The sequence below is a fragment of the Eucyclogobius newberryi genome, unplaced genomic scaffold (genome assembly GCF_026437365.1).
Source record: "Eucyclogobius newberryi isolate DKJ021-1_F unplaced genomic scaffold, fEucNew1.0.hap1 SCAF_2, whole genome shotgun sequence".
Classification (NCBI taxonomy): Eukaryota; Metazoa; Chordata; class Actinopteri; order Gobiiformes; family Gobiidae; genus Eucyclogobius; species Eucyclogobius newberryi.
Window position 1 is genome coordinate 11228646 of NW_027315834.1, and position 72089 is coordinate 11300734.

General features: G+C 42.2%; 1 protein-coding gene across 2 annotated transcripts; it reads left to right on the forward strand.

Moving 5' to 3' along the window:
• Nucleotides 1-1362: 1362 nt before the first annotated feature.
• tsc1b (TSC complex subunit 1b) lies at nt 1363-45001 on the forward strand. Of its 2 annotated transcripts, none has more exons than XM_072453460.1 (22): nt 1363-1506; nt 5206-5380; nt 6309-6412; nt 11985-12137; nt 12982-13126; nt 13507-13661; nt 14563-14636; nt 14733-14911; nt 15812-15930; nt 18794-18959; nt 19394-19515; nt 20235-20325; nt 20414-20521; nt 21979-22585; nt 23605-23648; nt 24958-25124; nt 25855-26037; nt 26721-26831; nt 28457-28579; nt 38482-38669; nt 39870-40043; nt 40313-45001. In XM_072453460.1, the coding sequence occupies exons 2-22, from the start codon at nt 5272-5274 to the stop codon at nt 40944-40946; spliced, it is 3756 nt and encodes a 1251-aa protein (XP_072309561.1). In that variant the 5' UTR covers nt 1363-1506; nt 5206-5271; the 3' UTR covers nt 40947-45001. The 2 variants fall into 2 exon arrangements, with proteins under 2 accessions (XP_072309561.1, XP_072309562.1); XM_072453461.1 differs by having other exon boundaries at nt 23605-23618.
• Nucleotides 45002-72089: the final 27088 nt, after the last annotated feature.

Consider the following 72089-nt stretch of genomic DNA (forward strand, 5'->3'; position numbering starts at 1 on the left):
AAATGCTCCAGAAACCCATCGATTAACTGTGACATCATCATCATCATCAGCTGTTTTTGATAATCCAATTTCTCTCAGCGGTAAACAAACAAACACCAAGAATCAGATCTGAAATGGGTTTATCTGGCTATCATCTAATTATGTGATTTATACTGTGTGGATCTGCAAACAGGGCCGTCAGCAGCAACTTGGTGGGCCGGGGCAAGAAGCCGCACATGGGCCCCCCGCTAATACAAATGAATAGAAATAGGGTCCAATTCTGAACCCCCGACGACTCCCCTGAATATGAACCAGGGTTAAGGTTATGATCCGATTATACTTTCATCCACCAGTACTAATCAGATAGACTAATCAGATAACCCAGTAATTAGATTTGAGCGTGTTAGCATGAACAAACACAATCAGATCTTCAAGATAATTAGAGGATTTTTAGATTAACTGTTGTATTTGGAAGATTAAGAACCTTGGATTTAAAAATAGCTGTCAATCATCAACATTTTCTCTTTCATGTCTTTCTTTAAACTAGTTTATTATTAGGGTCCCCATTGGTTGTTTTCAGATTCTACATTGGAACGATGTCAAGCTCCCAGATGGGGGAAGAGCCAGAATTCACAATTGATTATATCGTAGTTTGCTGTGAAATATCTATATTTAATCAGAACATTAATACAGTTAAAATCAGCATTTTAACAGTATTAATTTTAGCTGCCCCACATCTGTATTGAATGTTATTGGCCCGTAGCATGTTGTGACGTCACCTCAACAGTTACTCTTCCTGGGGTCCTTCTTTAAAAATACACAATATTGCAATTATTTCTGTGACAAATAAAAAAAAAAACACTCCACATATCAAACATTTCAATCAAATATGTTTAATGCATGCTGTAAATAAGAGTACAATTGAGAATGTTTGCTTTGGGAATTAAAAAAACTGACTTCAGAGGTGATGTAGTGGCATATCTATGGGAGTTTAAATAGTTTTTAAACTAATTGTATAAAACGGTGGGTTTTTAAGTTGTAAAATGTTCCTGATCTTGAACTTCAATCTTAAAGAAACCAGATTACTCACATCAGATGTAGCTGTTTACATGACATTTCAGTAATCTGATAACTCCAGAAATCAGATAATGATCAGTTTTGGTGCGCGTGTTGCTGTGCGCCTCTACCTGATTAGAAACATTCATTTGCGCATGCGCTCTTCACATGTGGGTCACGCGAAACCGCATTACACTCTTCACCCTTCCACCAAACTGACAAAAATAACCAAGGCGCGTCGGTAAAAGTCACGGTCAGACCTCGCGCTGGTGAACACACAACCACCCTCTACATTTATGTTCATTAACATACTTATCCCCGCTGTTTTCGCGTTAATTAGTCGTTAAACTGTTCGCGCGGAGCCAAACTTGAGGGATTACTTTCATCCCCACTGCGGACGCACACGGCGGAGGGATGGGTTGCGATGTGGTCAAGATGGCGGCGCCCTGTGGAGTGCAGCGACTCTAACAGGTAAACAGCTCCCGTTATTCCGCCGCAAAACGCATTTATTTCAGCGATTATGAGCGCACACGGTCCCGGTTGGTGAAGGCGGCGCGGCGGCCTTGCCTGTTGCCCGGAGAAAGTGGCCTGTCATGCGGACTGATGCTCAATTATCCCCGCTCGGCTAATGTTAGCTTCCTGCGCTCGGTGGAAGAAGCTGCTGGAGATGCGACTTGTTTTTGGAAAGAGCCAGTGATTGAATTGGAGGAGGGGGATGCGGTTTGCGTGTTACCCTCGCGTTTCGGCGCTAAATGTGCGATGTGCGGCAGTTGGGTGTCTGAAGCCGGTGCGTGTGCGCGCTGTGTAATCGGATAAAGCAGTGTTAAAGCAAACCCTGCCCATTGTTCTCTGCGAGTTGTTTACGACAGCGGCGGCAGTGGTCAGTGTTCGAACCCCTCCTGAAGCACAACCGTCTGCCGCTGCACAGAGCAAAGCATATCGGCTCCAGAGACCCCGTAAACACCTCGATATTAGCAGATTATTCATGAATACTGTCAATATGTAATACGTGAATGTTTTTATGAGTACGTTTTTATACAATGAAGAGGGTAGGGCTGCAACAAGAACGAGAAATGTATCGAAAATGGATGATATCTGCTTAATATTAAAATCATGCATCTCGTTCATAATAAAAATGCAGCTAAAATAGCTGTATTGGTATTTCTTTACTTTTGTGCATCATTTGACAGTCCATTCACATTGTTGGACACTTGAACCTCAACTAATACATTTAAAAACATGATCTGTTGAATTGACAAGCAAGACTAAACCAATTATATGAACCCCTATCATTATGTGTGTTTATGGTACTGTAAATATTATATTATCCATTCATTTAGTAACATTTTGTCTTTGAATCCAACTATTTAAACAAAAATTACAAATAGAATCACAATATTATCACAATTTAAGATGCTCAAAATTGAGGGATTATGAGATTTCTTCTTTTTTTTTTTTTTTTTTTTACTTACTATAATCAATTTAATTGAGTTTGCTTCTCCGAAACGGCAGTACGAACTCCTCAGTGGAATAGTTTTCTCAGAAGTAACTGTGCGTGACTTTCTGCCTCGTCATCCTCAGTTTGTGCCATGACTCAGCCGTGTTGAACGTGTCAGAGTTCAACTGACACCGAAAAACGCCATCGTGTTTACGTTAACGATCAGTCAAACTTTATCCAAGGACTAGTATCGACACAAACTGAGCACCGTCCGTCGTTTGACGCGCAAGCCTCCGGTGTTCTCGTGCGTAACCGGTGAAATGCAAACCGGTGGCATTGCAAATAAGATGCAAAAGTTGTACGCAAGGCTCAACGACAACGAAGAGTATCGTACGTGATTGTGGCGTTTATTTGAGGAAATGGTCTCTCTGTTTCCAGGCGAGTGTGTCCTTGATATGGATGTCACGATATCAAATTTTAATGTTACTATGATTGCGAGAAAAAACATTACGGTTTAGCGATTATTCACGATTATTGAGATTGTGACCAAACAACGAATGAAATCTTAAATTTTCTTTCATTTTCGTGGTATGACGTGTTACTGTTCCTCATGTTTGGGAAGGACTTTATGAAATTCAACTCTCTGAAAGACGAAATAAAGTAAAATGTGACACAAACAGCCAGATAAAAACAGATATTTACATTTATTTCTATTTTTTTATGATATTATGTATGATAGCTTGAACTTAAAAGACTTAATTTTGCATCTAAAATGGTCACGATTATTATTTTTTGGTTCTTCCGTTTATATTGTGACCTGAATAATCACAATTATCGATTAACCTAATAATCTTGACATCCCTCGTCCTTGGGCACATAACTTCTCCTGCATTTGTGTCGGTGCTTGTGTTTGTGGTGATGGGAGAAGCGCAGAACAGCCAAGTTTTCTAGAGATAGACCAATGATGCTTTTCTCTAAAGCAGAGCAGTGCACTTTAAATCGTCATAGCTTCTCGGCCATCGGTGGCTTTAGATGCCAAAAAGTTCAGCTTTGACTCAGGTAAATCTGTCATGCATTCTGCCACAGGGAAACTTTGGCTGGAGAAGTAGTTCAGTGTGTGATTTATGAGGGAATTTAAAGTGGCAGCTGAACATTGTCCTCTTGCTTTGACCTGTCTTTTAAGTCTCGTTTCTCTTGCTTTGTTATGGAGCGGTACAGTGTGAAGCTGTGAAACTTGAGTTATAGCAGTGTCCAACTATCACGGGTGTAATAAGTGTCAGATGCACCTGTAACCAGAGCCGCCACACTGTCAGGCACAAGGTCTTTTCTTCATTTGTATAATTCCGAATATGGCAACCCCGTCTATTTCTGTCTTTCAATAAAAATAATATCGCAGTGAATAAAAACTGCGTAATCAGACATGGAAATAATTTACATTAGTTTATTTGTCAATGTTAAAATATGACTATTATTATTTAATATCTCAGTCAAGTTTATTTTTTGCACTGCCAATATTCATGTCTGCAAATTTGAATTATTTTTTTGATTTATTGTATTTGCAGAACTTTAGCCCCAAAGAAATGTCAAGGATTTACAAATTGCAATCAAGATCATTTTATTTTGGTTTTACTTGCTTAATTTTTGCTTCAGAAGTAGAGTGATACTAATTGATGTTTTCTGCAGTTGAGTTACATACATTTTTCAATCTCTTGACTACAAATACCGTAATGCTATGCTCTGTTTTAATACAGTCAACATGAAGTGACTAATAATGGAGCCTGCGTGGTTGAAAACAGGTAGACTGGCGTGAGCTGATGGCATACTTGTCTTGTGCCTGGAGGTTTCACAGTCGAGTGGACGTCTGCGGCGCGTCCATAAAGGCCGTCTCTGTGCACTGCCCGTTGTTGTTTTTGCGAATGCGGCTCTGACCTGTCCCTGGCGTCAGTTTAAAAACATCCACATTTAAAATCTGGTCTCCACAGCAGCAGCAGCAGCAGCGCATGACCGACCCCCAGCCCGGACAATCGGCCTGTGAGCTGACAAAACAAAGAGCTGCGTAACAAGACTACAAACAATAGCTGCTAGTTGTCAACTGATGCTTTGTGGTGAAAGCACTTTGAGCCAAGGCTCAGGTGAATTTGTCTGGGCATGGAAAAACCTCAGAGGGGTAACCTGTCTTGGAGAAAAAGGGCACCAACTCCTGACCAGGTGAAACCTTTTATAGCTCTTGAGAAGCAGAGCCTGATTTAGCAGGATTACTCAAACATGCATGAATGAAAATAAACACAACTCTCCACCAGGGAACAACAACAACATAATGGCATGTCGGGCTGTTGTTTACTAAAGACACACCCAGTTAATTAACTAAAGGGGTTGCTACACAGGCAAAAGCTCACAAATGATCTTGCGTGAAAATGACTTTGTACACAGAGAAATGCTAGTAATAGGCCTCTTCACAAAAAAAAAAGTCAGATTAAACTGTCCAGTCACTCCCCAAACTCCAGCCAACTCAATCCATGCTTTCTCCTTTCCGCTGCGGCTCATATAAACCCTTCTAAATAAAATAAATAGCCACGTCATCTCATAAAACATTTGACTGTAAACATCGACAAATGAAATGGCTACAGAACTACAGCCCTAAAAAGGATGTCTAGTACAGTCTTCCTCGAGCCTTCGCTTGAGCAGGTCCAGTGTGAGTCAGCTGACCCTAATCCCCTCTGTCCCATTCCCAGTGGTGCCTGCAGACTGTAGCGTGGGCGGGGCTGCCGGGTGGACCCCCCTCACACAGCACTGCCACCATGTCCCGGGAGCAGCCCAGCGTCGGGGACCTGCTGCCTCACCTGGAGACCTCCGACCTGCAGCAGCTCGACGAGATCCGAGGCCTTATCAACGAGCAGCTCAGCACCGGTAACGGCTCCACTTTGAATCTACATCATCTCTTTTTGTTGTCTGATATGAAACAATAAAACGACTTTTGTTTGCTTCGAAATCATTATTTGAATTGATTCATCATTCAGTTTGGTTGACTGTGAGCTGGCGTGCAGGAGCCAATTTCTCTGAGGGAAAGTTTAAAGGAAATGTCCGCTCATAAAGATTAGGGATGGGAAGATGAGACACAATTCATTCTAATGACTGTTTTTTTCCGTAATTGCTCTTCTTTTTGGGACGACAGTTTCTCAAGAGGTGTACGTAACTGCTCCCAAGGTCCGACTGACGTTTTAGTTAGCATTTATTTTGTCACAGTAATCAGCGAATCTTCTTATTTTATTGGACAACGTCGCCAACAAATGAAATCATAGTGAAAAACTGAAGAAAAAACACATATATATATATATATACACATTTATCAAGAAACAAAACAATCAAAGCAAAATATGCAAGAAGGTAAAGTACAATTGCCATGAGCGCCTTCTGACTTAAACATTGTATTTTTCTGTCATAGTTTTTCTTTTTGGGACTACAGCTTCTCGAGAGGTGTAATTCACCTGAGTAACTCCCACTTTTTTGAAGATGAATTTCCACATGTGTGCACACGAGCTTGTCCCGTCTCTAATAAAGATCCACCAATGCAGAACAACATTTAGATTTAGTACTGTTCTGTATAAATCTTGAAGCTTATATCAACAGACATGCAACAGCCCCCTTTGTTTCATAACATTGCACATTTTTTTATCCAATAGTTATTAAAATAATTTGACTTAGAAGACACATAACTACACTTTTGTACTCGCAGCATAAATTCAATGTCATATTTTGTATTTTAATATATGATCTTTCAAATGCGACAGGTCTGTTTTCTTCTGTCCGGTGTAACATCCTTGTCCTCTCTCTGCAGAGCGAGGGTCAGTGCTGCTCAATGGGTTAGTCGACTACTATCTGGAAACCAACTCCCCTCAGGCCTTGAATATCCTCTGCTCTGTCAGAGAGCCTCATGACAAGGTGAGTCGAGCCCGCACTCCTCCTTAGAGAGTCCGGGAAGTGTTTACCACGTGGTTCAGGCGACGGCAGTGTAATGATTAACAAGAAATGAGATGATTCTGTGACTTTCTGCCAATCTGGTTTCATGGCAATTCAGTGCCTTCCTGTTTTTTATTCTAATGCTCAGACACAGACGGCCCGCCCCCTCCTCCTGTAGGTCAGCCTCTGTTCTTCTGTGTGACTGACAGGCAGATGTAACCAATCTCAGTGAAGTCTGTATTTAGTAACGTCACTATAAAGCTGACAATAATTTGCCCAGGTAATCTAATATACACATTTTTTGACAATATTACATCAATTAAGTGCATATTTTAATTTAAACAGTAAACGTGCAGTGTAATGGGAGAGGCATTTTATTGCTCTGCTTTGATCTTAAAAAGGACAAACATTTAGGATGGCTTGATCTATATCAAAACCAGTACAAGACCACATGCTAATGCTGTATTAAGAACACATATTATTCTAAATGTACTTTTCTGAGCTTTTTAACCATGTTTTAACATTGTTCCCTCATCGAAAACACACCTGGGGTAGCATTTAGCTTCATTCATACTAGTTTCCTTTCCCCTCTGAGCGTCAAAAACACTGAATCCCCTCGATAATTGACGTTTTCTTGATCTGTGACATGGCTGCTGTTTTTTAACTCCATAAATCATTGCCAGACTCCAAACTAAACACACTCACTGGGGTTCAGATCTGAAGTAGATTAGTTTCTGCTTCTCCTTAGATGTTTTCTCGATGCCAATTATTTGACCCTTCTCAAACGCACTGACACTGTCTTTCCACATGGTCGAAATGAAAAGCCAGCTTTGAAGCCTGCACACAATGATTATTTTTGTCTTCGATAAACTTGTTTAGATTCTTATCAGTGACAACAGGATATGGTTTAGCGTTACCATCTTGACGTGTTTCGACTGATAACTGCCAGCCAATAGTTTTGCCTTCACACCAGCAAACACTGTCCCTGTAAGTGGATAACATGGAAAATATGTTTCTTTACATTTAGTTCTGTGCTTTCGTCTTCAATGAGATTAGCATTACTACAAATTGTGCAACTGGAACGTCAAGATACATTTGGTTAATCTGTAATCATGATTATTCAGGTAAGTCCCTAAAGGCTCGTTGGAAATTAGCCCTGGAGCTACAACTGGTCTCCTGTTAGGTGAATGTATATTGTGCACTGTTCCTGTCTCAAATAAATACAAAAGCAATTCAAATTCAAAGTGCTTCACACAATAGAAAAAATGCATTAAAATAAAAACAGATAAAGACATAAAAAAAGAGTGCAAATAAAATCCTTTCAGTCATGTGCACAGCTAAACAAAACACTGCTAAAAACATTGTCAGAGTAGAGGCTGTCTCGTATTTTCAGGACGACTGTACCAGATTTTAGTTATGTTTTGATAAAACGTGTATTCCCCATGTTTAGTCCTGACTCTGGCACCAGCAGAAGGCTGGTCCATGTTTAGTCCTGACTCTGGCACCAGCAGGAGGCTGGTCCATGTTTAGTCCTGACTCTGGGCACCAGCAGAAGGCTGGTCCATGTTTAGTCCTGACTCTGGCACCAGCAGAAGGCTGGTCCATGTTTAGTCCTGACTCTGGCACCAGCAGGAGGCTGGTCCATGTTTAGTCCTGACTCTGGGCACCAGCAGAAGGCTGGTCCATGTTTAGTCCTGACTCTGGCACCAGCAGAAGGCTGGTCCATGTTTAGTCCTGACTCTGGCACCAGCAGGAGGCTGGTCCATGTTTAGTCCTGACTCTGGGCACCAGCAGAAGGCTGGTCCATGTTTAGTCCTGACTCTGGCACCAGCAGGAGGCTGGTCCATGTTTAGTCCTGACTCTGGGCACCAGCAGAAGGCTGGTCCATGTTTAGTCCTGACTCTGGCACCAGCAGAAGGCTGGTCCATGTTTAGTCCTGACTCTGGCACCAGCAGGAGGCTGGTCCATGTTTAGTCCTGATTCTGGGCACCAGCAGGAGGCTGGTCCATGTTTAGTCCTGATTCTGGGCACCAGCAGGAGGCTGGTCCATGTTTAGTCCTGATTCTGGGCACCAGCAGGAGTGGTCTATGTTTAGCCCTGATTCTGGGCACCAGCAGGAGTGGTCTATGTTTAGTCCTTACTCTGGGCACCAGCAGGAGGCCGGTCCCTGAGGTCCTCAGAGTCCAAGATGGTTCTTATGGCACTAACATGTCTGAGATGTACTTTGGTCCTTTGGAGAGACTTGTGCACAAGCTGAGCTGCTTTAAAGTCTCTTCTCTGAGCCACAGGAGCCAGTGCAGAGACCTGAGAACAGGAATAATGTGATGGTACTTCCTGGTTCTAGTCAGGACCCGAGCAGCAGCGTTCTGGATGTTCTGTAGCTGTTTTACAGCTCGTTTGGAGAGGCCAGTGAGCAGGCCGTTACAGTAGTCTAATCTACTGGAGACTAACGCATTGATAAGTCCCTCCAAGTCTGGTTTAGACACTATATTTTTGATTTTGGCAATGTTTTTATATGGTAAGGGATCTTCTCAAAATAGGTTGAAGCTTAAAAGATTTTTTTTTTTCCATCTCTCTTTTCCCCCCCAAAAGACAAAAAAAAAATGTCTGGCTTCACATAAAATTTTACGCGTTGATAAAACGATAGTAGCTTGATAGACCCTGCTCACCTCTAGTGAACATCCCTGAACATCCTTTGGTAAGTTTATCAGTAGAAGTTATGAACTCTCCAAATAATGTCACCTGTCGCGCATGTTTGTTTACTCAATCCACATGGTCCACGGGCCCTAGGGGCCCTACAACACATCCCATTCAACCGAAATAGTGAGATGACCACATTGAGATAGTCTCAAGAGGATGCTCTAGTGAGAAACTCATGCTTCTTGTCAAAACCTGTAATTGTCAATTGCCTGTGTTTAGACCTTAGACATGTCAGAATGACAGAAGCAGAACACGTTCTTTCATCTCGGTGAGAATCTCACGTCTTCTGTGATTGGCTGAAACCTCATGCGGGGTGAGCGGTAGGTGCGTTTTATGATTGATACGTGGCAGGACTAATCGTCAGTCCACGCCACTAATATAATAATAATAATATAAAGTGTTCTGTTTTTAATCCGGCCATTTACGTCACATTAACTTTACTGTTCTTTCAGAAAATTTGATTTCTTAAAACTGGTCACATAATGTCAAACTGTTGCCTGTGTGGTTCTGAGAGTGTGAGAAAGCCACAGTTCACAGTCTAAACAGAAGCTGCTTCACATCCGCCCTGAACTTAGAGCCATAGCAGCAAAGACATTTTGGGATCCCAAAAATAAATAGTAGATTCATTGTATGAATCTTGGCGCTGAAGCTTTTCTGATTGCCTGATTAAACAACTAGTTGCATCACTTTGGGAGCATTCAAATTACGCATGACGGTCACAAGGGAGTGACATGATTTATTATAGCAGTTCATATTTCTGTCTTCTCTTAAATGTCAAAATTGTTCGGTTAATCAATAATTGTGATTATGCAGGTCACAATATACTCGTAATTAATAAAAAAGATAATAATCGTGGCAATTTTAGAAGCAAAATAAAGTTGTTTTTTTTCAATCTGTTGTCCATTTTTGTCATATTTAATTTTATTTTGTCTTTCAGAAAGTTCAAATTTGTTAATCTGGTCACAAACTTGAGGAACATTAACATAATTAAACATTCTTCTGTTGTTTGGTCACAGTCTCGTGAATAAATGTTAAATCGTGATGTGAATGTGTACAAACTGCTTCTTTGCACTGTGAAATTCATCTTGATAAACGTTACAATGAGGTATTTCCCCCAAAAATTGTTCAGACCCTTTCACAGATTATTGTTATTCATATCATTGTCTGTATTTGAGATTATCTGCACATAACTTGATTCGTACAGCGAAAATAATGATTTACACCAATATAAACATCTTTGTCCCAAGTCCAGCTTTCAGTCAATACATTTCCACCATCACATTTAGGACGTTATCCAAGGGACAAAATGAAGAACAGAGCTGCAATTGTCAGTATTTTTGCCGGAGGACATCACACGCAAAACACGACAAAAATAATACAGTGAGGAGCACGGACGATATTCATGTTTCCCAGGGATTTGGTCATAAACTGTTCTCTCATGTGCTTAAACACTGTAAATAAGAAGTGACTACTGGCATAAACACCCACTGTAGACATGGTGTAAAGAGTACAGAGCGTTTGTGAATGTGTTTGGTAAAAAAAACGTGTCAATCATTTATTTTCATTAATGATTGCTGCTCAAATCTGCGGTGGGACTTCTGCCCAGAGCTTGTCCCAGACAGTGTCGGACAAGAACGTTCAGTTATTTCATACATGACGTGGTTATACAACTCACATTATGATTGGAAAAAATTCTAAATAATAGTAGTGAGAATTGTAGACGCAAACGGAAGTCATTTCAATTAATTTTATGCGTCAAAATGTGGTATATGTCTATTTATGCCACGTTAATATTACTGAAAGGGCCAAAAGGAAAAGAAGCAAAGCGCCCCGTATCTGGACACGCGCATCACTCGTGTTTATGATGTTTGAGATACAAAAATAACTTGCCCTTCCACAACGTACTAAAAGAAATAATAGTAATAAGGGACGTCAAGATTATTCGGTTAATCGAGAATCGTGATTATTCAGGTCACAATAGAATAACTATAAAATTATAAATATGCCCCCAACAATTTCCTGAATGCACCACAGTGTAGGGGGGGAATGTACACACAAACTGACTCCTGTGTCAGGTGGTTTTACTGTGTAGAGACACCACACATTACGAAAAAACTAAAATAAGGGCAGAAATGACGCTGGTTCAGAGTTATGGAAACTACAGTCTCAATTGATTAAAGTGGTGACACTGACTATGAATAAACCTGATTTATAGGGATGTCACGATTTCAATTTTTTGTCCAAACATTGCGATTTCATGATTATTCGCGGCCAAAACGACAATAAAATCCTACGTTTTCTTTCCATATGCTTTCTTAACACATCAGCGCTCCTCAATATGTGACCTGCTTTATGAAATCAAACTTTCTGAGTGATTTAATTTGACATAAATGGCAAGATAAAAAGGCGCTTTACATTTAGGTTGGACTTAATGTCGCTTCTAAAGTCGTTACATTTCTTTATATTTAACTTACAAAGACATAATTTAGTTTGAAAATTGTCACTTTTCTCCAGGTTGAATTAGAAAATAAAAATACATTCTTAAAGTTTGATTTGATGAAGCTAGTGAGGAATGGTACGAGAGAATCATGGCTTTGACTGTTGTTTTGTCAATAATGTCATCCCTAATTGTAATGCAAATTATAAATAATTGCATGTATTATTGTTAAGTCACATGTCAACTTTGCTCTATAACAGCACAATAACTTGACTCTCGACGAGCCCCCACTGAACTTTCTTTAGAAATACTTTTTTATACTGATACATTTGCCGTTCTTCTGCCTCAACAGTCCATCTTAAAAGTATTTTCTACCAGTCATAACGGTGCATGTCCTTTTGCTCTTTGCCACCGCAGCACCTTTTGGACAAGATGAACGAGTGCATGACCAAACAGACTTGTCGGCTGCCCACCCTCACGCTCCTGGGCCACGTCGTCCGCAGACAGCCGTCCTGGATCCACAAGATGGCGCGCTACCCTCTGCTCCTGTCGCTGCTCAAATGCCTGAAGGTATCGACGCAAAACTGAAAGCAAAATAAATTGTTCTGAGGTTTGAAAGCTGTTGAAAAGAGTTTTTTTTAACCATTGTTTGAGCCTGCAGTAGAAGTCCAGGTCGAGGGAAGACAAATACCAGTGAATTCAACGGGATTAATTCATTTAATCAGAGTTGCTCGACTGGATAACGACATAAACAGATTGACTGAGATGATATAGTTTGGCCAGTGTTTTCTGGTGGACCTCAGACCTTTGTTGTCAGAAGGTCTTTAACACTGTTTACTGTGAAAAATAAATGCTACAATTCCCACACTTTTCTTATGTAGAGTAGGGTTGTCAAAAGTATCACAAACCAGATACTTACAGACTTACCAGATACTCGACACTAAAACTAGTATCAAAACGTGTATGAATACTGAAAAATAGCACATAATCAGGACAGAATTGGACCTTTCCTAAACAGCTTTAGACTGATCTTGAGCTTTATCAGAGCTAGAATTTGACCATATAGTATAGTATAATATAAAGAAAGTATGATTTTGTGTTTAAAATTGAAACTATTATCAAAAAAAAAAACACTTTTTAGTCATCGTGGTGTCAAAATTATTAAGTATCGACATTTAAGTAGTATAAGACTATTCCCTGCATTGGATCTTCAGAAGTTGAACAGCTAAAGCTTTGTCTCACTGTATCCTCATTTGATTTATTTACAGTTTATCAATGTAACTTTACAGACACTTTTCTAAAATGCACCTAACATCTTGCTTGTTGTTTGCATGTGTTGGGATGTAAACACGACGATGACCTCTGATGTTTTGTCGACTTTGGACAAACGTCTGACCTGTTGTTGCCCTGACAGACGGACACAGACGTGGTCGTGCTAATCACCGGGGTGTTGGTGCTGATCACGCTGCTCCCCGTGATCCCTCAGGCCGGGAAGCAGCACCTGTGGGAGTATTTTGACATCTTCGGACGCCTGGCCTCCTGGAACCTCAAGAACCCCGGTAAAGACCTCTTTACTCTTTGCTCAGGCGCCGTTTCTGGTTTTGTGTGGTATGATTCGAGTACAGTTTTTATATATTGATTCAATTGCTACGTTGTTTCTTGAAACCAAACAATACAGACTATAAATAAATGCATATTTCCTCCACCAAATCAGATGCTTTTACTGACAGGGGTTTGGACTCGACAATTAGAAATGATTGCATCTTGATGCCAATATGGTTATACTTTTGATATAGTGATAAGAATATATTGTTACAAACTTTCTTTATTATCATCATTTGTTCATTTAATAGTCGTGATTATAGGTCAGTTAGTATGTTGGTATTGATGCTTTTGACAGTCCCAGTGTTTAACCCACGTGTTCCCTGTCCACGTCCAGGCCACGTTTCGGAGGTTTACCTAATCCATCTGCACGCCAGCGTCTACTCCCTCTTCCACCGGCTCTACGGCATGTACCCCTGCAACTTTGTGTCCTACCTGCGCTCGCACTACAGTATGAAGGAAAACATGGAGACCTTTGAGGAGGTGGTCAAGGTAGGACAACCTCTGACTCGATGTTCAGTCTTAGATGCAAGTTCAAACAGGATTAAACGTTGATACATTAACTTCAAAATAACACTGTTATGAGTCTTATTTTATATTTTATTTATTTATTTTTGGTGTACGGTTTTAAAAATCAATATTATATTTATATATATATATATTCCGGTGTGTGTGTGTGTGTGTGTGTGTGTGTATGTATGTATGTATGTATATATATATATATAATATATATAATATTTTTTTTTTTTTTCATTATTAGTATTAATTTTACAGCCCTGGGCATAAAAATTGCCTACATTGCAATTAGTTTCATTATTCTTTCTAGTTTTTCTGCAAGGGCATGTTCTTTTGCTTTTAATCCCAAAAAAAATTGTGATACGGTCTTAATTGATTTTTGCAAAGGTATTAAAACGTCCTTGTATGTTTTACTTCAGGCTCCCTGCAAATGCCCTGAATATACCGTATATCACACTCAAATCAAAATCACAATTTGCAATTATTTAAAGTAGCATCATTACCTCCACAGTCAACAAAATATCCTGTTAAACCTGTAGTTTAGACCTCTGCAAATATGAAATGTAGGTAAATACAGGTAATCATTTGATCACTTTAACAGTAGAGATTTCAGTCTTTTCTCAGATGTCAATGCTCCTGGACAAATTTATTTTTGTTATTTTTTTTTTTAATTATGTATTTATTATTTGTATGGCACTTTTCCACCTTCAAAGCACCCAAACCCTGTGCTCTACTAGTACTATTAAAACATTTAATTTCAAATAGAATCATTCACACAATAATTGTCAGGAAAATTGCAATTAGAGGTTTTTTCACTATTGTTCAGCCCACGTACAGTATATTTATCATGTGTGTGTCTTCTTTCTGTTCTTTTCAGCCGATGCTTGAACACGTTCGTATTCACCCAGAATTAGTGACTGGGACTAAGGACCATGAATTGGATCCAACCCGGTGAGTTTTTGCATGTTTACAGGTCAATTCACAATGATATATAAACACTATATTCATTTACATTTGTTAACTTTTTGAATTGATTTATGTTCACAGGTGGAAAAAGTACGAAATCCACGACATAGTTATTGAATGTGCCAAAGTGTCCCTGGACCCAAAGGAGGCATCCTGTGAGGAGGGCTACGCCACCATGCCCGAGAACTTCTATCCCCAAGTGCACGTGCGGCCTCAGGAGTGCACGTCCAGCCCCTACACTGACCTCCACAGCAGCTATGGTCGGTACACGCGCTACGTTGACTAACTCACTTTAAAGGGCACATATTATGCATTCATTGTGTCATTAGGCCGCGGTTATCTTATTACTTGGTTTCCGGATCCGCCGCACTTAGATTATTGAGTTCTACAATATAAATAAAATTAATTATTATAAAAAATGTTTTATAAAGTACCTCCAACAACGCAAAATAGTATTAAATGAAAATAAAAAGCGATATTAAGTCAAACGCCTTACTAAAACAGGGTTTGTCAAACAAGCGTGAATGAAGCTAAATATGTTTTTAATGAGGAACCAGTGTTTTTTGCATCATCTACGTCTCTGGAGTTGATTAATGGCACCACTTTCTGAAGCTATTGTAAAAAAAATATTTCCCTTTTGTTTATTTGTGGTGACAAAAAAGACGCCGAACTTTGTGCCAGTTTTTATTTCATGTGGCTGGGGCCAGTAATGAGAGAAATATAGACCATAAACAGGTTAACAAATCTGCAAGTTAAACAGTGAATGAATTCCACCAGAGAATTGTGAACCGCTCCCTCTCCACTCTAAACTATAGAAAGTCTAGAATATTGCGATAAAACCAAAGTGTTAGAATAAAGCTTCATGTGTAGGCTAAAATAATTAAGGCCAATAACCATATGGTAAACAAAAATTGTGCAAATATCAGCCCAATATATCGTTCAAACTCCATTTACAACCAGTAAAAAAGGTTGTCATATGAACATATTTGTGGCTACTTGTTTCATCTGCCTTGCATTGTCCTTGTATTTTCCCCAAAACTCATACGTCTGCGGCCTAAAGGACACCAAACGCGTTGTCCGAGCCGCCGCGGGGCCGGTGGGGCGTGTATGGGTGCGTGCGTTTTAAAGATTGATACGACTGTTTGTCTTGTTGACAACAGGGAGCTCTTCTTCGACCCCGTTCTCCACGCCGCGGCAGGCGCAGCCCCCGCCCCTGTCCTTGCCGCCCTTCTCAGGGACACACTCCTCCTGCCGCAGCCCGCAAACCTCCAGACGCCAGGTAAGAGCATCCATAACACCCTCAAGGCCTGTCAGGATGCTGGCTTCGTGGCACCGGACCGGGCTGTAAATGATGATGGGGGTTAGAGCCCAGAGTTAAGCCTCTCACTGCTGTTGTTTACTTCACATTTATCTTCTGTCACTTGTTCACTGCTTACTGCTTTCCCCCCCTAAATAAAACACTTCCAATGTCTTAAAGTCACTGGGGCTGACACTTTGGCCCTGGCACCCCTCCCCTGTGTCGGTTGCCGTAGAGATGTCTGTTATTGGGTCAGACACATGGGGCGGGTGAAGGGTCTGGCTGGTTTTGTGAAAGGAAAACAGGAGCTTTTGGTCCCGTTATGAAGAATTAAGACTATTTTGCCATCTCAATAAATTTTTACGATTAAAAACGGTAAAAATTTTCAGATGAAATTTTGTCAGTCCAACAGAAATGTGTTAAAACATGTCTTTAAACCTATTATTTGAGGTTTAATTGACAGACAAAAGTGAAATGTCTGTAAAAGGAATCACAAACGTGCAGAACTTATACTCTTATTTAAAATTCATACATTTCAAATCAGCTCTTTTTATAATTTAAAGGATATACTGGATATTTAGATTTTGCATATCTTAAAAAAATCTTCAAAATGTTGATAATATTCCCCACCTCTAGTCACCATAGTACTAAAGAATGAACTCGACACCAATTTGAAAGTCACACTGATAATAAAAATGCTATTTTTTTTGCCAATAGACGCAAAATCAATAGTACATTACTTATGGTGGTTACACGTGGTCTTAAACTATTTCTGATAAAGCTTAAGATAATTCAAAAACTGTTCAGGAAGGTCACATTTTATCCCATTAATCTGATTTTTTTTTAAGTGTCAGTACTTTTTCCAATGCCTATTTAGTTTTTAAATGACATAGAACCATATATTTTAGGCTTAATATTGACCTTTTCTTTGCAATAGTGGGGAAAGTTTTGTTATTTGTTCGTAGTACAATAATATTTGAGCTGTAAAGGGGTGAATGAATCTGTACTATTTTTACAATATTGTACAGTTGAAAAGGGTTCACTCATCTGTAAAAATATATCACACTTCAAAATGTGTTATTGTGACAAACCTATTTATATATATATTATTCTTCAAAAAGATGGAAAAGGAAATATTACCTGAACACATCAAACTAATAAATGATATGTCTCATTGTTGCCATGGTGGTTGTTCTCCGTCATCAGACACAGAAAACCTTTGCTGGTCTTCTGAATCCACGTTATATTAGATAAAGTTTGGTGCTGACCTGTGGTGTTGGACGCGGTGGAACTGGTGTGGTATTTTTAGATTGTTGTTGTTGCTGACCCATGTTCCAAACCTAATCAGACTTCTGTAATGGACTAATGGGATTTAAGCTGCTTTTGTTTTCACACAAATGTTATCAAGTTATTAGTCAGCCTTCATTTTCTCTGCAGAGCGAGTGCAAACGGCTGCTCAGGGAAATTACCTTCTCTGAAAACAGGCGTTTCATCCAATTTTCAAAAAAGCAACTGGAAGTGTGCATGTTGTTTTTACCAAGGCTGAAATCTGATGACTTAAGGTTTCTAGATGCAGAATATTTGATAAAGTGTATTATTGTAACCTGGCTCACGCCAGATGAATTCTCATGATATTTGTTTCATAAACTCTTGAGAATCATCTGAGCTTGTTCGGTTTGAGTCCAGCTGCTGTGTGCCTGGCCAAGCACAGCACAGCATTGTAGTTTGGGAAAGTCAAAAGGATAAATCTCAACAAAGGTGACGCCGACAGATCTACTTTGGCCTATTTTAGCAGATTCACAGACTATTTTAGTTGTTTTTTGCTTTTCTCTAACTGGATTTAAAAACCGTCTAATTTGTCGTCTTCTTCCTGTTATCATGATGCTTCGACCAATCGGATTCAAACATTCGTCTTTTTACTTTTTGTTTTTAAAGCTTTAAATGGCCTGACACCATCTTATTTGGCTGAGCTGTCTGTCCGAAACCCAAGCAGGGCTCTAAGGTCATCAAATCAGCTTTTACTGGACGTCCCCAGAGCCAGACTCAAGCACTGGAGTGATCGAGCTTTCGCTGTCACTGGTCCCAGACTCTGGAACAAACTGCCCCTTGACGTGCGCACCATCACAGATTTTAACCTTTTATCAAGGCGAAAAACATATTTATTCAGACTGGCTTTTAACACTGTAACGTAATGACACTTTATTTTGTGCAGTTTGATTTTATTTAGTTCTGTATTTTGTATTGCCCTTTGTCACTTCAAGTGTTGTAAAGGGTTCTATAAATAAAGGTTGGTTGATTGATTGATTGATTGATGACGTTCCGCCTTTTCCTGACGGCTTTCACCAAGACCCAGTCCAGATTGTTATTGTGTAGAACTCATTTCAGAGTGATACACATATCAATCTGGCGTGAGTCAAAATCATAAATTGTTTTTCTTTATTTTTATTTAAAAAAACATGACCTGATGATCATTATGGTGAGAACCCAACTGTGTCTCCAACTTTCTGTTCAGAAGCAGTACAAACCGGACAATGGTCCAATTTTGGCACGATCCAATCACAGTTGCTAATTTGTTGCATTTGTCTCTCAAACGCAGAAGACTTCTCCTCTCAAATATCCCAGCATCACTCACAATGAATCATATTACTCTGCTACCTCAGATTTACAGTTATGTGGTTTGTTTGTTGACTCTGCAAAAAACTGTTCATGTCAATACAGCTCACTAATGACAACATAATAATAATAATAATAATAATAATAATAATGCAGTCTCATGATCACAAAATGGTGGCCCTGTTCAGTGCGCGTCTTTCAGCCCAGCCTTGTGCTTGTTCACCTTTGGCAGAATTCGACCGGCGAGCTGAACTCCTCCTGCAGTGGGAAGGACCCTCTGTGGAGCCCCTCCTCCATGTGCGGAATGGCCACGCCCCCATCGTCCAGAGGCATGTCGCCCAATCTGGAGCTGTCACACAGTTCCTCACACCTGCCCAGCCGCTTCCACTGCACATCAGGTACAGCCCGCACTGAAACCATAATATACACTATATACACATACTATAAAATAATGCTACTTATACGGAGTTGTAGTTGTTAGTAGTAATAGTAGGTGTTTGAGTAGGAGTTGTTGGAGGAAGAATCGTCATTGTGATAAGTTGGAGTTGGAGCAGGGTTACCAGATTTCAAAGGGCAGTAGTAGAAGTATAAGTTTGAGCAGAAGGATATTTAGTGGTAGTAGTTGTAGTAGTACTTGTTGTAGTTGTTGTTGTTGTTTGAACGGACTGATAAGTTGTAGTTGAAGTAGTAGATTGAGTAGAAAGATCAGTTGGTTTTAGTAGTCGTAGTAGTCGTAGTAAAACACCCAGAAAAAGAATCTAGTAGAAAAAGATTTGTCTTCTGATTCACGGTGACTTCTTAATTGTGTGCTTTGACAACCATGTTCCTCCAGGAGGGAAGGGCACACCCGCCTCCAGCACTCCGGCCACATCCTCACCCCCCCCCGCTCTGTCAGACGACTTCCCCATCATCTCTTTACCCGCCAACACGGTCCAGTCCAGTCCGCCCAGGAAGGTGAGCATGTGACAGCTATTTTATAACCTTTAACACATCTAGACAAGTAGATAACCACGTACGAAAGGTCCTTTTTATTAAATTAAAATATCAGAAATCAAGGAAGCATTTTCCAATCTCTTTCACCTAATCTCTTTTATTTTTGTAAATATTATCTTTCTAATAGCCTTCAGTCACCATATTTCAACTTTTATTTTGATAATTAAAAATCTTAATGTACACTAATCGTAAACAATAATCGTTCGTCAAGTGGACTAATTGTAAAAGAAAAATCTCTTGACTTGTCAACTACTAAAATAACCTTTAGTTGCAGCTTTACTGGACAGCCACTTATGATAAATTAATATAAAAATAAACATTACTGGCAAAGGATTTTCCAGTGACTAATTTTGCATATTATAACGATTTCCTTCAGAAGGTTTGTAATAACACTTGCCAACAAATAAGCCCATTTTTCTAAATTTCATCCATCATTAAACCAAATAATAAATCTTTCTTTAGTCAGTTTTACTGCAGCAACACGGCTGAACTACCAATAAATAATTTCAACATTTCCGTTGAATTGACAGTGTGGTTACATTTGTTCATTCACTAAAAGGTTTTTGTTGAATTGGTTGAAAATGGTGGTTTGTCCAGATCGTTATGTTGTAAACGGCTACATGTAAAGAATGTTTTGCGCTTTACAGCAGTAGTAACTATTCTCCTTTTAATGTTTTTAGGATCGAAAACCAGGAGACAACAAACCTGCCCTAGTGCGACAAGAACAAGTGAAGGATTTGGAGAAGAGTTCAGAGGTTTCCACGAGCCAAGGTTACATCAGGAGACATCAGGGTGTCTCTTCTGTTGTGAAAAAACACTTTAAATCCACTTCTAAATGTGTGTTTTTATCTTTGGTCAGACGCAGGAGTAGAAGAGAACATCTCCATGACTCTGAACGAGCTGTCGGTTTTTATGAAGAAGCAAGAGATGGAGCTTCAGCTTAAACCAGAGAAGGAGAAAGAGGAGGGTAAGTGTCCGTTTGATCCAGTACAAAGGCTCACTGCTGACTTAATGAGGTCATTATTGTAGTTTTTAATTTAAAATCTTAAAATGTAGATTTGGCCCTCATATTTATCGAGTTGAAACATGAATAAATCAGGCCTGGAATTACATATCAACATATCCTTCTGTACGATTGGTTAAAATGTTGCCGAGTTCAGGACTGTAAAGTTTCGATGCTACTTCAAGGGCTTTAAGTGAAAAATGCAAAATGGCAACGTCCCATTTAAATGTATGGATGCAAGTTGATGAATTACATCAGGATGCACGATAATGAAGTTTTCAACAAATACGATAACCAATCATTTCTACATGTTCTATAATACATTTTAAATTAAATTACATTAAATTAAATTAACCTTGTTCTGTGAGTAGAAGTTTCAATTATATTATATGGTTTATAGGTCTAAATGTGGGGAAATTATGCTGTTTTAGCCCAGATATACCAGATATACATAACAAAATATGACAAAAAAACAAAAAATGTTTTATGTAGGTTAATGTTTCATAAAGGCTGCACCTACATTCATTTTGCTTTCCACCAGTTAAAATATGTTGTCGATGTTGTATTTTGTCAAGCGTCCTTATTATTATCAATTCTACATGTTTGATCAACACAGAAAAGTGTGAGCCCTGCTGCACTGACCATTGCTGCTCCTTTAACACGACACGAGGCTCTGAGTAACACAATCTCGCTCGCTCTGCATTGGGCTGATGACGACAACAACAACAACAACAACAACATCACCACGTGCAAATAAACATGAGCTGAACAGAACAGTCATCACAAACTCCTCTCACTGCACAGAACGGAGCCATCGTACTTCTTTGGTTTAATGAAGAGCTTAATAAAAAGAAGACCCGATTATTTGTCATTATTGCAGACCAATATTATCCCTAGACAAATTAAAACATTTATATAAATATTGAAATATTGGACAATGTTGCAAGTGAAAGCTTTTATGTTGAGAGAGCAAATCGACCAAACATGAAATAAGTTTTATAGCCACACATGATTAAAAGGCCTATGACAAGTTGGATGACTTATTGAATTAAAATCTTGTTAAGTTTTATATATTTAAAATGTTGCTTCAAATTATACAAATGTTATCGCAGAATGGCTAATTTTTAGGTTTATAATTTTTTTTTCCTTGAAAAAACTTGATAATTGATGACATCACACTAGGAAATTACCCAGCAAACGCTGGTAAAAAACAAAAAACAAATCTTAAATCATCTTAAATCATCATGACAAATGAACATTTTAAATTCAATTTGTCATTTACTACAGATTTTTCAACGTTTTCTCCACGAATACTTATATTATATAATTTATATGTACAACAGGTACAAATACACCAAATTAAGTCAAAATAAGAGGATCTCAGTTGTAATAAAAGTTGAATGAATCTGTTTTGTCTGTAGCTGCCATCACTGAGGAGCTACGTAAGCTGACAGAGGACAAACAGGAGCCGCTGGGCATGAGGGGCTTCGACTCTCCCTTCTACCACACCACCGTGACTCTGACGGGCTGCCAGGACAAAACCCTGTCCAACGCGCAGTCGGGGGTCTCCGGCCGCGACCCGCACCTCTCCACATCCTCTCCGGACAAGCTCGACGCCGGCTCGCTCAACGCCGCCCCCGAGAGCCGGCCCCCGAACCTGGAGCAGTCCTGGCCCTTCCAGTCCGGCTTCACCCCCATCGAGCACCACCTCCACTGCAGCCCCTCCGCCCCCAACGACGAAGACGCGGCCAAGTACGGCATGTTCTCGCCGAGCCCCTGCAGCAAGACGCCACCGGCCCCAGTCCCGTACGAGTCCTTCTTCGACCTGGCCCTGCCCCGCGCCGCCTCGCTGTTCGTGGGGAAGAAAACGTGCGAGGCAGTGCACAAGGCGACCGTGGAGCGGGTGCTGCAGCGGGAGGAGGGGCTTGAGGACGGCGAGGAGGAGGGGATTATGTCCGCCTCTCCCCTGGAAGTGTTGGACCGACTGGTGCAGCAGGGCAGCGACGCTCACGATAAAGTGCTCAAGAGGTCAGTCGCGGTAGATCAGGGACAAGGACTGCTGTTTTGTTTAACCGCTACTAACGACAACAGCTTCAGCTTTATTTTACAAGTTAAAACAGAACTAGTTCATTTTAAGTCTGTGTATTGCTCATTTAACTTTTTTACCGTACAATTTTCAAAGACCAAGGTGATTTTTTTTCAGGGTAAAGTTAACAATTGCTTGCATGCTAACAGCCGCACCTGATTGACGGAGAATAAAACGCTCTATAATTAGATGCAGACGGCACACGGCGGTCTCATTTTCACCCAAATAGCTGCATTTTGAATATATATATTTACTGGAACCAAAACATTTTTACTTAATTATACAAAAAGGATCAGGTACAGCTCCTTTACTGCGTTCAAAACATATATAGATTTGGCTAAAAACTATTTAAAAACTATTCAGATAATGTAAATATAAGTATTTTAGGGCTCTAGTCGACTAATGGATTTCTTGGTCGACTAAAACTCTCAAAACTAGGAACTAGTTACGGTCTACGGTCAGACCCAAACTGAACTCCCAAGACCACATCAGCACGAAAGTTCATGCAAAAACAACTATTTCTACAGAAAAGTACTAGGAAACAGTGTATTTATGTGTAATTACTTTTTTTTTACTTACAGCCACAAAAACGTACATCAAACAAACTGACCTATGTAGGGAAAAATATCTAACAATAATAATGATAAAGAAAAATGCAGATACAATTTCTCGTTCAATCTAAAATGTTCAACTAACTCCCTATATATTCTTCGTTCGGCTATTGTCTCATTTAAAACCTTATATAAGAAATAAAAATGTGTCGATTTAATGCAAAAACCAACACTATCAACTGCTTAATTGACTAAACTTGAACTTAATCAACAAATTAGTGCCCTAACATTAAATTACAACTTCTTAGTCCTTACATTTGAGCTCATAATCTCTGTAGAATGATTCATGTTGACTTGACAGAACATTCGTGTCTTTCTTCAACCGTTTAAAATGCCGTCTCTCTCCACAGATTACCTTTGCCAAGTAAGTCAGCTGACTGGACACACTTCGGAGGTAACGGTCTTCTTTTCGCTCAGCCTCAGACAAAAAGTGTATTTGAGCTTGAGCGGCCGCGTTTGTCACATGACTCGCACGCCGGCTGAACCCTGGCCCTAACACAGAGTCTGCCTGTTTGTGTCTGTTTACCTCAGACCACAGCGCCAATCGCATTTTCCGCACCAGCCGTTTGTGTCACAGCTTTCTGCCAGCGCTGTAACGACGAGCTGATCGAATTAGCTTGTTTACTGATACTGAGTCGTGTCGTTTGGATTGAGGCTTGTGGTTCATGTTGTGGCTTTTTGGAAATTGACTTGGCAATTGATGGACGTCTGTGGCAAAAACTGAGCTTACGTCTTTGGGTCTATATATGGAAAAAAGTAAGATTTCTCCACGAAAACTCCAAACTACGAGCTCCTGACCGCTATCCTGACCTGATAGATCTAACAAATGCATAGAACTAATAATTTCAAACCTATTCAATTGCTGGATTTTAGATGGCATTATATTGTAGTAGGAAAAACTACTTTTGTCTCTTATTAATTAATTATTTAGATATATTGCGATTACTAAGTATTGCAATACTTCACCCATAATAATAATAGTAAAAAAAAATGTTCCATATTATTAGGAACGTCAATATTCTTCCCTGAATTGATTTCAATAGAATACACAAGTCAAGTTCCCACTAGTGCTAAAGTTACAGTAAATCAGTCTGTCATTTGTAAAAGTGCAGGTTCACATTCAATCATAAAAAGCTGCAGTTGTAATACCTTACGTGCTTTCTTCCTTTTTTAATCAATCAGCACCAAAGCTCGTACAAACAGTGAGGATGTCAACACACTGGCTTTGTCTGCCTTTAAACGTGTGTTTGGCGTGTCATGTCACTATAATTGTGAAAGCAGAGCAGCTCTGCAGCTTTATTTTCAACAAGATGTTATTAAAGTATTGTCCTACATGTTGTCCGATACAATTACAACTAAACTGTAAATTGATTTTGCAAAACTATATATTGTTCTTGCCCTAATTATTAATATGCAGATACTTGTAGACTTCTATTAGTGACTACACCCTTGAACTCACTACATTTTTGATCATCATTTTATTTTAATTAGATTACACTTTACCCTCAGTTTGATGTAGAAACATTTATCTTCTATTAATTTTGGTGATAAAAGCGTACAGACTATATACAATTTAGACCAGAGAAATCTAGTTGACTTTACTGGTAACCAAACAACTCATTCTGTGTTGAACTCTTAAGGTTTAAGGATGATTCATAAAGTAAATAGTGTATTATTAACGTTTGTGTGATTTGTGGCGTCAGGATCGGCCCCTCTGGACGAGCTGCACACTCTGCGCAGTCAGCTGCTCCTGCTCCACAACCAGCTTCTGTACGAGCGCTACAAGAGGGAGCAACACGCCGTCCGCAACCGCCGCCTTCTCCGGAGGATCATCAACGCCACAGCGCTGGAGGAGCAGAACAACGCCATGGTAACGAGCCAGGACGAGCAACGTCAGACCACACTATAGACTCCAAAAACTGTACTGCGCTCAACATTTAGTAACATAAACTTTAACATGTTCGTTCAAAAAATCTGACATGAATTATTAAAAAGTACAATAGAAACAATTGTCGAATACTAAAATAATTGTTAGTTATAACCCTATTTATGACAGTATTACTATTATTTTTATTATTTTGAGTTCGGGATGTCACTATCTAATTTTAGTTTTGCGATTATTGTGAGAAAAAAAACTCACAATTTAACGATTATTCACAATCACTGGCACTCTTTAATTTTCATCTCATCCCCTTTCCTCCAGTTTGTGACCAGCTTTATCACATCAAACTCTCTGAATGATAATGTCATATGAATGTCACGATTATTATTGTTAGTCCTTTATATTGTGACCTGAATAACCATGATTATCGATTAACCAAATAACCTTGACATCCCTAATTCTAGTTTATTACCCGCCTGTTACAATTTATTGATTCAAACTTTCTTTCTGCTGTGAGATCGTAGAGGGAAAACCGTAATTTTGGTATCAGTTATTGGCAGATATTTAAATCCAAAGCATCATCAGTATTGGAACAGCCGGATCTTTAATATTCGTTATACTTTGCATGCGTTCGCCCGCGGTTGAGCCTTCATTGTCTTTTCTGTCTCGTCTGTAAGTTAATACAGTTTGGTTTGTTGTGTTCACTGTGCGCGTGCAGAAGGACCAGCTGAACCTCCAGAGCGTGGACATCTCCTCGCTCAGAGAAAGCCTTCACGTGGAGCAGCAGAGGTACAGGCAGCTGTGGGACGACCGCGAGAAGGTGGTGACTCAGCTCCACAGCCAGATCCGCCAGCTCCAGCAGGGCCGCGACGACTACTACACCAAGAACCAGGAGCTCCAGGTTGGTTCACCAGGCCGGAGGAGGTTCTGTCCAGGCAGAAGGTTCACAAGTCCATCCAGAAAGTCTTCTATGGTGCACAAGTTCATGTTGCTCTGCCTCCTGGTGTAACTGCAGAGACAGTTTCTCCTCAGACTCTGTGTCTGATCATTCTCTCTTTTCCTTCTTTAAACCTCTCACACTAAAGTTATTTGGAGTAAACAAGTCTAAACTGATCGTTTTGTCAGTTTTATTAAATAGGTTTTGTCTAAAACTTTTCTAGAGCTTTTAAAAGTATGTATCTTTGTAATTTCTGGGTCTTTTGGCTCAGAATAAAGACTGGATTAAAGTCTAAATAACAATCTGTTGTGTTAGAATACAATCTCTATCCACCGAGCTGTTGTTTTCTTATTTTCTGAAGTTTCTGAAGCGATGGCAGAACATCGGCGGACTGATCTCTGTGCTTTTGGCTGATACCGATATTACTCAATGACATGAATATTGTCCGATACAAATACTGGGCCAATATATCTATGTACCCCTAGTACAGACTTTAAGACAGGGGCAGTGATGAATCAAAATGTCATATCTGAACAAACCTTTTCAGTTTTATTTGTATATATACTTCAGTCACCATATTTGAACCTTTTTATTTGTATTTTTTTTTAATATATTTAACCGAACATACTAATTGTGTCTGTGTCCAGAGCAAACTGCAAGAGTGTCAGAAAAGGATGGACGAGCTGGAGGCGGAGCTTCAGAGATCAAATAATAAAGTCTGTCACACTGGGCACCTTCTCAACCAAATGACCATCAAGGTAACGGCCACGAGCAGCTCAGCTCACATTACACACATAAACAGTAAACCGTAATAAAGCAGCATGAACCCAGCTTTTCTAAATGTACAATATTGTTTGAAATCATGAGCTGCGAGAAATAAATGCAGCTTGAAACACTTAGCTTAGCACTTAGCATGTAGCTAATTAGTTAGTCAACACTCAAATCTATATTTATTCCCCACAAAAGCAAAGAAAATCTACACACAATAAAAATAAGACCCAAAAAATAATAATAAATAAATAACCCATTTATCATTTATTGAAGAATGCAGTGATTACGATTAAAGTAAGGGGCAGATCTGGGAGTGAAGTTTACTCTGGTCCCATTTCTTTAAACTGAAGACCCTGTTAATGTTCAGAACTGTAGACGTCGCGAGCGGTCTGCGATGGGTTGTTGTGGATCGGTGCGACTCTTACAGCCTCAGTATTGCAACAGCAGTGGCCCGGGGGCGGGTTGCCGTGGTGATGGTGTCTCTATTTTTGGGGCAGCGGGGCAGGGGGTCTGGGTGTTTCACTGCCCCCTGAGGCTCGTCTGGCCTCTATTGCCTGAGCTGACCCAGACTGAGAAACCCTGAAAAAAAAGGAGCTGCCTCTGTCACACCGGGAAAGACTTTAGATACTATTGAATCTAAAAGGACTTCAAGATAAAGAAGTAGAGCCAAGAACAAAGACCTGCAATTACACTACACTAAAGTTGTCTTATTGAAATAAACTAATTCTGCTCTAAATGTGCTGTCCTAGCGTCATATTTAGATGGATGGATACTTGGATGGATATTTGGATACTTGCATACTTGGATACGTAGAGAAATACTCAAATAGCTAACCTTCGATAGATACTTGGATACTTCAATAGATGCTTGGATACTTAGACACTAAATCTCAGTTTATGTTCAATGCATTTGTGAGGTTTTTGTGGCGAAATGTCGTGATTTTTGCTGCCACGCCCCCTCGTGCAGCGTCCGTACAGACACAATTTTCCGCGCCAGGGAAAACTGAATAACGAGTGGGATTTCCTATCAGCTGGCTCAGACTTCTACCATCAGCGGCACATACGATAAATATGACCAACGTTGTCTCCGCTGAACTCTGTGCTTCTCTTTCCGTGCAGAATTGACTTGTGAGAAGTATAATCCAAGCTTTTCACAGATACTGAGATAGATTAAGCTTTTATTGATACTTGGATAGATACTTTGAGACTTTGAGTACGGTAAATTCAGCAGCAGCAACACTAAAAAGGTTTGGTCAATGATTTAAGACAACGTAAACTTTAAGACCTTGAGTGAGTATTCCCCTATAATAACCAGCAATACCCACATTTTCTGCTTTTGCAATGATCAATTTAATTATTGAATTGTATTACATTGCATATTCTCATACTCCCTTTTTGAACCCAACATGTTTAATGATAAGGTTAGTTTGTGCTGAAAGTTTTCCTGTCGGTGACTTGTCTGTTTAGCATCCTTTGTTCGTCTCCAGCGTGTGATCATTAAGCAGTAAACCCGCAGTCTGCTGGACTCCCGAGCGCTCGGCCAGCTCCTTTGATTTGTTGCCTAATTGCCGCTCTGCCCTCCGTCGTCATTGTGTGTCTCGTGTGTCCTTCAGCTGAGCACCAGCGAGAGCACGCAGCAGCAGATGAGCTTCCTGAACAAGCAGCTGCTGCTCCTGGGGGAAGCTCACACGCTCGCCAGGCAAGAACTGCAGCACGCTGGCGCCGACAACACAAAGGTACGAGACAAACACACACACACACACATACACACATACACACATACACACATACACACACAGGTACGACACACACACACAGGTACGACACACACACACACACACACACACAGGGACAACACACAGGTACGACGCACACACACACGCACACACAGGGACAACACACAGGTACGACACACACACGGGGACAACACAAAGGTACGACACACATACACACACACACACACAGGGACAACACACAGGTACGACACACACACAGGGACAACACACAGGTACGACACACACACGGGGACAACACACAGGTACGACACACACACGGGGACAACACAAAGGTACGACACACATACACACACACACACAGGGACAACACACAGGTACGACACACACACAGGGACAACACACAGGTACGCCACACACACGGGGACAACACAAAGGTACGACACACACACACTGGGACAACACAAAGGTACGACACACACACACCCAGGTACAACACAAAGGTACGACACACACACACACAGGGACAACACAAAGGTACGACACACACACAGGGACAACACACAGGTACGACACACACACGGGGACGACACACAGGTACGACACACACACAGGGACAACACAAAGGTACGACACACACACAAGAGGCAACACAAAGGTACGACACACACACGAGAGGCAACACAAAGGTACGACACACACACGAGAGGCAACACAAAGGTACGACACACACAAATGGCAACACACAGGTACGACACACACACGGGGACAACACACAGGTACGACACACACACGGGGACAACACAAAGGTACGTCACACACACACACGGGGACAACACCAAGGTACGACACGCACACACAGGGACAACACACAGGTACGACACACACACAGGTACGACACACACACAGGGACAACACACAGGTACGACACACACACACTGGGACAACACAAAGGTACGACACACACACGAGAGGCAACACAAAGGTACGACACACACACGAGAGGCAACACAAAGGTACGACACACACACGAGAGGCAACACAAAGGTACGACATACACACGAGAGGCAACACAAAGGTACGACACACACAAATGGCAACACACAGGTACGACACACACACGGGGACAACACAAAGGTACGACACACACACGAGAGGCAACACAAAGGTACGACACACACACGAGAGGCAACACACAGGTACGACACACACACGAGAGGCAACACACAGGTACGAAACACTCACAAGTGGCAACATAAAGGTGTAACACACACGAGGCAACGCAAACACAAGAGAGAACACGCACACAAAAGGCAACACAAAGGTACGACACACGAGAGGCAACACATGGGGACAACACACGGGGACATCACAAAGATACAACACACACAAGAGGCAACACACACACACACACACACAGGACTCACTGTTGATGTGAGAACAGCAGCGCTTATTGAGTTTGTTCATTACGTCTCCTGCCTCTAACACGATCACAGCGGGACGCGACCCTGAGCTGAAGTGATGCAGGTCACTTTTAGATCAGGCCCGTTCATCTGAAGAGGGGCGGGTCACGTTTAGATCAGGCCTCGTCTGAAGAGGGGCGGGTCACGTTTAGATCAGGCCTCGTCTGAAGAGGGGCGGGTCACGTTTAGATCAGGCCTCGTCTGAAGAGGGGCGTGTCACGTTTAGATCAGGCCTCGTCTGAAGAGGGGCGGGTCACGTTTAGATCAGGCCTCGTCTGAAGAGGGGCGGGTCACGTTTAGATCAGGCCTCGTCTGAAGAGGGGCGGGTCACGTTTAGATCAGGCCTCGTCTGAAGAGGGGCGGGTCACGTTTAGATCAGGCCTCGTCTGAAGAGGGGCGGGTCACGTTTAGATCAGGCCTCGTCTGAAGAGGGGCGGGTCACGTTTAGATCAGGCCTCGTCTGAAGAGGGGCGGGTCACGTTTAGATCAGGCCTCGTCTGAAGAGGGGCGGGTCACGTTTAGATCAGGCCTCGTCTGAAGAGGGGCGGGTCACGTTTAGATCAGGCCTCGTCTGAAGAGGGGCGGGTCACGTTTAGATCAGGCCTCGTCTGAAGAGGGGCGGGTCACGTTTAGATCAGGCCTCGTCTGAAGAGGGGCGGGTCACGTTTAGATCAGGCCTCGTCTGAAGAGGGGCGGGTCACGTTTAGATCAGGCCTCGTCTGAAGAGGGGCGGGTCACGTTTAGATCAGGCCTCGTCTGAAGAGGGGCGGGTCACGTTTAGATCAGGCCTCGTCTGAAGAGGGGCGGGTCACGTTTAGATCAGGCCTCGTCTGAAGAGGGGCGGGTCACGTTTAGATCAGGCCTCGTCTGAAGAGGGGCGGGTCACGTTTAGATCAGGCCTCGTCTGAAGAGGGGCGGGTCACGTTTAGATCAGGCCTCGTCTGAAGAGGGGCGGGTCACGTTTAGATCAGGCCTCGTCTGAAGAGGGGCGGGTCACGTTTAGATCAGGCCTCGTCTGAAGAGGGGCGGGTCACGTTTAGATCAGGCCTCGTCTGAAGAGGGGCGGGTCACGTTTAGATCAGGCCTCGTCTGAAGAGGGGCGGGTCACGTTTAGATCAGGCCTCGTCTGAAGAGGGGCGGGTCACGTTTAGATCAGGCCTCGTCTGAAGAGGGGCGGGTCACGTTTAGATCAGGCCTCGTCTGAAGAGGGGCGGGTCACGTTTAGATCAGGCCTCGTCTGAAGAGGGGCGGGTCACGTTTAGATCAGGCCTCGTCTGAAGAGGGGCGGGTCACGTTTAGATCAGGCCTCGTCTGAAGAGGGGCGGGTCACGTTTAGATCAGGCCTCGTCTGAAGAGGGGCGGGTCACGTTTAGATCAGGCCTCGTCTGAAGAGGGGCGGGTCACGTTTAGATCAGGCCTCGTCTGAAGAGGGGCGGGTCACGTTTAGATCAGGCCTCGTCTGAAGAGGGGCGGGTCACGTTTAGATCAGGCCTCGTCTGAAGAGGGGCGGGTCACGTTTAGATCAGGCCTCGTCTGAAGAGGGGCGGGTCACGTTTAGATCAGGCCTCGTCTGAAGAGGGGCGGGTCACGTTTAGATCAGGCCTCGTCTGAAGAGGGGCGGGTCACGTTTAGATCAGGCCTCGTCTGAAGAGGGGCGGGTCACGTTTAGATCAGGCCTCGTCTGAAGAGGGGCGGGTCACGTTTAGATCAGGCCTCGTCTGAAGAGGGGCGGGTCACGTTTAGATCAGGCCTCGTCTGAAGAGGGGCGGGTCACGTTTAGATCAGGCCTCGTCTGAAGAGGGGCGGGTCACGTTTAGATCAGGCCTCGTCTGAAGAGGGGCGGGTCACGTTTAGATCAGGCCTCGTCTGAAGAGGGGCGGGTCACGTTTAGATCAGGCCTCGTCTGAAGAGGGGCGGGTCACGTTTAGATCAGGCCTCGTCTGAAGAGGGGCGGGTCACGTTTAGATCAGGCCTCGTCTGAAGAGGGGCGGGTCACGTTTAGATCAGGCCTCGTCTGAAGAGGGGCGGGTCACGTTTAGATCAGGCCTCGTCTGAAGAGGGGCGGGTCACGTTTAGATCAGGCCTCGTCTGAAGAGGGGCGGGTCACGTTTAGATCAGGCCTCGTCTGAAGAGGGGCGGGTCACGTTTAGATCAGGCCTCGTCTGAAGAGGGGCGGGTCACGTTTAGATCAGGCCTCGTCTGAAGAGGGGCGGGTCACGTTTAGATCAGGCCTCGTCTGAAGAGGGGCGGGTCACGTTTAGATCAGGCCTCGTCTGAAGAGGGGCGGGTCACGTTTAGATCAGGCCTCGTCTGAAGAGGGGCGGGTCACGTTTAGATCAGGCCTCGTCTGAAGAGGGGCGGGTCACGTTTAGATCAGGCCTCGTCTGAAGAGGGGCGGGTCACGTTTAGATCAGGCCTCGTCTGAAGAGGGGCGGGTCACGTTTAGATCAGGCCTCGTCTGAAGAGGGGCGGGTCACGTTTAGATCAGGCCTCGTCTGAAGAGGGGCGGGTCACGTTTAGATCAGGCCTCGTCTGAAGAGGGGCGGGTCACGTTTAGATCAGGCCTCGTCTGAAGAGGGGCGGGTCACGTTTAGATCAGGCCTCGTCTGAAGAGGGGCGGGTCACGTTTAGATCAGGCCTCGTCTGAAGAGGGGCGGGTCACGTTTAGATCAGGCCTCGTCTGAAGAGGGGCGGGTCACGTTTAGATCAGGCCTCGTCTGAAGAGGGGCGGGTCACGTTTAGATCAGGCCTCGTCTGAAGAGGGGCGGGTCACGTTTAGATCAGGCCTCGTCTGAAGAGGGGCGGGTCACGTTTAGATCAGGCCTCGTCTGAAGAGGGGCGGGTCACGTTTAGATCAGGCCTCGTCTGAAGAGGGGCGGGTCACGTTTAGATCAGGCCTCGTCTGAAGAGGGGCGGGTCACGTTTAGATCAGGCCTCGTCTGAAGAGGGGCGGGTCACGTTTAGATCAGGCCTCGTCTGAAGAGGGGCGGGTCACGTTTAGATCAGGCCTCGTCTGAAGAGGGGCGGGTCACGTTTAGATCAGGCCTCGTCTGAAGAGGGGCGGGTCACGTTTAGATCAGGCCTCGTCTGAAGAGGGGCGGGTCACGTTTAGATCAGGCCTCGTCTGAAGAGGGGCGGGTCACGTTTAGATCAGGCCTCGTCTGAAGAGGGGCGGGTCACGTTTAGATCAGGCCTCGTCTGAAGAGGGGCGGGTCACGTTTAGATCAGGCCTCGTCTGAAGAGGGGCGGGTCACGTTTAGATCAGGCCTCGTCTGAAGAGGGGCGGGTCACGTTTAGATCAGGCCTCGTCTGAAGAGGGGCGGGTCACGTTTAGATCAGGCCTCGTCTGAAGAGGGGCGGGTCACGTTTAGATCAGGCCTCGTCTGAAGAGGGGCGGGTCACGTTTAGATCAGGCCTCGTCTGAAGAGGGGCGGGTCACGTTTAGATCAGGCCTCGTCTGAAGAGGGGCGGGTCACGTTTAGATCAGGCCTCGTCTGAAGAGGGGCGGGTCACGTTTAGATCAGGCCTCGTCTGAAGAGGGGCGGGTCACGTTTAGATCAGGCCTCGTCTGAAGAGGGGCGGGTCACGTTTAGATCAGGCCTCGTCTGAAGAGGGGCGGGTCACGTTTAGATCAGGCCTCGTCTGAAGAGGGGCGGGTCACGTTTAGATCAGGCCTCGTCTGAAGAGGGGCGGGTCACGTTTAGATCAGGCCTCGTCTGAAGAGGGGCGGGTCACGTTTAGATCAGGCCTCGTCTGAAGAGGGGCGGGTCACGTTTAGATCAGGCCTCGTCTGAAGAGGGGCGGGTCACGTTTAGATCAGGCCTCGTCTGAAGAGGGGCGGGTCACGTTTAGATCAGGCCTCGTCTGAAGAGGGGCGGGTCACGTTTAGATCAGGCCTCGTCTGAAGAGGGGCGGGTCACGTTTAGATCAGGCCTCGTCTGAAGAGGGGCGGGTCACGTTTAGATCAGGCCTCGTCTGAAGAGGGGCGGGTCACGTTTAGATCAGGCCTCGTCTGAAGAGGGGCGGGTCACGTTTAGATCAGGCCTCGTCTGAAGAGGGGCGGGTCACGTTTAGATCAGGCCTCGTCTGAAGAGGGGCGGGTCACGTTTAGATCAGGCCTCGTCTGAAGAGGGGCGGGTCACGTTTAGATCAGGCCTCGTCTGAAGAGGGGCGGGTCACGTTTAGATCAGGCCTCGTCTGAAGAGGGGCGGGTCACGTTTAGATCAGGCCTCGTCTGAAGAGGGGCGGGTCACGTTTAGATCAGGCCTCGTCTGAAGAGGGGCGGGTCACGTTTAGATCAGGCCTCGTCTGAAGAGGGGCGGGTCACGTTTAGATCAGGCCTCGTCTGAAGAGGGGCGGGTCACGTTTAGATCAGGCCTCGTCTGAAGAGGGGCGGGTCACGTTTAGATCAGGCCTCGTCTGAAGAGGGGCGGGTCACGTTTAGATCAGGCCTCGTCTGAAGAGGGGCGGGTCACGTTTAGATCAGGCCTCGTCTGAAGAGGGGCGGGTCACGTTTAGATCAGGCCTCGTCTGAAGAGGGGCGGGTCACGTTTAGATCAGGCCTCGTCTGAAGAGGGGCGGGTCACGTTTAGATCAGGCCTCGTCTGAAGAGGGGCGGGTCACGTTTAGATCAGGCCTCGTCTGAAGAGGGGCGGGTCACGTTTAGATCAGGCCTCGTCTGAAGAGGGGCGGGTCACGTTTAGATCAGGCCTCGTCTGAAGAGGGGCGGGTCACGTTTAGATCAGGCCTCGTCTGAAGAGGGGCGGGTCACGTTTAGATCAGGCCTCGTCTGAAGAGGGGCGGGTCACGTTTAGATCAGGCCTCGTCTGAAGAGGGGCGGGTCACGTTTAGATCAGGCCTCGTCTGAAGAGGGGCGGGTCACGTTTAGATCAGGCCTCGTCTGAAGAGGGGCGGGTCACGTTTAGATCAGGCCTCGTCTGAAGAGGGGCGGGTCACGTTTAGATCAGGCCTCGTCTGAAGAGGGGCGGGTCACGTTTAGATCAGGCCTCGTCTGAAGAGGGGCGGGTCACGTTTAGATCAGGCCTCGTCTGAAGAGGGGCGGGTCACGTTTAGATCAGGCCTCGTCTGAAGAGGGGCGGGTCACGTTTAGATCAGGCCTCGTCTGAAGAGGGGCGGGTCACGTTTAGATCAGGCCTCGTCTGAAGAGGGGCGGGTCACGTTTAGATCAGGCCTCGTCTGAAGAGGGGCGGGTCACGTTTAGATCAGGCCTCGTCTGAAGAGGGGCGGGTCACGTTTAGATCAGGCCTCGTCTGAAGAGGGGCGGGTCACGTTTAGATCAGGCCTCGTCTGAAGAGGGGCGGGTCACGTTTAGATCAGGCCTCGTCTGAAGAGGGGCGGGTCACGTTTAGATCAGGCCTCGTCTGAAGAGGGGCGGGTCACGTTTAGATCAGGCCTCGTCTGAAGAGGGGCGGGTCACGTTTAGATCAGGCCTCGTCTGAAGAGGGGCGGGTCACGTTTAGATCAGGCCTCGTCTGAAGAGGGGCGGGTCACGTTTAGATCAGGCCTCGTCTGAAGAGGGGCGGGTCACGTTTAGATCAGGCCTCGTCTGAAGAGGGGCGGGTCACGTTTAGATCAGGCCTCGTCTGAAGAGGGGCGGGTCACGTTTAGATCAGGCCTCGTCTGAAGAGGGGCGGGTCACGTTTAGATCAGGCCTCGTCTGAAGAGGGGCGGGTCACGTTTAGATCAGGCCTCGTCTGAAGAGGGGCGGGTCACGTTTAGATCAGGCCTCGTCTGAAGAGGGGCGGGTCACGTTTAGATCAGGCCTCGTCTGAAGAGGGGCGGGTCACGTTTAGATCAGGCCTCGTCTGAAGAGGGGCGGGTCACGTTTAGATCAGGCCTCGTCTGAAGAGGGGCGGGTCACGTTTAGATCAGGCCTCGTCTGAAGAGGGGCGGGTCACGTTTAGATCAGGCCTCGTCTGAAGAGGGGCGGGTCACGTTTAGATCAGGCCTCGTCTGAAGAGGGGCGGGTCACGTTTAGATCAGGCCTCGTCTGAAGAGGGGCGGGTCACGTTTAGATCAGGCCACGTCTGAAGAGGGGCGGGTCACGTTTAGATCAGGCCTCGTCTGAAGAGGGGCGGGTCACGTTTAGATCAGGCCTCGTCTGAAGAGGGGCGTGTCACGTTTAGATCAGGCCTCGTCTGAAGAGGGGCGTGTCACGTTTAGATCAGGCCTCGTCTGAAGAGGGGCGGGTCACGTTTAGATCAGGCCTCGTCTGAAGAGGGGCGGGTCACGTTTAGATCAGGCCTCGTCTGAAGAGGGGCGGGTCACGTTTAGATCAGGCCTCGTCTGAAGAGGGGCGGGTCACGTTTAGATCAGGCCTCGTCTGAAGAGGGGCGGGTCACGTTTAGATCAGGCCTCGTCTGAAGAGGGGCGGGTCACGTTTAGATCAGGCCTCGTCTGAAGAGGGGCGGGTCACGTTTAGATCAGGCCTCGTCTGAAGAGGGGCGGGTCACGTTTAGATCAGGCCTCGTCTGAAGAGGGGCGGGTCACGTTTAGATCAGGCCTCGTCTGAAGAGGGGCGGGTCACGTTTAGATCAGGCCTCGTCTGAAGAGGGGCGGGTCACGTTTAGATCAGGCCTCGTCTGAAGAGGGGCGTGTCACGTTTAGATCAGGCCGCGTCTGAAGAGGGGCGGGTCACGTTTAGATCAGGCCTCGTCTGAAGAGGGGCGGGTCACGTTTAGATCAGGCCTCGTCTGAAGAGGGGCGGGTCACGTTTAGATCAGGCCTCGTCTGAAGAGGGGCGGGTCACGTTTAGATCAGGCCTCGTCTGAAGAGGGGCGTGTCACGTTTAGATCAGGCCGCGTCTGAAGAGGGGCGGGTCACGTTTAGATCAGGCCTCGTCTGAAGAGGGGCGGGTCACGTTTAGATCAGGCCTCATCTGAAGAGGGGCGGGTCACGTTTAGATCAGGCCTCATCTGAAGAGGGGCGGGTCAACAAATGACATTGTGTGATGTCATTCTATCGGCGGTACAGTGTCTGTTTGAGGCACAGTCGTTATGAGGGTTAAAGCTCTTATCTGTGCCTGAGTGATTACAACATTTTAATATATCCACCAAAATACATAGTACTTGTTTATGATGTTGAGGAGGAGGAGGATGACGATGACAAAAGCCCAAATAAACTAAAATAATATATTCACTAAATAAGACAATATGACCAAACAACTGTATACTCCTTAAATCACTCTTACTGTCAAATAGATCTACCAGTATATTTCTCTACATTTGAGGCTCTGGTATGTGGCCAGTTTTATTAAATAAAACTTTCTGAATGAAGTAGATAATGTGACTTAAACGGACATAAAAAAGCCTTACTTTTGAATGACATACTATTTTTATCATGATCAATTAAGCAAATGATCTTGACATCCCAAACTGCAGCCAGCATGTTACATAACACAATCGTAATTATAATTTGACATCCAACCAGTAATTTTTACTGAAAAAAAAAGGTTTAAATTTAAAATTTAAAACAGGAATACAAGAACGAAACATGCATCAGTCTATATTCAACTGTATTTGGACCTAAACATCTTTCATTCGTGGTCCTAATAGTACTGAATACAATAACTGTATTCTGAATACTTGCTACACTTTTACATTGAGTTGCTTCATATTATAGAGTGAAAACATATGAAAAACAGGCTTTGTCTTTTATTCACTGTTTGATATGCATTTATTTATAAGATAAGAGAACCTTAATAGCTAATTATGAAAGACAAAGCCCACATTCTCTCACTATAAGCTGTGTTTTCTGCCCAAATACCTTTTATGTCTCATCTGATTTTAGTAAAGTAACTGCATTCTGAATGATGCCAAATGAAAGAGTTACTGCACTGGAATACATATTCAGAGTGCTAATTTTCAGTTACTTCCCAGCACTGGTTCCATGTCACTGGAATGTGTTATTTCCCACTTGAACGTTACAAGTTCCGTTCAGCTGAATTAACTCGTATTTGCGTTTGCTAACGAGTTGTAAAAGTTGTATGAATATCTCACATGTGTTAAATAACAGAATATTATCGGATTTAACTTGCAAAAATATTTTTACATCGATTATGTGGCGGTTAATCTCTCAAATCCACATTTTCAGTTGATCTCATTAGTGAAGTCTCTTAACCATCTCAAGTTCACAAGTAGAAATGACCAGTTGGAGCGGCGTTCAGGCCCTTTTTCCCAAAATCAGAGTTGAGAGAATCCCAGTTCCCAGTTGCTTGGAACATAGTGCACAGGTAGACGAAAGTTCAGCTGAACACCTGTGCCTAACATCGCTTTGAGCCCTTAAAACATGTGTAAGTGGAGTCCACGCTCTGTAGCTCTGTAGCTCTGTAGCTCTGTAGCTCTGTAGCTCTGTAGCTCTGTAGCTGGAAGCCCGTCTAATGAGCGAGCTTGCTCCGTGTGCTAATGTTCTCCGTCGCCGCAGGAGACCCAGATGCTGGCGGCGTCGTGTGGCAGAGAGGTGGAGGCGCTGAGGCACAGTCTGCTGCAGCAGGGACAGAAGCTGGAGGCCACGCAGCAGAGGGTGTCGGAGCTGGAGGCGCTGCTCACCAAGAAGGAGCACCTCATCGCAGAGCAGAAGAAGTTCTTAGAGGACGTCAAAGGACAAGCAAGGTCAGAGCCAAACATCTGACCATTATCTGATGATTGAAATGGCTTTTAAACATATGAGGAGTCTGATTTATTTTTTTTCTTCATATTTAATTGTTTTTATTTGTCATTTGCACGGATGCTCTGTTCAGATAAGGCAAGGTTAAAGAGAGTCGACAAACACGCACCTTCCTTCCAAAATAAGAAGACAAAAGGAGATTAAAGACATACAAAGCTAACAGTATATGTAACAGTAACAAATGCAGTATATACTAATGAATTAACCTCATTCAACATAAGAGACATAGACTGGACAAATAACACTAAATACTAAATATATACTAATAATATCTAACTATGTATACAAGATAAAATAAATTATATATATATAATAAACAGTGTGTCAAAAACTGTTTTATTTTATTATTTATGATTTAATTTTTCATTGTACTTTTTCTCTCAAATACAAAAAAAAATCCACAATTTGACACTTGTCACTAGGTGTTTTTGATGATCACATTTCTCTCAGGAATGTAAACACACGTCAGAGTTCAAAGTTAACTATAATACTTTAATGACATCTTGTTAGCATCGGATAACTAGACTGTAGAAGAACAACTACAACTAGCAAGGGTTAGATTTTTGAAGTACTGTAGTCTTTTTCTTTAGTCTTTTTAGTCTTTTTTTGTCACTATTCAGTTTCTTTATGGCCATTGTTCCCCACAGATTTTTGCCGACTTTGGTTTAACAGGCGATACTTATTTGAATCAATTGAAATAAAATGCACATATTGCATTAGATGTTTTTGAACAGCATATATTAATAATTATCCTTTATATAATTTAGGAGAAGACCTGAAGCAATAAGAAGCAGATTACATAATAATTTTCATTATTATTTATGATCTTTTGATTTCTCTCTTGTATTATACAGGTAATGCAAGTTTATTTGTAAAGCGCAAATTCAAATTGCTTTAGAGAACAGTCAAAGATGCAATAAAGTCATAAACAACACAAAAACATGGCTACAATCATTATATAATTCACTTTAAAAGGTCCTCAGAGTTCAAGATGGTTCATATTGCACTAACATATGGAAGTTAGACATAAATCTAGACTAATTTGAATGAAATGTTTTTTTTTTGCCTGATTATACATTTGAAATTTACTTTTTTTTTTTTTTTTAAGTTTACAATACAAACTTTTTCATTTGATCCTACTGTAGGGCTGAGCTGCAGGCCTCGGACAGCAGGTACCAGGCTCAGAGGAGGATCTCTCAGCTCCTTCAGACTGAACTCCTGCAGCTCTACAGCCGGGTGGAGATGGACACGCCCACCAGCACCTGCTCCAAAGCGACACTAGAGGGCAGCGCAGCCAAACAGACTCCTGCTGGCGCCGGGTAAGCGCAACAACACTGCTAAAACGTTTCTTTCCTGCACACATGGAAAAGATGCATAATAATACAAACAAATAATAATACTACAAAAAGATAAACAATCTTTATGAATGAAAGCAGGTGTGGTTTTAGAAGACAAGTTTTTTAAAGTTCTAAAACATGAGATTCCAAAGCAGAGACATTCGAGCACATTTAAAGGCCAGTAACATTACAAATAATGCGTAATAATTGTGTCTCTACTTTCCTTTGACATTTTTCCTCGCACTTCCCAGTGTCGCGGCGCCCGAGCGACCAGGTCAGATCCGCGGCCTGGAGGAAACCGCTCCCCAACATCCGCACGACACCCCGAGAGGCAACGGCAGCACTTTACCCTCCAGCGCCGCCGCCTCTTCCGGCGCCCTGTCCAGCTCCATGAACGGCAGCCAGGACCCCTCTCTCCACCGCCGGTACCACCACCACCACCACCGCGCCCCTCCGCCTCTGCTGGTGGAGCCCTCGTCGCTGTCCTGCACGCACGCCGACGCCCCCCCCACCGTCGGCTCGTACCCCAGCGCCAAAAGCTTCCTGGGCATGAGGGCGCGCGAGCTCTTCCGTAACAAGAGCGAGAGCCAGTGCGACGACGAGCAGGGCCCCCCGTCGCAGCCGCGCCTCTCCGGCCTGGCGCACGGTTTGAAGACTGACATGTGCGTGGAGCCGCCCTGTCCCGGAGAAACCCCCAGACCCAACACGCCCGCCGCAGCCTCCGCCAAAGAGTGCGCGTCGTCGGAGCAGGCCCGGCCCAGAGCTGGGAGCCACGAGAGCCCGCGGAGAAAGGCAGCGGCGGGGGGGCGCGGGCCTGGCGGTCGTCCCCGGCAACAGGAGCTAAAGATCATGGACTATAACGAAACGCATCATGAGCACAGTTAAAACTTGACATGGGGGGTGTCGTTCCCCGATTTCGATCAGCCCGATTTGGATATTTTATTTTGAATTGCGCATGTCCGTATACTTTTGCACAAGTTGCTGCGGTAACACTACTTGGTCAGATGTAATTTTAGCCGTCTTTTCCATTTCATTTGCACAGTTAAATACTCCAATTCAATGTCCGTATCATGTGGCTTCAGTTCAGATACAATTATGTTACTATTATTATTACTATTACTCACTTACAGAGTGAGTAATAGTGCCATTAGTACAGATATATTGTCAAACCAGCTTTTGGGGTATAAATTATGCCTTTGAGTGCGTTCTGCATCTAATTATAGAAGTGTTTTATCCTCCGAAAACCAGGAAATGCGCTTTTAGCATGCAAGTTGTTGTTAGCTTTACCATGACGGCCTCTCAAAGCTGTGAAAAGTATTTAAAGACTCTTCGCAGTGAATAATTATGATGCTCAGAACGCATTCGGAAAGTGAGGATTGAGTTTGGATTGATACAATCCAAACTTAATGAGCTATTATGAACTTTTTAACATTTTTTTCAGACCGTAAAAATCAGGTACAGCATCTTTGATAAATAATGATACTTTGCATTCGATGGTAGAAAAGGTTTCAAAGGTAGTCACTGTCTGAGCCCTGGTTTAGCAGTTACAGACAGAAACCTGTATTTAAAAAGAAAAGGTCTGTTATACAACCTCCCCTCAGTCTACAATAGCCTCATTAAACCCTGGTAGAAATCAAACCAGTCAAATACTCATGCAGCACTTGACAGCTGTGAGGAGGAGGTGGCCAGACCTCAATAGAAACATGCTCCAAGTGTGAAACCGTCAGACTTGTAAACAAGGGCAGGTTTCAGTTATAACTCCTCCCTTTGGGCTGGACCAATCAGAGCTCAGGAGAGAATAAATGCTCCTGCTCAAACTCGAAATGAGTGATATATCGGTTCGAGTATTGGTAACTGAGGGTATAGATCAAAAAGGCACATATTTTCCCCCAATCTGTGCATCATTCCCAGTTTGTCCTCAGTGTGTTAGGTTTGTCTTTATGAACAAACTAAATAAAGAAGAATTGGGCAAAACAATACGTCTGTATGACTACACAATCAGTTTATATCCCAGATGAATACTGTGGTTATTTTTACTAAAGCGAACAGCTCAATTTGGGATTTTTACTTCAATTTGTGGGCCATGCTACAGATTTTCAAATTTAAATATCGGTTATCAGCGACAGCTTCGAGCCCGTTTTTGATATTGCCAGTTATCGTCTTGATTTCCGTTGAAACCTTTTCCGCCGGACGAATGAGCAATGACACAGGACTGATAACATTAAATACAAATATCACTTCTCAACGCCACATAGGAGGGAGATAATACTTAAACTTTTCAAAAAATCCAAATCGGTGCGAGATCCAAATCCGGTAACGACGGGGACAGACCTTTTATTTTATTTTTTTGGACAAAGGTGGCTACAATTGAGCTACAAGTGTAACGTCAGCAATTCAGTGTTATTTGTATCATTCCTCAAAGTGGACAACAGGATTAAGATTTTTTTTGTCCAGTTGTGCTCATTCATTCTCCCCAAAGAATGTTATATGTAACTATCACCAGTGAAGAAGCTAAAGCTATTTTTTACAGTTCAAGAATAGGCTTGTTTTGCTAACGTTAGCTTATGTGCTAACTTTAAAATCAATACGATATCACTATTCTGGGGCTATTTACTGCTATTTTACCACATCTCAAATTACTGGATAAGAATAATATATGCAAAGTAAAGAAAATTTAACAGCGTTCTCTTTTATTTTATTTTTTTAATAGTACATCAATTATAATCTATGAATTTATTTTTCACATAAATTTAAGCATTATTAACAGATTAGCAATGATGACACCACCAAAAAAAAAAATTAAATCTTGTTATAGGCTTAGTATCAGACATTTGTCAAGCTCAACACCAGTCGCCATTTAAAAATTCTCATTTATTTGACATTTACTTAATTTAAAGACGTACATTTTAGTAACTCCACTTGACAAAGGTAATCTTGTAACGCGCCATTACAGTTTTAGCATCTCCAGTTTAGTTTGGTCAATTGATTTTTAATCCAATGCTTCAAAATATCTATGAACTGCGCACATTTTTATTTCACTTTTCCATTGTTTACCAAAACTATTACGTCTGCTGCTTAATTCTAGCTTACGATACCAGGCAAACTCCAGCTATTTTGCATATGTTTACTCGTCACACATGTTTTCATCCCCGCACAAGCTTATTTAAACTGTACAAGCCTTTCTTTTAAACGCTGTGTTTGCCCAAACGGAATAATCTCCAATTTTAAAAAACACACCAACCTGGATCGCGCCGGATTTATTTATTTAGATTTAGCGCTAGCAGACGGCGAGATTTTCCGCCTTCCTCTTCCAAAAAAACAAAAGAAGCAGCCAGGTCCGCACCGCTGAATCGTTTAAAAAAAACCTCACGATCCTGGCAAACGGGCGTGTTGTCTGCTGCATTCCGACATAAACGCTGCTCTCGGCCACTGTAAACACGCAAACAACACGAGCAGCTTTTCGGATGTTTGCCGTCATTTCACAGAATCCACTTTTCTAAATGCCCGGAATGTGTGTATTAAATTGTAGTTTATGTCATTATCGTTGGGTTATTTTCTTAGGCTTATCGCTTTTCCAAAACATTCCACATATTTTGATGTGGAGACGCTGCAAATATGTTTTGATTTTTTATACTTAAAAGTTGCACTGTGTCTGACAAAAAACATGCCCTGCCAGTCAACTGAAACTCTTTATCGCTTAAAGATATGATTTTATTTTAGTAAACTATGAGATGTTATTAAGCACTAGTTATTTGTTCATTAGCACTTAATAGCATTTATTTCCTGGTTATATATTAAAATAATTAATTAAACGTTGTATTCCTGCTCTTTTTACCTTCAATAACACTTGTTTTCGTTAATGGCTTATTAACATTTATAACCTATTGTAAGCCATCTACACACAATTGTAAATTCTTTATAAGTTCATAAATGAATAACTAGTGCTTATCCCATTCAAATACTTAGCATCTAAATCAAATAATGAATAAACCAGCACCATGTTTGGTTGATTAAGACGGGATAATCAACCGATTAATCGACTGAAGGTTTACAGCGTGACGTGCCTGGAATGTATGTTATTCATCTTGTCTAGTTTAAAGGCAAGATGCTGAAAAAAGGACTTGCTTGATGGGAAACTTTAATGCCGCACGGTGCAACATTCCAGACGGACCAATAACATCCTAATGTAGACAAGAACGTGGTGGGCACTTCACCAAACATGTTATAGACGATATACTTTCTATTCTGTTCAAAATGATCTAAAAAATGTGATATTTCTGCACTTTTTGTATTCACTTTTTAATCCGTTCAACTTTTGTGCAGATCTTGACCCTCAATCAAGACATTTAGAGGCACATTTTAGCACATTCCTGACGCATTGCTAAATAGTTACTGAATATTGGTATAGAAATAATGCCAAAAACATTGACATACATTGTGCACCTTTAATATCTAATGTAAAACTGTAAAAAGTAGATCCATACTTCACGTCTTTCCTAGCTAACGTCAACAAGCAGAGATCCAGTTGTTGTCACTAAATTACTCTTTTAAAAAATGGAAAAGAATACACTCCTATGCTACTGCACGTAAAAAAGCAATATTTCACTGATATTTATTTTGCCAATTTTGCTTGTTTTTGCGTCTAACAGTCTCCAAACCCAGACTTTATTCACTTTTTACGCGGAGATATCAGAACACAACCTTTGGCGCACATTCCCCCCAGGTTTAAGTGTCTAACTCCGAATCCTGTTGTCCACTGGGAGCACTTCCTGTCATTTCTACCCCTGCCTTTTCGCTAACTACAGCATGTTCAACAATCCACTTTAAAATGCCAACCGTAGTAACACGCAGAAAAACCGGGACTGAAGGTACAATCAGCACAACGTCAAGGCGACCGGCGGCAGACGGAGCGACGGCGGGAATATCTGGGACTACAAACGGGGGGAAAAGGAGTTCTTAAAAGCAGCGGCTTGTGTTTAACTGTGAACAATAAAGATCGTCTTCAATGTTTTGCACTACACTTTCTCACGCGTCGTCATTTGTACTACACTTTCTCACGCGTCGTCATTTGTGGTGGAGTGTTGGAATATGTTATAATTAAGGCAATAAGGTGTCTCAATAACTGAAATTGTGCTGATTTTTTAATAATCAAAAAGGCAGATTTTTCTTGTTTCAATATGAATTTTATAGTCTTCATTTTGTCTGTTTAGATTTTAACAGAAATAGTTTGAGTTTGACTAATACATTAAGAATTCAACTTTATTTGGTTTTATTAAAATTCAACTATTGATTACTTTTGAATATAGAATATTAAAATATTCAACAAGACTGTAAGGTGTATTTACATTTACACATTTAAACAGCTCCAAACATGAAAAGTCTAAACCGTCCCACTCTTGTTAAGTATAGATGTGTAAATTAAATATTATTTTTATACTATGTGTCCAAGGTCACTGTTGAAAAAGGGTCACAACATCAGTGCGTTCTTACCTGGATTAATAAATACAAGTAAGGCAAATACAAACTAAAATGGCACATTGCCCTGCAGCAGGAAGCTTCATGGTTTGATACTCTGATCTTGCTGTGTGAAGCTTGTTATTCCAAGTTTCTTCTGCATTACTCTGATGTTCTTACTTATTATGAAACGTGAACTTCTACCAAAGTAATAGAGTTCTCCAGGAGCACAGGAGAGTTTAGTATGCCTGAATATCAGTCTTACAGAACAATGTTGTTTGCGCCTAGAATAAAACATCAAAAATAAGTTAAGTGCTTGAAGTAAGTAGTATTTATCATGTTTTGAGTATATTTTGACTAGTTTAAAGGACAATTTCTAATGGAATATGCATGAAATATATTGTTTTATTTAATAGCATTTTCCAACTTTAAATGAGAAAAAAAATATTATTACACTTGAAATAGTAACAAACACATACTTGTTCCATTTGCAAATCTCATTTTAGGAAAGTCAAAAATATACTAAAATCAAGATAAATGCTACTTACATCAATCACCTTTCAACATATTTTTCCAGTGCATTCCCAACTTGTGTTTCGAGATGGTGAAGATTTGACTAACAACCAAACTGGAAAGAGTTATTTAACAGTATGTTTTTTATAATACCTTAGGCCTAATTAAAAATCACTGCATTACATTTCATCGGTCAGAATCCAAGCTCAATTTGTTTCAGTGGATGAACTGTGGATAAAAGCCAGAGGTTAACCCTAACCCAGCAGTCAACTTTGGTGTTAGCATTAGCAGCATGTGTGGTACGTTGTGTAAGTAGATAAGAAAAAAGGTTATTGAAATGCAATTAAACCCAATTTTAAATGATCAACGTTCAAACATTAAAAATGGCTCCAAAAATACTTTTATTGCTTACATTTTGCCGTAAAATGTGTGCTTTGGTAGCTTAGCTGCCTAGCATAAACTTGGCCCAGATGATTGGATGCTAATTTATGGATGCCAATTTAAACTTATAGTTAGATGTCTGGAACACACTTAAGAACATATTAATTTAACATTTAACAATCATTTAAACATTTATAAATCTTTTCTATGTCTGACAATATTTTTTCACACATTTTGACATATTACACATTTTTTGCGCATAGTTAGCTTGTTATGCTACTATTCCTGTTTTGTAGCATTGCAAATCGTCTTGTATAGGCTGTTCAAACATTCAGGTGGTTTAAATGCTGTGAGTGCACTAATTTAAGAACAATTCGTAAGCTTGTCTTTATTTAAAATAAAATGAATTCATGTTGTTGTGTTCCTGTTCAAGCAGCAGAGGGCAGCCTTGGTTCAGAAACGGTAGCTCGTGGATCGTGTTCTTCCTGTGAAAGTCAACAGGTCCAGTCCAGGGGCTCAGGATGGTCCAGCCCATGGTCCAGTCCAGGGGCTCAGGATGGTCCGGTCTGGGGAGGACGGTCCAGCCCATGGTCCAGTCCAGGGGCTCAGGATGGTCCGGTCTGGGGAGGACGGTCCAGCCCATGGTCCAGTCCAGGGGCTCAGGATGGTCCGGTCTGGGGAGGACGGTCCAGCCCATGGTCCAGTCCAGGGGCTCAGGATGGTCCAGCCCATGGTCCAGTCCAGGGGCTCAGGATGGTCCGGTCTGGGGAGGACGGTCCAGCCCATGGTCCAGTCCAGGGGCTCAGGATGGTCCGGTCTGGGGAGGACGGTCCAGCCCATGGTCCAGTCCAGGGGCTCAGGATGGTCCGGTCTGGGGAGGACGGTCCAGCCCATGGTCCAGTCCAGGGGTTCAGGATGGTCCGGCCTGGGGAGGACGGTCCAGCCTGGGCAGGACGGTCCAGCCTGGGCAGAGGAGTATCTTACAGCCTGGGGGACGATGTTTAAGGCAGGTGGAGGGGATCAGAGCTGATGCACTCACAGTCAGCGTCTTTAAGAAACACCTTGGACACTATTTTTTGAAATTTCTCAGACAGTGGTTCTCCAGCAAGTGCCGTCAAAGATAATATTTGTCTTTCTGACTATCACCAGAGCTAAACCTGGACTTTATCTGGCCTAAATTAGGACTAAACCAGGTCCAAAATGAGACTAAACGGTAGTTCTAATTATGGTTAATCCAGAGTAAGGCCCAAACCTGAACATATTGGTCTCCAAACACAAAACAAATAATCAGACTACAAAAGGCTCCGTCGTGTACCACAGATTGAAAAACACATGACAGGTTTAAGATCTTAGCACTCCTTTGTGAGGACACTGAGCTAATGAATATTAAGTCAAAATGGTCAAAGTGTGGCGTTTTGGTCAGATACGTGCCATATTCCATGATAAAAGATTCATAATCAAAATCATAATACACATAAAACCCAAACACATTTTTGGCTCTTCTCAACGTGGGTCAGGATAATTTAAAATCCACATTATTTTGGTGTTCCAAACGTGGGTAGTAGGAATATTAGAGAGTTGTGGCATTAAATATGATTAATCGATTTAAATCAAAACTGCCTTTAATTACTTTACATATTTATTCTTATTTATTATATTAAGAAGTGAGATATGTCAGTGTTTCCCATTAATAAAGAGATTTGTTTCCACTTATACAACACATTTTTGACCTAAAAATGAGCTGAACAAAAACTGAAATGACAAATTATGCTTTATTACAGCTTATAGAGAAGTAACTACACTCACTTAATCTTTAATCAGGCCTTATTCGATCAGAAGAGGCCACAAGTTACATATTTACAACAAAAACTTACATTAATTATGAAGCAGAAGATGACTAAGTCTAAACACTGGCTACTTTAAGAGACTGTTCTTTTAACATTTCTCACAAGTTCTTTCCAAATCACTGCTTTGGCTCGTAACGCTCTTCAAACGCGCTCAGAACATACATCGCAGGCTCGGAGTTAAGATTAATTGGAATTAATCTCTATAATTAACTCACAAATTAACATTTCTATCAAACTGATACAACTTTTTTTCAATCGGCTCACACGTTACTCTACATTTATCGGTCTTGGCCCCCCCCGAACGCCACCGTCAGCCCGAGCGAACCAAACCAGAGGCGGCGTTATTAGTTTATCAAACGTGCGCGTATATATTGAAATTACAGAGGACGTTCACGGGGAAAAAAACGGGAGAGGAGGGAGAACGGCAAGGGGAGGAAGGAAAAAAAAAATGCACGAAAGAAAGAAACAGAAATTGTATGATTAATTTAACAGCGTTCCGCAGGGTCAAGGAAATTGATGCCGGATAATTGGGCACACAGGGAATCCTCGGCAATTTGTGTTTTTCCAACTCGACTTGAGAAATTAGATGTCAGTGCAAATGTGAAATCGCTGCTCAATGTTCTCAAAGATTGCATGACAATTTAAACAGAAATATTAAGCATTTCCAGTAGAAGAACTCCCCTTTTTTTCTCTTCTTCTTGCTCCTTTTCGTCTGTTCGTCACAACTTTGGGTTTTATTTTTAAGGTTGAAATCATCTACAGAAGAAGAAGAAGAAGAAGAAGAGGAGGAGGACGACGACGAGACTTGACGACGCACTTGTAAAGTTCGGGCAAGGGAGATGTTTCGCGGTTTAAAAAAAAAACAACTCATGTGAGAATTTATTAGCTCGTCTTGACAGGGAGCCAAGTTTGAAGATCCAGTGTAATTATAATATTCAAGATATGTACACCTATAATTCGGCGCGGAAAGGGCTCTCCCGCCTTTGCTGTCGCGCAGGAGATGCAAGCGGCGCGCGACACATGTTGAAATGAGCGGGAATATATTAGACACGAGTGTGAAAATGAATAATTGATACAAAGCAGTTTGGCTGTCAAGTTCAGCGGGTTATTGATAAAGTTGCAAAAGCGACAAATAAAAGTGTGACGGTTTTGAAAGGGGGAGAGTCTTGAATTATTCCCTCATTACAAAGTTGAGGACACCTACAGCTCGCGGAAGAAGTTTTACCGACGACGGAGGATTAGCATGTCAAAGTGGCCTCGAGTCGACGGGCGATCGGAAAGTTGCAGTCAAAGTGGAGTCGGGAAAGCTGTTTGGATGTGTAAGTAGTGTGTTTGTTTTGCGCGCGGGAAACGGAAAGTGCAAACGCGCGGAGAGAGGGACGGGCGCTCACGCGAATTCCGGGCGCCGGGAAAATGGATATATGCGCTAGCAAAACAGACTTCAGAATGGGTTTATCAGTGGCGTGTTTAGTCACCGAACAGCGGCATTAAAACATGTTTCGTAACACTTTTTATTGCAGCGGTGGAAAGTGACAAAGTACAAAAATAGTACAACTTTTAGGCATCTGTACTGAACTTAAATGGACAGGTTTGATGACACATTAGAATAAAACATAGTGAACATTGTTATGTTTAAGATTCTACTAAAAGTGTTGCCTATTTTTCACCAGTTTGACTATTTTGAGGTTGTTTTTATAATGTCACTTCCTGGTCGGACTTGAACAGCAGAGGCTACTGTTACCAGGCAACCATACTGTAAACAAGGTCCAAAATCTATATAAATCACACAGTATTTATGATTTGACAAATAATAACACCTGACAACAGCTTTATTTTGTTATATTATAGTTTGAACCGTCAGAAAATTGCGTCAGTTGCCTGTAAATTGTATCTGCGTTTTTTGGTAGAATGTCGCGTATTGATGACATCACAGAGGGATTCTGTGTCAGGACTTGGATTTTCAACTTTTGTCTCGAATTTTTTCTTCACACTCTGTCACTCGACCGACGTGAAACTATGATAAATATTGACCACAAAAACGATGCCGCCAAACGAATTCATAATTAGAAAAAACAGGATAACCCATTATACGTACTTTAAGCAGATGTTACAGTGGATTCTTTTCACTTTTACTTCACTACTTTGAGAGCAGGTGCTGTACATTCTACTTCACCAGGTTTTTGGACTGGACTGAAAAGTTAAAGTATTATTCCTCAAGGTTTTAGGTTGTTGTTTTGTTACATTACAAACTTTGAGCAAACAAAATAGACCATATAAAGTAGATAAAATTGCTTCTGGTGACCAAAAATCTGCAAAATTCCTTATCAAGATCTCAATTTGAAGCTTTTTTTGACAGTTCCCAAAATCTGTCTGAATTACTTTTACTTTTTACTCTTACAGTACATTTTTAAGGGAGTACTTTACTATACTTCTTCTAATTTTACTATATATATTTATGTGTACTTTTACTTATTGTTTTGCTCTTGTCTCTACTTAAGTGACAACATGGAGTACTTTTTCCACCAATGTCGGTGTAATCCCTCATTCGTCCAGGCGTGTTCCATAGTAGAAAAAGCTTCAGTTGTAGTCATCTGGACTCAGTTTGAAAATTTAGACGTTTCGACTCTCATCCAAGAGTCATTGTCAATAAAAGAATTTAGATCGAGAACTCCGATATTAATACTGTTCTGTGGTAAGACCCGCCCATTGGGAGGAGCCTTCCTGAAGTAGAAAGAGTTGTTTGTTTCAACAGAACCTCCCCCCTTGTATCTACCGAGCTAGCCTATTCAGAATCTTAATGGCCTATTAGAATCCTCTTTGTCTTTGTGAGACCCTGGCTCAACCACCCTGAGTACCTGATTAGCATCCAAATGTCCTGGTCCTCTACCTTTCCAGGGGTTCAGTAACCCATTATAACTAACAGGAAGATTAAACCTTAGCCCTCCATTTCTGTTTAAAGAAGGTCTTTCTTTTTTAACAAAAATAGCTTCCTTGACTCCTCTTTCAAACCATCTTTTCTCCCTGCTTAAAACCTTCACCTCACCGTCTTCAAACGAGTGATTAGAGGCTTCAAGATGGAGATGCACGGCACTCTGTGGTCCTGAACTAGTATTTCTTCTGTGCTGATAAAGCCTCTTGTGTAGAGGCTGTTTCGTCTCACCTATGTAACGTTCTTTACAGCTTTCTTCACTGCATTGGATCGAATAAACTACATTGCTCTGTTTTTGAGTCGGCAACTTGTCCTTTGGGTGAACCAGTTTTTGTCTTAAAGTGTTTCCTGGTTTAAAATAAACAGGGACTTGGTGTTGTCTAAAAATTCTCTGCAGTTTTTCCGACAGGCCAGACACATAAGGGATAGAAACACCCTTCCTTCTCTGTTCAGTTTCCCTTTTGTCCTGCTTCTTGGTTCTCTTCACTCTGTTGAGAGCCCAAGCGGGGTAACCACAGGCTGAGAGGGCATTTCGGACATGTTTTTCCTCTTTCTTCTTGCACAACACAGAGCTCAAGGTGTGCCCACCAGCTCAGAGGAGTTTCTGTTGAAACAAACAACTCTTTCTACTTCAGGAAGGCTCCGCCCAATGGGCGGGTCTTACCACAGAACAGTATTAATATCGGAGTTCTCGATCTAAATTCTTTTATTGACAATGACTCTTGGATGAGAGTCGAAACGTCTATTTTTTCAAACTGAGTCCAGATGACTACAACTGAAGCTTTTTTCTACTATTTTTCCACCAATGTTCTGTTCTGTTCCATTCAGAGTAACTGATTCTGAAGGATTAGAATATTTCACGTTGAGTTGGATGATATTTTAGTGTAAAAACTGCTTCTTGTTTAATTGCACTTCTTTATCGCATGATTTGAAAAGGAAAAATCACACGCTCACAGCACTCGCCACTCGAGCCGTGTTTTCTATTTTTCTTACTGATGTTGTGCAGGATCAAACGCCGCCTTGTATTCCTTTGATTTTAGGAAAGTAACTGTAGTCTGAATAACAAATGAACTGAGTAACTGTGCTTGGATGTTCAGGCCACAATATACCGTACATATGTGACATTTTTAGAGGCAAAATTATGTCTTTTGAGTCGAATCTACAGTCCAAGTACATTTATATCTGGCAATTCTTTTTCCACATGAATTATTCACATTATTTTGTCATTCATAAAGTTTGATTTCGTAATACAAACTTGAGGAATAGCAATTTACTGGACAATGGGAATGAAAGAAAATATAACATTCCGCTGTTAAATCGTGCAGTTTTTTTCCTCACAATCGTGATATTTCTTATTTATTTAATCAAATGTATTTAACCAGGTAAGAAACCCATTAAGATCAAAACCTAAATGTGCTGCTATATAGACATATTGCCATGAGTCATTTTTGATACCATTTTCCACATTCATTTTAATTATTTAGTTGCTTATGACGTTTTAAGTTTTTATGATTAAAATTAACGTATGTCATGTTATATTTGTGCAGGTCACGGTTTGACAAAGAAATACATGGCATTGGGTTAAAAATAGAGCCATATGGTAGAATATCATGAACAGTATATCGATCATCGCATGCATCACAAAATCGGGATATTATCGTAACATGAGCCATATTTGTGTTTCGAATCGCGTGGGACCCTGTTATTCCCAGGCCTAATCGTCATGGGAACACATATTTTGATACATGTTTTTGAATACTTCCCAACACTGAACTTGTTTCGCTTAATTGTTCCAGTTTACACCATATTATATGTGAAAAACACAGATTTTCAGTTGTTTTTTATGGTCATGTGCACCTGGTTTCTGCCATTGTGGTGGCTTAATGGTTAGAGCGCCCGCCTGCCGACCTTCACACATCGGTAGTTTTGTTCGAGCTGCAATCAACTGTATAGTCGTGTTGTGATGATTGTAATCATTAGCTGGAGTGTACAGACTTCAAATCACGTACGAAAAGACATTTTACAACAAAGACTGTGGCATTATTATGTCAAAATAGAATAAAATGTTTTAGATGTTCATCGTTAATACACTTTATTTGTTAATATTCTCTTCAGTCGCCACAGTTCAACCTTTATTTGTTTAAAAATGTGTTTAAATAGTCTCAATGCACAATAATAGTATGACTAATCGACTACTAAAATCTACTAGAAATCATAAGTTACAGACCTAGATACAGATATAAGGCTTTATTATTACAAAAGCAAAGTATTATTAAAATGGGGAGCAAAAAAATAAAGAAAACGAATCAAGATATTGTAGATCGTTCTTGATTGTCAAGTTTATTTTCCTTTTTCTTTTCAAAAACGAGATACAAAATGGCTTTCTGTTTTGGTTTAACAAACAAGACAGACTTTTAATCATTGCAATTGAACGCGAAATAGTCAAATTTCCTCTTCCAAAGTCTGAACTCGGCTCCAAACCACCGACAATTGGCAACGAACCTCTCGATCAAACGGATCCAAGCTGATCATTGACAATTTGTAATGCCTGAAACTCAATCTAGATTAAAATTCGATGATGCTTTTGCTTTCGATACTCTCCAGATGCAGTTCAGTTTAAACCTTCCTCTGGCAAATAGTTTGAACCAGAAATCCCAAAAGTATAACACGAGTGCTCATATGATGGACCAGAACCTTTCCAAACCTCTTGTCTTCTGCTGAGATAGTGACAATTCTTGACTTTAAACGTGATAAATGCACCTTATCATGTCGTGTTTTCAGGTGTAGTTCACGTTTCGCCGTTAAAACGGTTAAATCCAAGGTTTTAAAATGACATTAAAAAGCATTACGTTAGCATTACTGCTCTTAAAGCCTGCTGCCGGTGCATATTATCCAGTCGGTGAGATCCATTTATCAGAAAAAGCCCACGGGCAGAAGCACAGATCTATACAGCGGGTTAGATGTGATCGGGAAATGTGTCGGTAATTTTAATCGGATGCAAAAGGTCAACGCGGGACAAATATGTGCTCCGTACTCTAATTACTGAAATCCCATTTTTGTGACGTTAAATGTGTTAAAAATGTTTGTGTGAGGAGACTCAGTTCGAGGTTAGAAGAACATACATTTTCAAAAACAAATTTAAGACTAGAACTAATAATAAAGGCATTGTTGTATTTCCGTTAAAGGGGTTAATGTGCGGAGCAACCTCGAGGATAAATTAATTACGTTCTGTGTAATGAAACCTTTAAAATGAGACGTGAAACATTCTTTATTTATAAGTATTTGTAATGTATTATTGTTTCTTCTGCAAATGTATTGAGCCCTTTGTTGTGGAACTATGTGCGTTTGCTGTTGACGCACTACTTTTCTTGGAAATCTTGTATTTTATTGTGTACGGCGAGATACTACAGGCAGAACGCTTTTATTTATCCTTTCAATTCTTGTTTTCTGTCAGTTTGCTCTCTCAACATATAAACTGTCACACGGAAACAACAAAATAGTTGAATCTGCTCCAACATTTGTTTCATTATTTCATTTAATCCACTTTATCCATAGATTTCCCTTGTAACTTTTTTAAAACTTTTCTTAAAATGTATTTTTATCCCATATAGACATAAAGATCAGCCCTTAAATTAGCATCTACACGCACCAAATGTCCCTATCTGGTACCTAACAATGTGAGAATGTGAGAGTGAATGGTCTGTCTGTGTGTATGTCTATGTGTTGACCCTGCGACGAGTTGGCCACTGTCCAGGGTGTACCCCACCTAAGGCCCAAAGTCACTGGGATGGGCTCCAGTCATCCGCGACCAACAAGCGGTAGAACATGAATGAATGGAACCTAACAATATTTTGACAGAAGGTACAGAAAGGTCTGTTGATATATAATTCCAAGCCTGATTTATTAAAGTTTATTAAATCTGAAAAAGTAGGCGGATTTTGACATTTCGGGCCAATCGAGTTTACTCAAAAACTAAATAAGAAATTCAAATCCACATTTTTATTGTATCTAATGTGTGAATGTAATGAACCAAGACATTTGAACCTGGCTCTGTCTATTTTTCAGATTGAAATGTCCCAAATAGTGGCAATTTTGACTGTGTTTACACCTAAAATGCCTTATTTCTATTTAAAAACATTCCATGATGATAACATTTCTTTTTCTTACATTTATGTGAGTGAACAACTACAGAAGTCTCAAATTCATTCATTCATTCATTTTTATTTATTTTTACTTACAGCCTAAACCGTTTCTTTTGGGATTTTGGTCGGGTTGTTGTGTAAATGAGAAAATAAACTACAAATACTATTCATCGGTTTTGTTGTTACTGATGAATACGACTGTCTATTAATTAAAGGGATTGAAATATATATTGAAAGTAAAATGGTAAATGATGCCATCAAAACACATATAGATCCTACAAAAACACCTTCCATGTTATTTTTTGTAATTTTCTTAACCGTGATTGACAGTGACTTTGTGATTGCTCGATTTTCACTTCACTTTTACATAGTTTAGTCAATAATACCATAATATGAATTTCTCACCTTACAAAACATGTACAAATTAGTTTCACCAGAAGTCACAATTAAAAGATTTGTAAATTCCAATGATTACTAGACTAATAGTGACTACAAAAAATTATCGTTATATTGACTACACAGACTCTAAAACACACATGAAAAGACCTTTTTATAACAAACACAGTGGCAATATCAAATTGAAATGTCAAAAACAATAAACACTGTCTGATTTTCACCAATAACACACTCTGTTTAAATATTCTCTATCAAGACGCCTTCTGTCAGCATATTTGAACCTTTATTTGTTTGATAAAGTATTCAAAAAATCTCAGTATACAATGGAAATACTCATTTGACTAGCCAACTACTAAAATAATCGCTAGTTGATACAAAATACTGATAATATAGTGTTAAAAAAACCTATATTCTAAGCAGTGGTTGTCTGCTCTTTTAATTTGACGGAACCAATCAGCTCGAAACCCCCCCCCCCTTCACACGCGCTGTCATCGAGTGGCTTTCATCAATTTAAACGCGAGATTAGAAACGGTTAAAGATGATAAATAAATCATCGCGTCAAAATCAAGCTTGACGTCTGCAAAATCCTGCTTCCGTTTCGATGTTTCCCGCACGGACTCGTGGCGAAAAAACTGGCGAGAAATGTTTTTGGTAAGCATACTACATACTGACACTGTGGAAAACGGCTTCATTTGTCCTCATTAAAAGCTTAAAAGTCCATGAATAAATGATCAGCCGCGAGAGAGGGGCTATACTCTTGACTGTGCGGCCTTCTGCGAGCGCACCAAACAAACACAAAATAGCGCGGGTAAAGAGCGTGTTTAGATCCCCTCCGTCTCCTCGGCGCGTCCCCCCGCGTTTCACCCCACGGCGTCCGCCCGCACTTTCCCCGCCGAGAAATTGGGCCTGGGAGAGCCAACTTTAATGCAATTACGCGCGGATGATGAGCCTTTCCGTGTTGAATTCGTAAGCGAGAATCCTCCGACTTAAAAAGGCGCAGAGAAGATGAGAAAGGAGCACCAGGCCTGTCCCAGCGGTTTAATTATTTTCATTATCTCTCCTCTTTCCGCCCGCCTAAAAAAGAGGCCATTAAAAGGATGCCCGATTGGGTTAATCTGATTAAAAAAACAAGATGGTGGGAGAGATGAAAGGAGGCACATGTCAGCGCTAATCAGGGGAGCTAAAACTGCTATTTGTGAACTGGGACGCTTGTTCAAGAGAAGGGGAAGTGAGTGTGTGTGTGTGTGCGTTTCTTTCTTTCTTCATAATACATTTTTCTACACTTCAAAAAAGCGTGTTGATAAAAACTAGCGCCGTGTTTGATTGTGCTGCTGCGGCGCGCCGGAGCTGGCAGAGGGTCAGACAAACACGAAGCGCTGCCCAGAAATAATAAAAGTTTAAGTTTAATCCCCGGTGAAGTGGTTTCGTTTTTCTTCAAGAGAGGTGCCACGTGAGCAGCACCATCAAAGACTCACCAGCAATTAGCAGGAGCGGCTACACTGAGCGCGGGTGATTAGCGACGTTAGCGGCCCAAAGAGAGGCACACCTCCGCTATAAGTATTAGGATGTGTCGTTTTCTCACTGCGATGCGAGGGAGGCTGACAGCGTGCAGCCGGGTTTTACTGCACTTACAACTCCTGCTGCTAACACTAAGAAAGTATAGTCAGGAGGCTACGAGTCAGAGAAGTGGCTTTCAATACTGCAAGCTAACCTGCAAGCTAACCTCAGGCTTTAGCTCACAGTCAGGCTCAAAGGACTGAATCTTTTCTTCAAATATCTTAAGTAAAGGTACAGTACTAAAACTAGAATACTACTAATGTGGCGAGTATCTTAATATCAATACTATACCGATACCAAATGAGTTTTGAATAAAAATGAATTGAAACTCTTCTATTATAATACAGATTTGACCTTGGTGTGTAGATCTTAGCTCTCAAAACTGTTATCTGACCAAACGTGCTGTGACAAGAACACCAAATCATTGATATAGGACCATCTCATCCAAACAGACAAAACACTGTCTCTAAAAGCACAGTAGGAGGTAGAGCGTTAAGCTGCCAAACTCCTGTGTTATGGAATCAGCTCCTGTCCCTGTTAAAGAGGCCGATTCTGATTCTGATTCTGACACAGTCTCTTAATTTAAGATCAGTCTTAAGTTAAAACGTTCCTGGCCTGTGGACCTGGACCTGGATGAACTCTATCCCTCTGTATTGACTGTTTCTGGATCCTCGAGGTTTCTACTTTTTCTCACTGGGTTTTTGTATTTTTTCCTGCAGAAGGAGGGTCTAAGGACAGGGGATGCTCTGGAACTGTTCTCCATTTGCTAAATTCTTGTGAATGTTGATCAATCTGCTTCTCTATTACTGACCAACTTACAGCAGGTAAAACAAACAATTTAGAATTGAATTGAAATCAAATCGCTACACATCATTTTACAGAAAAGTACCAGTAACTGTACATATTTATCTGTCAAAGGGCAGCTTAAACTCACAACTCACCTCCACTCTTTAACCACGCCTCTAATTACCCAGAAGGCCTATATATATACAGGCCAATCCCAGCATCTCTTGTTGTCTCAGCTCTCTCGACCCCAACCTCCCACCCCATGTCATCATCTCCATCTTGACACATCACCATCTATGGAGGGGGGGTTCTGAATCTGCTGGGCTGATTACCTGAGACAGAGCTCTACCCAGCCAACTATCATCGCTCCATCATCGCTCCATCATCCATCATCCATCCATCATCACTATTATCAATAAACATTCTTTCGTATTCCATTGTTGTGGCGTGGTCCTTGCTAGTGACCTCACTCAAAGTCGTCTTCTTTCTGTCTATTTAAATATTTACTCATAATCCCAATAAAATAATTAGTTAACGTTTGATTAAACATTATTCATTGCTCTATTCACCTTATTCTGGAGGCCTGTCTGGTCGCCGCCATCATGGATCTATTGTATAAGTGAACAGAGGGCTGCCAACCTCGAGAGCCGCCCAGAGAATCAGTGCATTGTTGACTTGTTGGTCACATGAACATTGGATATTTTACACAAATCAATCCATCTAATCTATTTATAGCATGTTTTAGCGACGAGACTTTTCCCTCGTTCGCCATTTAAACCAACGGAATTCCCACTGGACAGGAAGTGCCAATCACGTGAGAAAAGAGGGAAAAGTGGACGGAATAAGGTCAATTTTAAAGCAATGCAACAAATATCCCAGAAGTGAACGGCTCAATCTGTGGTTAGTTCATCATCAGAAAACCCCAAGTCCAATCCACGATAACCTCTTAAAGTTTGTCCTGAACACATGCGCAATGTTCACTGGTGTTGGTGGTTGGTCATTAAATATGGAGGAGTATTCACTGTTCTGTTGGATGCGATCGCCATTCGTGCTTTTGTTGGTTGTGAATAACTTCTGATCGATCAAAATCACACAAATGTCTGTGTTGAACCGCCTCTGGTTTGTAGAGTCGTTTTTTATTCTTAAAAATCATGTGAGGCCTTTGAAAAGAAATATGTTCACAAATATAACTAGACACTGATGAAGAGAGCTGTCAGTTGGTTGAGGACAGACTGATAACAGAAGGTAAAAAGCGAGGCGAACAAGACTTTATACGTTGGGATAAATAGTTAACATTTTCTAACTTAAAATAATGTTAGGCAATGCTAATAGAGCCATGTGTTAGTTTTGAACACAATTTGACCATTGAGCGGTTGAAAACTACGCAGGGATTCAAGCGGAGGGATTTGTGAGGCTCACAAACCGGAGGAATTAAGCTAAATACAACTCCAGGTTGGTTTTTGATGAGGGAACAATTTTACAGCACGGTTCAAAACAAAACAAACTAATATGTGTCCTTTAAGACATTTCAGTGGATACTTTTATTATTTCATTGTATGAGGGCACAGTCTAACTTGTCTAATGGAGGGTCCAGCGCCGTCTTTTCTCCATTGAGATGTTACTGCTTTGCGTCGGATCTGTTTCTGCAGTGCTCACAGTAGAAATGTGTTTTTCAAGGTATTCTTTTTATAGGGCAGTGCAATATAGTCTACCATAAAAGTATCGCAATAATCAACTCGCAGAAAGCTGCACATACTGCAAACACCAAGGTTCTCCATCCGACTGAAATTTACTGTAGGAAAAATGTTGAAAAAGACATTTTTTTACACCATTCAGTCTTGATTTAGTCTTGGTTTTGCCTCTGTTCAGTTTTTATCTTGGCAGAGTTTGATCCAATGTCTAACTGATCAAAAAAACACACTAAACCATCGTAGGCTGCGTAGTGTAAAGTGTAAAACTTCCTAAACTTCTGTTGAGCGCTGCAGATGTTGACGCTCACCGAGGCCGGCACAAGCAGCGGCGCAGGTGCCACCGACGGCGACATAAACAAAGATATGCGCTCAAACTAAATCAAGCAGAAGGAATGTCCTGCGTACAGCGAGATGGACGGCGGCCCATGCAATATTAAAGCGTCGTGTCTGCCCGTGCCAAGCGTGCCACTCCTCCTCCTCCTGGCCCGCCTCGCCCGCCCTCCGAGCTCCGCGGCCATCGGCTCTCTCCCTCAAGGTGACACTTCAAAGGGGCTCCGCAGACGTGGCAGGCATGGCTGTCGGCATGGATCCAGCCTCCACCACCTTCCCCCAAACCTCCGCTCTTTCTCTCTCCAGCCCCGCCACCTCAAACACACATCCCCATACCCCTGTACACTGCAAAAAATGTAATATTCACACGAGTTAAATGTGTTGTTTCTGATGTTCACTGTCTTAAAAATGTGAAAAACAACTTTCAACACATTTTCTTTGTAATTTCTAGGGGGGTAGTTCGTCCAAGGAATAAATAACACAATCTTACCCCATGGATAGATCATAAAATCTGGAAAAACGCTAAAATAGGCTGAAACTAAACCAGTCAAAAATAGTCTATATATCTGTGGGGGGATTTAGAAAAGCCCAGACAGAAGTTGAAAATGAGCTCTGGCTATAAACTTTGTGTGCATCACATCGGCTGCAAGCTTTGTTTGTAACTGCATGATTGCATTGTCCCTGTCAAATAAATAAATAAATAAAAGAGATCATATACAAACTAATTAAACATACAAGCTACACAAGAAATAATTCGTTCCAAATGCCTCAAATCACCTCACTGAACAGTAAACAATGAGCCAGGCCACGTAACTGTCTTTTTATTGTGTTTTTAATGTGCACTGCATGAAGCACTTTGAATTGCATTGTGCAAGAAATGCGCTCTACAAATAAACTTACCTTGCGTGTGTCCTGATGTTGAATGTGTGGAGCCGTGTCAAAGAAGAACGTCTCTCACCTGCCGGTACAGACAGTTTATCTATTTAAGCCGCTACTTTTCCCCCACGCTTTGAGCCCTGCGGCCCATACAGTGGTGGGGTTAATTTTTAGATTTGGCTAACGGCACCGGGGGGCACTGTAGCAGGAAGTGCAAGCATTTGACACACTAGAAGAAGAGCTCTGTGGGCAGTGGTCACACAGATGACTACTGTCACTGTGGGACTATTACTAGTTACTGTCCAGGGGACATGTCATGTTTTCTTTATTTTAAGCTTCACAACGCTGTGTGTTTTATTACAATCAGACTCATAATCACGGAGAAATTAATCTAATGAGGAAGTGAATCTTGACGCGGTGAAACACAAAGAGACAGAAATTATTCAGTTTAGAAACTGCTGCATTGAAATTAGACTTTCTTGGCCCGACCTGACAAAAGACAGCCCTGCATCACTACCATGGACCATATTTCTGTGTAAATATATTGTGTTACAACGTAACACTCGCTAAGCACAAGCTCAGGAGCAGATGAACCAGATGTGAAGACACAGACACAGGTAAATCAGCTCACACAGAGTCATCAAGGACAGAGGGGACAGTAGGGACAGCTGTGATGTGTTTTCTGTTTGTTAAGCTTCAAAATGCTGAGTGTTTTATTAAAATCCAACTCATAATCAGTCTAATTAGACCAGCGGCGCAGCGGACCACCCACCGGTTGAAAAGACTGTTGTGTGTAAATTTCCCATGTTACAACGTGTGCACCTGCGGCTTATTGTCAGGTGCACATATTGTATATGTACAATTAATTTTTTTCTTTGTAAATTTTGTTTGAGCGGCTTTTATTCAGGAGCGCTGTACAGCCCGAAAAGTATGGTATAAAACTTTTAAAATCTGAATTCAATTTCATTTAAAGGACAAATATGATGCATTATTTGTATTGTTATCAGACTTTACTCTCGAGTACCTTTAGTTGGGCATGTTTTAAACAAATACATTACATATGGTTTTCTGCTGTTTCCCCGGGGACTATCTGAGTTTTGGCACTATCTACTGGCTGCAGAGGCAATTACAACAGGCTCATAGAATAAAACAACTGGAAAGTTCTCATGAGACTGCAGTGCGTTGTCTTCACCTCAAATTTTATTCTCTCCTCTGGCCTCAGAGTTGTAAAAAAAGAGCTAATAAACTCATCATAATGAATAATTAGGAGGCTCTGAATGCCCAATGTAAGTGAGTAATACATGTGTAAGTGTTTAAAATGAACTAGTTCGGCTTTTCTCATTTTTAAGAATTCAGGTACGGCGCCTTTAGACTCCTGTGGATATTTGGTTTTTGCAGTGCACACTCTCCCCCGCTGGGCCAGGGCAGCGCCAAGAAGGAACTCGGTAGCTGCTGTCAGTGAAGCTCCGAGCCCACCAGCTTAATTAATAACGGGCCGCTCCTAATTCTGAGCCTTCGCAATCGCAGAGGCCTCGACAGAAGGTAGACAAGGAGCTCCCGGGCTGCTTTGGGAGCCATCCAAGATCATTTGAATTTGGAGATTCACATGCATTATTCGACTCACTTTCTTTTTTTCTTTTTTTTTACACAACCTATTTTCCGTGTTGTTCCTGCCTGTCTGTCTCGGAGTCATGAGATTTATTTATTTTTTGCTGCTGCTGTTTTACATTTGGACGTTTCCCCCATTTCCATCTCAAAATGATGTTGAATATGTGCATCTGAAAGTGCGCGCTGTTTCTTGTTCTGTCAGAGAGTGTGATTCCGGGCTACTTTCCCCCGCAGACAGTGACTTGGCGTGTGGCCTAAAGCATTCTGTGTTGGCAAGGCTTTTCGTAATTAAAGTCAATACTTCCCAAAACTCGCGCTGTCAGTCCTCGCTCGCAACCGAAACACAGCAACCTGCTTGTTTTTGTAACTACTCCTCTGAAAAAAACAATGTAACGTGGATGATTAAGAGATTGGACTTTTTGTGACGGGATTCATTAAAGGTGCAATGTGTAACTTTTCTGGTGGAGGACGCGCTACCTGCTTGTGTCTGGAGGGATGCTTTAGCTCCCAGGTCATATTACAGGTCAGATCTGTGGAGAGGCGAGCCCTTTTACAGTAAGAATGTAGGTTTTTTCAAGGTATTTTTAAGCAATAAAAACACCTGTAATTAAATATGTGGAAGACAGCTATGTTTAATGCCATACTGTGGAATCATCATGGATACATGTAGGTGGCAGACTCCTCCCACCAGGAAAGAAAAGGCGTTTTCCCACACCTACCAGTACAAAGTATAATCCCTTAGTCCATTTAGTCTCAGGAACCAGTTCCCCTTGTTCACGTTCACACAATGACAGTGGCTGAAAGTCGTATCTAACTTTAATATTAGCATAGGTTTATTGTAGATTAAACATTTTAGATATTTAATTAAGTAGGTAGGTTTAAGTTTAGTCTTTTTTCCTTCCTTCGACTCCTTTTGAGTACTGAAAACCTGCACATAAAACTGCTCAGACAAAGATATTCATCAAAAAACCACATTTATTCAGTTATTCAGAATTTGAGTAACGCTTTACGAATTCAGAATTGTCTTTTTGGAGCTAATGTGTCCGGGAAATGTCTCCTGTGGATCAATAAAGTTTGCTTCTGAGTCTGAGAATTAATGAAACATTTTTACCGACAAAGTTAGTTTTATCATGCTTGTACTGGGGTCACCTGATCTGACTGGAAAGTATCTGCCCCTGTCCCTAGTTCTTGCTCTGTGTGAACGTGCATGAAATGGGGACTGGAACTAAAAAATGTAACTGCAAAAGGATCCTCCAGTATAAAAAACCCTAATACTGCGCTTTTAATTGGTGACATGATTGCACCATACCACCAACTGTTGTAAAACATATTGCAAAAGGTGGTTTGCAAAGGGTTTTAACACTCACAGCAAGGAGGTTCAGGGTTTGAATCCCAGACCATGTTGACCCAGACCATGTTGGGCCTGACCATGTTGACCCAGACCATGTTGGGCCTGACCATGTTGGGCCAGACCATGTTGGGCCCGACCATGTTGGGCCAGACCATGTTGGGCCAGACCATGTTGACCCAGACCATGTTGGGCCTGACCATGTTGGGCCAGACCATGTTGGGCCTGACCATGTTGGGCCTGACCATGTTGACCCAGACCATGTTGGGCCAGACCATGTTGGGCCTGACCATGTTGGGCCTGACCATGTTGACCCAGACCATGTTGGGCCAGACCATGTTGGGCCAGACCATGTTGGGCCTGACCATGTTGGGCCAGACCATGTTGACCCAGACCATGTTGGGCCAGACCATGTTGACCCAGACCATGTTGGGCCAGACCATGTTGGGCCTGACCATGTTGACCCAGACCATGTTGGGCCAGACCATGTTGGGCCAGACCATGTTGGGCCTGACCATGTTGGGCCAGACCATGTTGACCCAGACCATGTTGGGCCTGACCATGTTGACCCTGACCATGTTGGGCCAGACCATGTTGGGCCTGACCATGTTGACCCAGACCATGTTGGGCCAGACCATGTTGGGCCTGACCATGTTGGGCCTGACCATGTTGACCCAGACCATGTTGGGCCAGACCATGTTGGGCCAGACCATGTTGGGCCTGACCATGTTGGGCCTGACCATGTTGGGCCTGACCATGTTTGGCAAAACCATGTTGGGCCTGACCATGTTGGGCCTGACCATGTTGGGCCTGACCATGTTGGGCCTGACCATGTTGGGCCTGACCATGTTGGGGAAGTAAGCCTGTGAATTGTGATTTTGTTAATTTATTGACTAATACAAAAATGCTGTGGTTCAACAAATAAATAGTGTTGTTGAAATGTATTAAGTTCTTTAAAAAAGTGACATATTGCAGTATATCATGTGCAATCATCAATAATTGTCAATGATTGTATTTATGTATCGCTAAATCGTGATGAATCATGAATCGTGTATTGTATCGTTCTTTCTTTTTTTTATTAGTAGTTTATTTAAAAGGGACAAAACAGAGAGCATTGCCACATATAAAATTGTCTTATATGTTCATTTTGACAGTGTAGAACTATTAGTTTGAAACAATTGTGACTTGAAACATGAGCCAAATCATTATCTATCTATTATTTATCATGATCATTTTTGCCATATTCAATCAGCATGAAGTTGAAGGATAAATGTTACTCCTGTTCATGATGTGACCTTGCTGGTTAAAAGTGTAATACATACCGTCCTTTCGCTAAAGCAGAGTGCTGGTGCTACAAAGCCCGTGTAATCTGCTCTGCATGTCGTACAAAACCCACCTGCTCTTTGTTAACACCGCTCTTTTCAAACGAGAGGAGACATTTGAACCACTTGCTCCGCTCCTCCGGGCCTCGTCTGACAGGTGGTCCAGGAAAAACCTCACCTCGGCCCTGGAGGAGCACTTCAGCGAGCGCCTGCTGATCGATATTTACCAATCCAGCTCAAACACGAGACGAGTGTGCGGGGGAAAGGGTCGGACAGGTGCCCCCGTGTTTGATATGTGCTCATCAGTGTGGAGGAGACAGGGCCTGGGTCGGCTTGGGGATGATAGTCTGGTGGTCCGGGCGAGGGGTGAGTTGCGAGGGTGGGGAGGGGAGTCTGGATGGTTTCAGGAGTGAAGGGGGAAAAGGTGAGGCGTGTTTTTTTAATAGGCCTGACTCGTGATGGAGCAACTCAGTGGGATAGAGCCTGGATTTTTTTGTCTGCGCACACAGGTAAAAGACCACAGGCAATACAACATTTAAAATATTCAGATTGTAAAGTGTGTTCAACCAGGCTTGTGTGTAAAAATGTGCTTTTCTGACTGACTGGTGCTCTTTGAAAATGATGCAGACAGTCTTTGGTTGTTGAACATTACATGCTTTAAATGTAATGTAGAACAAAATATCCGTATATAACCCAAATTTAAGGACACGCTTAGACTTTTTGAGCGTTTAACCATAGTATTACCTGGTTCTCTCATCAAAAACAAACATGGAGTTGTGTTTAGTAGCTTCATTCACGCTAGTTTGATTAATCCTGTTCTCTTACTCTGAGCCTCAGAAAACTTTTGGTTTCAAATACCCCCGGGATCTCCTGCGCTGTTTTTAAGTCCACGCTAGGTTTTGTTTTTTCCCCCCATGAGTGATCAACCCAAGACTCCTGCACCTTTCTGCGGCTGTGGCTCAGAGCCCAGCCGGTGTTCTGCAATGACGACTTTATACTAGTTATTATCATCTTCTAGATTTTATTTTGAAGGCTAAAGATCGTTGTTTGCGTTCCGCAGCTTCCTTTATCAAAGTGAGATTCCTACAAGCTGAAGAATTAAATGAGAGTATTTACATTTCTCAACTTGAATAAGCAAAAATGTATTATACTTTGTACACGGACCAATTATCTAGAAAATAGAATGTCCTCTGCAAAGACTTTTTAGTAGTAGTATTAGTTTTGTATTAGTTTATCAGTTCATATTTCAGGCTTCTCTCAAATGTAAATACTCCTGGAGCTGTTTACAATGTGCAAAATCCTACTTTTTAAACATTATATCACAAATCTAATTGCAAGGCTTGTCACACATTAGATTTTTCTTTCCGTAAACCTTGCAGCTCGAAGCGTTACATCTTCAGACCAGTTTCTTCTTTAGAACGGAGAAACATCTTCAACTTTAACACCTGTCCAATTAAGTATCCTTTGTTTATGCCGTAGTCACATGGCACACGGCTCACGAAAACCAGGTCCCTGGCATTTAGGCCAACGAGCAGCGCGTGGCTGACATACAAGTATAATTAGGTGGCAATAAATAAAAAGTCAACAGGGAGCAGAGCGCGACTCCACTGTGTGAGGGGAGCGGAGCCACCTGCCTGAGCACCACGCTCGCTCCAGGCTGCTGTGTCCTACTTGTAAAGTGCACATTAGTGTTCCTTAAAGCGAGATTACCAGGCGGCGGGTGGATTGAGGTTGTTTATGTTCTGTTTTCAGGTGGTAGAATGCTCTGGGAATGGCGCGGCGATGGCTCAGCACAGACCAATTTGCCCGTATAGTCAAATATGCGGCGTGTGCATTCGATTAGATTTATTTTTGTAGCGTCCGAAATTGCAGAAACAGCAGTCGTCTTGTAGGGCTTCACAAGATTGTAGATTTAACCAGCAGAATGTTAGAAAATCCGGCAATGAAACTGTCATCGGCCAATAAAAGACCAGATTAACCAACGTTCGCTAACCCAGAGCGAATCCCGTACTTTGAACTAGCAACGATTGAGGGGAACTACAGTGAAGGAGAGAGCTTACACCAACAGACGGACGACAGAAAGGACAAAGCATGAATTGAGTTAGTTGGAGTTTTGGGAGTGACTGGACAGTTTGATCTGCCTTTTCACTTCAGACAAGGCTGTTTAGTTCTTCTTTTTGCAAGATCCACACCAAGCCCCTTATTGTCAATTCATTGGTGCACAAGGCATGTCTTTCGTTGGCCGCAGCCCTAAATATTAATAATACATTATCTTTATGCAGTACCTTTCAGGACCGACGCAAAACAACAACAAAAGAGTCCAATCAAAGAAAATGAACCAGACAAAAAGATAAAACCAGAAAAAGAAGTTCTGAGAAGGTGAGTGTTAATGTTGTTCATTGCACAAAAAAATGCTAAAGCGTTCTGTTTCTCTCATGACCTTTTCCTCCCAGCGACCCCCTTTTTTAACCCGTGGATACGTTGATGACCAAAACGTCCTTCTACCTGGGAAGCAACTGATTTAAAAGAAAAAGTCAAATCTGGGCTTTCTAAGAACCTCATTAAGAATCTTGGAAAGGTTGGAAATGACGATTTACAATGGAAGGAACACTGTCCACATTGTTTTTATCAGTATTTGTTCTGAATCTTTCAAATCAATAAAACATTTTTAATCCCATACATTAGTGTAAGTGGTTGTCTGAGCTTGAAGCCGTCTTAATTGGTTGTTCGTGCACAGGGGGCAGATCACCTCCGCACTGCTTAAACCATCTCACCTCCAGTTACCTTCTGTAATCAAGTGTTAATTAAGCCAATTTGTTGAGGATCTTAAAGTGGTCTGGAATTAAATTTAGCATAGACTGAGAGAAATCAGTAAATCTCTGTCTCTCCTTGCACGTTCTTGTATTTCCTGGCACTACCTGCCGTTTGTCTCAGTGTCTGGCATGAAAACGAGCTGCCCATAATGAGTCTGCCATCTTGTTTTAATAAGCCGACCATTACACCGATCCAGGAGCGATTTGCATCTGTGTCTGACGCCTGGCGTGTAAAGCAGGGCTGAGTGATTCACGGCTCGTCCCACGTTGTAGCGCTGGAGATGGGCTGCAGATTTATTATCCTGCTCAGCGACAAAGGCAGGAAGATAGTGTGCATATGTTAATCCTCTGGCTGAACGATGATCAAAGCGTGGAACAAGCTGAGCCCCGCCGGTCGCCCCAGGCCAAAGCGCGCTCTCCAAGCAGCTGGGAAAGAGCGCAGACGAGGAGTAAACACATAGTTAGAGAAATCAATAGAGGAGGATGGGGCGCCGGCATGGCGTGAAGGTCAGCGGAGGCCGGTGTCCGCGGCGCGTGGAGGGAAGTCAGGCAGCCAGGGGCACTTTTAGGCCAATTTAGGAACAGCAACGGACTTACAGCTGAGTTTAGTCCACACTTGGAGCAGGTTCATGCTGGGGTTAGGTTGGAAACGGATGGCGATCTACAAAAGGCATTGAAATCCTTTTGTTTATGATGAGAAGTCCTAAAATGCATAGACTGGGCACGTGGACTCAGTTCTCTTCAACTGTACATTCTATTAATTGCAGAAGAGCAGACAGACAGGGCGAGCTTATAGGTTTTGAATAATGCGTTAGTCAGGCTGTAGAAGACAGATATCGTACATGATTAGAATTAGAGATCAACGGCTATGGGTTTTTACATGGTCAATGGCGACACCGATATTTACGACCAAAGAGCCGCCGATGGCTGATAAGACTTAATATTTTACGGCAAATGTTTTTGTTATAGTCAATATTATACAGTACGGTAGGTTATTATGCTAATGGATGCAAATACTCGTTGTACATAAAAATTATAGTTTTACACCAATCAAGCAGTTATTTGTGGAGAAAACGTTGACAAATCTGTAGAAAATGACAGGAAGTGACATCACACTAGGTATTCCCACCAAGTTTATGCATAATTTACACAAAGAAACTACTTTTTTGACTCTCTAAACATTAATTCAACAAAATAAAGTCGCTCTTATATATTTTTATTTGTCAAATTATTATTTTTTTTACAGTAGATGAGTTTTTGCCCAGTGTTTGCTGCGTAATTTCCTGGTGTGATGTCATCAATTACAAACAGGAAGTGAAATTATAAACCTAAAAAAACTGCTAACATTTTATATTTTTTAGCAAAATTCTAAATATGTCTATATTAGCTGCATTTTAGTTCAATGAGTCGTCCGACCTGTCAGAGGCACTTTAACCATGTCCAGGAGCTGTAACGATTGAGAGAAAACTAATAGAACTGTTGAACTAATACAAGAAACAGCATATTTAACCACGTTTCTCAAATATTAAAGGAGCTTTGATCTTTCTGTCTTAAAAACGAGAAAAGCAGAACTAGTTCCTTTTAAACAGCAGCAGTCCAAATGTATATCCTAATTATTCACTGCAATGAGTTTATAAGTGCTTATTGCAACTTTCAAAGAGTAGAGTAGAATTAACATTAGCATGCTACCAAACCTGCTTCTTTGAGAATAAAACGCTCTATAATTAGCTGCGGACAGCAAAAAACGGTCTCATTTTCACCATAAGAGCTGTTTTTATAATATATCATAAGGGCTAAACAGATTTGACTTTATAACATGAAAAAACAAGAGAGAAAATACAGCAGTTTGACTAATTGATTATTATTCGTCATTAGGAAATAATCAGACATGAATTCTTCTGTAAAAGCTAAGACAGTTTCTTCAAATATTCCACAAAAATCCCCTATAAATGTGACAAATCACTGACAGAACTTATCAAATTTTCACCAAAATGCCCTTCCACCACTGTTTTCCTACAAACCCCGACAGTCAACACCTCCAGGAAGTTCAATTTGAGGTTAGAGCTGTTTTGTGCTCAAAAGTACATGTGTTTGTGCTTCAAAGTGAGCAGAATCATTTGATGGGCAGTGAAGCGGGTTTGCAGTGTGGACCTGGAGTCAACTCATTTGGATTTCAAAGAACACGCAGCACTTTTCTTTTTAGTGTCAAAAACATCCCACGCAGGTCCCGTTTGCCGCCGTCCTCTGTATCCGTTATTATCCCGGCTTGATTCCCGCTCCGACCTCAGTATTCCCAGATGTTTTTTTTACCCCTGGAATTCTGCTGCCGTCCTGGGAATTGATGGAATTCTTGTGATCTTGCTCTCACGGCTCATTTTTGTATTTGAATCCTTCACATTTCTCTCACACATTATGTCCCCTGGTTTGTTTACATCTACCGCGGCGCCTCCCTCCCCGCCGCACAAACCCAGGTAAAAATACCACCACAATTATAAATTCCACTTTATTATTTGCCTGCAGATGACTTTCACTTCTTAGCCTTGAATCCCTTTGACTCCGTCTGCTTTTGTTTCCCGCTCATTTGTTTAATCCGTTAATGATGGCGTTCCCTTAGGCTAAACGCTTTATTGCCGCTTACCGGTTTTACTTTTTCATTTGTACTTTTTGACGTGTTAATCTGCATAAGCGGCGCGGGGCTGCACGTGTCTGCGCACCTGTCAGTCTGCGCCGCGCTCCGCTCCGTGACGCCGACTCCCCACTCTGCTCCCGGCCCGCGGTGCAGGACTGAACCGCGGCTGTCAGTCAAGCCCGATCACCTCCGTTACTGTCAGTGAAGCCGCTGATCACAGGGGCTTTTCATCCCCGCATCAGCGCGCCGGCGCTAATTGAGCGGGACCGGCGCTAATTAGAAGTGATGAGCGACGCGCGCGCGACGCAGGGTCCCGTCTCTTTAAGAGTCGGCGTTGCACCGGGACGATTTCAAACAAACGCTATATTTCCGCGTTTAACCGATTGATCGATCAAACGGCTCCTGATGCTCAAACTGTTCAAGCAGGTTTTTCACTAAAGCGTCCCGTGTCAAAAGTACCAGATTTGATTGATGATTTTGACAAGAGAATGAGAGGTTTAAGATAAACTTTAACAAAATAAAGTGTATCTTAACCAATTGAGTGAAAGGGCAAATATTAAAATAGGATCAGGAGCTGCGGCTTGGTGAGTGGACAGCACGCATGCCAGGTTCCACATACATCCATTTGATTCAGACAATTTGCTGAATGTCCTTCCCTCTCTCATCCCCATTTCATGCTTGAGTGTCCTGTCCATTATATCCTGGAGAGGCTGAGGAGGCTGAGGGTTCTTGCTGCGGCGGTGGAGATGGAGATGGGATGGAAGCGGGGCTGGGCGATATGAGAAGAAATAATTATAATGACAATGATACATGATTTATTTTCCTTATCATAGATCAGGATTTACCTATTTCATTTGTTTATTTTAAATCGAGGTTTGTGAAAATGGACGAGAAAAACACACACAAACCTCCAAAGTCTGAACATGAAATCACTTTTACTGACAGAGGATTGGCTGTGAACCTGATCATGATTTGATCAAACTTTGATTAACTGAACTTGACCTGACAAAACTTGATAATATATATTTCTTGTATTTCGATGATGATATTGCGATACTTTCGACATAAAATGTGACGGTAGATTTATCTGTTATTTTTGTATTCTTAAATTGCTGTACTTTTAATAGGTCTTATCAGATTCTATTCTTTGATAAATGTTTTTTCTCCCACCTCTGAGTGAAGCGTGTGTCAGACTGGAGACAGAAGGTAAGAACAAACAAAGTAAGATAACATTTTTAAGCTCAGTTTCATTAAAATAAAGTATGAATTTGCAGTGTTTTGTCTGGAAATTCATGAAAGCGTTAATACAATTATTTATGGTCTTATCCTTCAGTGCAGACCAAGTCTTATTAGTCCATAGTTTCCAAAGTTTACCTTTAAGGAATCACATTTTAAAGTCAATTTAC

Excerpts from the sequence above, each read along its gene's own strand:
- tsc1b (XM_072453460.1), top strand. The coding sequence starts at position 5,272 with ATGTCCCGGGAGCAGCCCAGCGTCGGGGACCTGCTGCCTCACCTGGAG. Across the intron at positions 19,516-20,234 it reads AGTCCAGTCCGCCCAGGAAG|GATCGAAAACCAGGAGACAA; the intron begins GTGAGCATGTGA and ends TAATGTTTTTAG. Across the intron at positions 20,522-21,978 it reads AGAGAAGGAGAAAGAGGAGG|CTGCCATCACTGAGGAGCTA; the intron begins GTAAGTGTCCGT and ends TTTTGTCTGTAG.